Genomic DNA, 72,089 nt, shown 5'->3' on the forward strand with positions numbered 1-72,089 from the left:
TGGATTGGACCCCCTCTCCATTTAAAAATGTCTGGAAACCCCAATGAATTTTAAGTGGTTTATGAGGAGATGCGCTTACAGTACCGGCGAAACATGTTGTGCCGGTCCAACGGACGAACGCAAAGACGAATTTCATTATCACTATAAACCACCGCATTACAAAGTGGTGTACAATTGAGTGTGAAAGAGACAGATCTACATCCAAAACAAAGTGAAGAAACTATGATCAATTATAGGCTACAGTACGGCCTCAAATGTGTGTAAATACATGCATTTTTATACCCCACGCAACGGGTTGCGGAGGGTATAATGTTTTTGACCCGTCCGTCCGTCCGTCCGTCAGTCCGTCAGTCCTGTTTCTTGTAATCGCAACTCCTCTCAAACCACACAACAGAATTTCACGAAACCTTTTCAGATAATAAGGACATACTATGTAGTTGTGCATATCGACGGGAAATTGCGATTCAATTTGTTTTCTAGGAGTTACGCCCCTTTGAATTTATGTATGATGATGATATTAAATCAACGATCTATTTACTTAACCCAGTAAATCTGGTTGACACCAGACACATATGTAGTTATTTAAGTCAAGCTTTTGAAGCTCGACGTAATAATATTCTAATGTCAGTTGGTCTACCATAAGTATAATACTATGTAATACTGTGATATTATATATATAATTGGTACTTCAAATGTTTTCTTTATGTTGTATTTGCATAAATTGTCATGTTTAATGTGTTTATATCTTGGAATACGCATTGTATCATATGTGCTTTATGCAATAAAATATTTGAATTTGAATTATGTACTTTAATGTACTACTGCAACAGTTTGTCATCGCAACTCCTCTCAAACCACAAAACAGAATTTCACGAAACCTTTTCAGATAATAAGGACATACTATGTAGTTGTGCATATGGAGGGGAAATTGCTATTCATTTTTTTTCTAGGAGTTATGCCCCTTTGAACTTATTGATTTTAATGTACTACTGCAACAGTTTGTCATCGCAACTCCTCTCAAACCACACAACAGATGTCACGAAACCTTTTTAGATAATAAGAACATACTATGTAGATGTGCATATCGACAGGAAATTATGATTCATTTTTTTTCTTATACAATTTTTTTTCTTACACTGATTTAATTTTTCCAATGACAATGTGGGGACGTGGTGTATGTGAGCGCGCTCACTAATGTTCTTTAATTATATAACAATTAAATCTGTGTGTTTGTACTATTTTTAAGTATAACGGAGGACATTTCTGAAACTTATATAAACAAACAAACCTTCCTCTTATCTCAGCAACATTCAAACATCCTTATACTTAATATAGTAAGTCGAGAACACCCTATCAAGCTAAAACATGTTTGATAAGTTTTCAAGATGTGAATTTATTAAAATATATTTGTGTTATTTAGAAAAATGCCATCTTCTAATGTGTCGTATATAACTTTGAAATCACCACTAGAATACAGTGAAATAAAGACTAATCATGCAGTTTCAAAATATACAAGCCAGACTGATCGTACAGTGAGAAATTCAAACAAGTGTAATTTTCTTATTTCTGGCTTCAAAGATCTGGCTGAAACATTTACCACCACTTAAAATATACTTTATTTAGTTAATTAAATCTGCTTTTTACGTTAATTTGTACAGTAAGGGTGCAAAAAAATGTTTTTTAGGTTCACCGACTGATTTTCCTCAGTGATGCACTTGAAAATCTCTTGATTGAGGCAAAGATACGAATAATGGATGTGCTTAATTTAATTATAAACCATTTAGGAATATCAATGTCAGCTGAATTAATCATTAAGCAATGTACAGATGAACATATTACCGTTTGATATAGTATATCCAACAAATTTAAAATGTGATCCAAAAAGTTCTCGCTTCGAAAATCGCGACTTCCGGATAGCGTACAGTATAGTATCTACACTGTGCATAGGCCTTTTTCATAGCATTTAATATTCCCTGAAAATTGTCGTCCGATAGATTTAATACAATCAATAGTTAGAATGGTATTGCTATATAGACTTATATTTAAACTAACATGTTGTTTGAAATATACTTAAAATGTTTGTTTAAATATATCTTTTCTGGTTGCAATTTTTCTTCCGTGGGTATAACACGTATAATTCGAATGTCTCATACTATCCATAACGTTACAACCCCGGGTATAGGGATGTATAGTTACCAGATCAACATAAAAAAGTACGATAAAACTTATATCAAGCAACTGCCTATTTTAGGTTTTTTAATATACCTTATACTTAGTCTATTGAACCATATTATTTTTACCAAATGATTTGTGTTAAACATTCTGGTAGGCACATTTTATTGGTTCCACGGTTCTAGATTGAACGAATGGCTGAATTATATAAACGAAGAAAAACAACCAGTTAATCCACAACTAGTCATGTTCCGTTGACAATTTATACATGTTTATCATGTTTATATATATACTACAAGATTTCGAAATTCGTTTTCAAGATTCGACATTCGATTTCAATATGAATTTATTTTTCCCCATGGTATTCATTTATTCATTTTTCAAAATAAGACTTCAATCTTGTAGATTTGTATTTTTGAGAACATTTTGAAAAAAAAATCAATAAATATATTTGAATATTGAATGTTGTAACCGAATGTTGAATTTTGTAAACGAGTGTTGACTGTTGAAAAAGGAACACACTGTTTGTAAAATATTAATTAATCTTTACATCCGTCTCAACTCGACATTTTAGGAAAAGATAAAAAGATACTTACAATATTTCGGTTTGGTCGAAAATACCATTAGGGATTGATGTCAAATTTCTACTGACACACGATGTTCGCTTGTATGAACATGAACAAAGACCCGGACACGACACTGCGCAATCACACTGCCGAATGAATAAAACTACTTGGATCACAAAATATATGCACAGCATTGTCGAATCTTGTCACTTGAATTATTTTTCTACAGATATGTATTGCTGTAAAATAAAACTGAAAAAAGTTTGGGTACAGTAGGTTAAACTAGCATCAACCCAGCCGAATATTTTCATTATCAAACATATTTATTATTAAAATATATATATCTACTGTAATTTACCCCATGATTTTTCGTTTACAAAAGTCCATCCTTTTTTTATTCTTTACTTAACCTAGTTCCGACTATGCAGGGTTAACAATTTCGAAATTGAAGTTAAATACTCAACAGCAATATATATAATGCTGAAATATCATATAAAAAAGTTAACGGTAAGTGACATATTGTGTTTGAGCAAATTGTTCAGGAAAATATACAAGCTGTATGCATGTAAAAAAAAGAAGATTTAAACATGATCAGCTACATGTGTACTAATGTAAACAAAACAAAAAAGTTTTTGTCAAAATTTTACAAAAAAACCCCAAAAATAATTTCACAACATTATTTATGTTAATTGTATGATTTGTTTTTCTCGAGGAATTGAAAGCATAAAGAGTAAAATAAACCTTTGACCGTTGGTTTTCCCGTTTGAATGGTTTTACACTAGAAATTTTAAGGCCCTTTGTAGCTAGTTGTTCGGTGTGAGCCAAGGCTCCGTGTTGAAGGCCATACATTGACCTATAATGATAATTTCACAACATTATTTATGTTAATTGTAAGATTTGTTTTTCTCGTGGAATTGAAAGCATAAAGAGTAAAAAAAATCTTTGGCCGTTGGTTTAGCCGTTTGAATGGTTGTACACTAGTAATTGTAGGACCCTTTAAAGATTGTTGTTCGGTGTGAACCAAGGCTCCGTGTTGAAGGCCGTACATTTACCTATAATGGTTTACTTTTTAAATTGTTATTTGGATGGATAGTTGTCTCATTGGCACTCACACCACATCTTCCTATATCTACTTTGGAAATAGTTTGGTTGAACAAATAATAAGAAAATAGTCTATTTAACAATTTTTGGGGAAATATATCCATACAAATTTTGTGCAATAGTATGAAAAATAAGGTAGACTTATGTATGCAACAACTTACAGTTCTACTGGACTATTATTGATTCACATCAACACAAAACTGAAAATTCAGACGATGTTTTGTCATTGTCGTCACGGTATCAAAGTGATATATACCACTATATAACTTAAGACACTAGGCCGCCGTCTATGATATAAAAATATGAATAGTTTACTGGAAGATAGTAGAAAATAAACAAGAGGAACACATTAAAAACAAAAAACTAACAAGTATCTTACCTCATTCTTTCTCTGGCAATCATCTTTTTGAAATTGAATATTTGCATAAATTTTATTACCACCTACGGATCCACCACGTGCCGACGTTTAACCGATCAAATATGATAATCAACCAACGGTGAAATTAGTAGCATTTCATTCTGTATGTTCAAAAAGATAATACCTTTAAAATCTTCTTACGTAATTTTTGTTATATCAAAGATTAAACTATGTTTCATCTCCATGACATAATTGAAAAAATAGAGTACAGATTTGTTAGGCATTATACATGTTATAATCATTTAATGGAGGTCGTCATCTGATAATTTCACTATTGCTGCAAATAGTTGCAAATACTTTAATACATTAATGAGCATATATGATATAATTGAATAAAAATGTGCTGTTGATAAAATTAGAAATGAAATAAACCTGTTTGTAAAAGTATCACTTTGGCAGATTTTCTAATTAGTTTTAAAATATACATATTCTTTCTTTTCTTAAAAATAAACTTTATAGTTAGTAGTTGATTTCAGGTTTTGTGTTTCGCATTCGTTAATGGATCTAAAATATATGTCTGAATTTTCTAAAAACATCCCAGTGTATTTTTAGTATTGACGTTATAGAGGTTTCAATAGGAACAAACAACATCTGATATAAACTAGCTGCTTCCTAGTTATGTTTTGTTAAATTTCACGTTTGATTTGCCAAGGTTGCATTTATTTAGGTCTATGGATGACAGTTTATTTAATCCGCCTTTTTCTTTTTAATATAGAGTTAAAATGGATGTAAATGACTCCCAAAAATAATCTATGCAATCCATCTGAAAACAGTCAAACAGAAATAACTATAAAAAGTGGTGTATTGACTGTAAAGAGCCTTTTTGTGCGAGTTAAGGGGGCTCCTGGGTACAAATTAAATTTGTTTATAAATGAACTTTATCATATACTTAAAAGAAAAATGAAATAAGAAAATGGAGTCACCGTTCATTTAAGCTTACAGTCTGCCTCATGAAGAAGCATACATTTTTGTTAATGTCCTTTTTTTCTATTGAACTTATTGGAGAAATAAAGGTAATATCGAAATAAAAAAATAACCTAATTACAGAAATCGCTTAAATTTTTCAATTATTTAGTTTATGTACAGCTTATTTGAAAACAATGATAAAAAACATAGGTCACCGATGAGTTAATAAAGATATTTCAAATTTAATGCCAAAAAATGGCATTTTTGCACCAAAGGGAGATAATTTGAAGCTTTTTTTATGCTATAAACATTTCAAAAGTCATCTAGTGCCAACCCGTACCGTTTTTTGGGTTAATTTTTTACCATATCATAAAGGAATAACTAATAGTGTAATCAATAAAAAATTCTAATGAAAAATAAATATTTATTTTTTTTCTGAAATTTTTGTACCCCCGAGCCACCTTAACTTGAAAATCACACTTCACACATATTCTTCAAGGAAGTATCATGTGGTATCAGCAGCAGGTCCCATAACACCAAACACTACAGATACCTCTCAATAAAAACTGTAAAGTTCACGGTAACCAACTTATTTTCGCGGATACTTTATTTTGCGTTACTTTATACCCAGCTAATCAACTTCGCGGCGATTTAATTTCCCGATTTTCTTATTTACTTTATGCAGTTTGATAAGGAAAGATCCAAGTTATTCCTTTTCGCGACGATTTAATTTCGCGTTATTTTTTACTCGCGAAAGTTGCAAAATTAAATCGCTCGCGAAATTTAGTTGGTTTACAGTATGTTCCTTATGTTGTATTATCCTCTTCCCTTTTCACGAATGTGACTTATCGAACTATTTATTGGGTTTGTAGTAACATGAGCAACATGACCGGTGTTACATATGGGGTTCGTGTTGCTAAGTCTTTAGTTTTCTATGTTGTGTCTTTTGTTCTATTATTTGTCTATTTGTATTTATCTTTTTCGACCATGGCGTTGTCAGTATATTTCGATCTATGAATTTTAATGGCCCTGATGGTATCTTTAACCCCTCTATTATTGGATTATAGATTTGGATTGCATTCTAAAATCAAGGTAAATCTATTAGCCTATATCTATATTTATATCTTAACTTATGGTTGTGGGGTTGTTTGTTTTGATAAAAACAAAAACATAGTTAACTTAAGACATCCTTTGCATGCATGCATCCCGTTCGTCAATGCAAAAGACAAGACGAATATAAGTTCAAGCTAAAAATATTGATCAGAAATAACAAAAAACGGACACGGATATTAAATATTAACCATAAAAAGAAGAACCTGATTGTTGGTATCAGTCAAGCAATTAAGAATACCTTGCTATACCTGATTTCAATTTCTTTATGATAAATACAATGTTCAAATTCACATTTTAAATTATTTAAGCAATTTCTGTTAATTCGATGCAGTCATTGTTCATTAAAAAAAATACAGCCTGACGATAAGAAAAAGATGGTATTTTCATTGATATTATTTCTGGGTTGTGATAAACATTTTGACCTCTTGATGTATTTGCTATCGCAGTACTGTGTTAATTAACTGTATTTTGTTTATCTTATACGTTTTAAGAAATCACTAAAAGTACTCGTTATAACTATGTTGGTTGATTTGTTGCTCAACGTCCAGTGACAAATTTAGAGTAGTCAGTCACTTTGTATTGTAAGTAGATGATCTAATTTCATTACAGTGATCACACATGTCACAAGTATTACACCTAATGCGCTTTTCTTACTGGATCAAAAACACCCAAACACCATCAATCTTAACAAGGATATATAGGCTATATTGACATAACCAATCTTAACAAGGATATATAGGCTATATTGACATAACAAATATGACAAATACTCTAGATTTATCAAAAGAGTTAATATTTCTGGTTTTTAGTGATTTCTTAAATTTGTATTGAACATTTAAGTGGCAAAGTAGTTGCACGAAGGTATCAAAAAGGTGTTGTTTGTACGGTTTATGAGGAACAAACATGAGCAAAGACTAAATCCTATAGCTCGCAGCAATCATTTGAATCATGATTATGGTAAGGGCTTTGAAAACCCAAATGCATACCAGATTTCAGCTTCAAATCCAAGATACACAGGATACAGCCAAACAATGATGGATAGAGTCGATACATCTAGTTATATCAATTCTGCTCTGTGATGTTAAAATTTGCCATAAGTGATTTTAAACCTTGTCTATTAATTGTAAAATAGCGAATTACGTATTTTGGTATTTTGACATCCTTAGCCTTAACATTTTGGGGTTTGAACTATTTACAAAAATGAAAATCGAACACACCGTTTTTAACTTACTCCAGGTGTATGACAAGTTGAAAAACGAAACATTTATTAACAAACGTTCAGGTTTACGCAATGTAATTTCAAAATTGAGAGATGATTGTATGTATCATAAAAGAGGGACGAAATATACCAGAGGGAGAGACAAACTCATAAATCGGAAATAATCTGACAACGTCATGGCTGCGAATGAAAAGGACAAACATAAAAACCACAGTACACATGATCCAACAAAGAAAACTTAAGAATGAACAACTAGAACCAAACCAAAAACAAGGGTTGAACTCTATTTTCTGACAGTCTAAACATTTTAGTGATGATGCATTATTTCATATTCTTGATGGAAAAAAAACGGCGGCATAAAGACTAAACAATGCAAATAATATTCTTTGATATTATATTTTAGGGAAAAGACGTTAGTATTGAAACAGATTTGGGTTTTTTGTGCATTGGCAGAGTCAAATGGTGAAACATATGTACGCTGTTTTAGACTTCTTCGGCGGCATCAGCATTGACGGTGCAAACAATGTAAACGATTGTGATAAGATCAAATGTATGGTTAACCACTAGCAGTATGTCACTCGTATTTGGTATGTAGTTCTATTAGTATTGGTACATCTAATTTCCTTTGAGATTATTTGGCTTCGCCCACTCATTTATAGTCTATTGACTTTTAAACTTTTTATTAATTTACAGGTACTTTTATGATAAGGTTAGTTTGAAAGGAATTATTCGTGGTAGACCAATGTTTATTGTTATGCAGTTGTAAAAGCTTTAGTTCATTTTATTTACAAGCGGAATATTTGGATGCGACTTCTTATTAATCATGGTCTATTTAACTTTTGCTTATTTTACATGCATAAGTTTTTGATTAGATCAGTTTAAATGAACCCGTTATATTTAGTTAAAGATGATATTTAGTTTTTATTTTAAAATTATCGATTCCCCCCTTCTAAGTAGCTACATTCCCTTTTCACTTGCATATAGGATATACATTTACAAACTTATTCGATGTTCAAGATCGTAAAGCTCCTACTCAGACTTTGTAAAATACCACATGTGTCTGAGTAGAAAGTTGATTGATTGTTGGTTACGTAACGTCCAGTGGCAAACATTTCATGTATTTTTACGACAATAACACGTTAATATTGTAATAATAGGGGTGTTTCAGGTTGATGGCCGGGGAATTTTGGACTGCCACTGCAAAATTCAGGTATATTGGACAGGGACAGAAATTTTCCTTCCAACAGGCCACCTACGGACCCCTCGAATTCAGAAAGTTGATGAAACCACGGGTATGCCAAATTACGTCTCGGCCTTTTTTTCTTAAATTCATCGGAATATACCCAGACCTGGTTAATAGTATCCCGTATCATCTTCACAAACAATACATGATGGTTTTGAAGGATAGATTATTGATACCTACGTTGTTAATAACGTGATGTATATACTCGTTTATTCGTTTGTCTGAATATTACTTTTACTGTTGAGTATGTATGTGTGCTTTGTTTTTATGGCTGTTTGTGTTTCCTTGTTTCATATGAAAATGGCTTTGTACTTAAACAGTCAGTTATTGTGCTCTGGTGATTTTTTGTAATCTTGTCTTTCATTTTTCCAATATGCGTTGTCTGTGTGGTTTTTTGTGCATTTTTGTTTGCTTTTATAATAACGATTATGATACAAAATTGACTGCTGTACCCCTATTTTGACTTTTTCACCTATCATGTTTGTTTGTTTTGTTCACACATCTATGCCAATATAATGGAATTGTATACAACATTCATACAGGTGAGAGGTGTAGCTAGCTTTAAAACCAGGTTTAATCCATCATTTTCTTCATAAGAAAATGCATGTACCATGTCAGGAATATTACAGTTGTCAACCATTCGTTTGAAGTGGTTGAGCTTTTGATTTTGCCATTTGATTTGGAAATTTACGTTTTGAATTTCGCTCGGAGTTTAGTATTTTTATGATTATACTTGTTTGAAAGCAAATTTTTAGGAACTTGCAAGTCTCATTTTCAAAGAGATTATATAATTTCTACCCATCGTCATGATTCGCTGACTTTGAATTTTTTTCATAATCTACAAGTCAATATTTGCGTTTAACCTTGTTCAAAAGGAACGACTAATGGTACATTTGTAAGTCAATGGAGTTTGTTATGCAATGGTATTAGAATTGGCACATCTCATTTTCTTGCCGATTGTATAAATATGTATCTTCATGAACTTTGAATATTTTCGTAATTTAAATGTAATACATTTTAAAGTATTGCTGTTTGAATTTTAATATTTGCATTATGAAAATTACAGAAAGGCGAGACATGTAAAGGTACAAACAGGTAACGAATTTGTATAACTGATGCTACATAGAGATTTATATTTGAAACACGTTGGCAATTTAATGCAAAAACACAGTTGGTGTTTTATATTGCATGTGCTTCTAATGATCACAAAAAATTATTCAATAAATTATTTTTCCTTTTTCTATTACATGTATTATTTCGCTAAAAATTCATATTAAATTTTACTTAATTTATTATTCTGTTTCGTATTTCATTCATATCAATCTTACAACATTTTTTCTATGTTATCTTCTTAATGAATCTAAATAATTTAGTAATACAATTTACTATGGTCTATGAAGATAATAAATTGTCTTCCGAAATCAAATAGACATCAAACTATGAAATGATCATTAATATTGTTTTATCAAATATCAAAGGTTCAACATTTTCAAATTGAAAATTAAAGAGGGGACGTTTCATTACACAAAGTCAAATGTCTCCTTTTCTATTTTTTTTTTGAACATGTTGTTTTTTTGTATTTGAAGATGATAGAAAATAAAAGAAAAGGAACCAAATCTTTGAAATCAACTGTTGTTCTGATGCTCATTAATATTATATTGTTCAATTGCATTACCACTATCAAATAATAACCGATACAATAATTTTTTGCTCTAAAGTGTATCATCAGTTTAATGCCTAATGTCTTATATTGTGTAAGTGGACTTGTGAGTCCAGATATTTTGTTGTTGTTTTTTTGCATTTGTTTATCCACAGGTTACTGGCTTTTAAGTATCCAAAAGGGAAATTCGACCTTTCAAGTATTGTCAATCTTTTATCATGAAAAACGTTCAAATTGGATAATAGTATCTAATTATTTCAAATGAGCGAAACAGCAGGTTTCACGTGTGGTGTAGGATTAGGTAACCCTTAGGCAACCCTTCTGGCGCAATTGAGTTCATCAATGTGTTTGGATAGATTTGGGTTGCTAAATCTTTATATGTTTATGTTATGCTTATTTTCGTCGCTTTTCGTTTTTTGTCACGGTATTAACAGTTTGTTTCCCACAAATGAGCTTAATCTGATGATCAGTGGTTGTCGTTTGTTGATGTGGTTCATACGTGTTTCTTTCTCTTTTTGTATATAGATTAGACCGATGGTTTTCCCATATAAATGGTCTTTTACTAGTCATTTTTTGGGGCTCTTTATAGCTTGCTAGTCGGTGTGAGCCTAAGCTCTATGTTGAAGACCGTACATTGACTGATAATGGTTAACATTTACAAATTGCCATTTAGATGGTGATTTGTCTCATTGGCACTCATACCTAATTGAATATCTATTTGGTCTCTTTTACCTTTTTCAAATGTAGCCATTAATCTATATGGTAATATATTCGTAGTTTAATAAAAAAAAATATAATCGCAAATATATAAAATTGAAGCAAAGAGCAAAGTTAACACAACTGAAATAAAAGTGTTAACATCGATTGTAAAGATCTACATATCGCGTAACATTCGTTAACCATGACGATTTATCTCTGATGTTCCACAGATTGCAGACCAGTTGCAGATCATTGTCGTGTTGAAATGCATTACATTCCTGATTTACGTCACACATGAATGCGCATCTGATGACACTAATACCATAAGCAGTATCAATAGAATAGCCATCTATAATTGTGACATTTTCATGCCTGCAGAATATACCTGCAATAAAAAAAAAGATTTGTTATTGTTAACTGATTAAACTGATTTAGAAAATGTGTGCAAAACAAAATCAAATAGTTGTGGTTATCTTCAATTTTGCTAGGGACTTTAATGTCGGCTGTTTTTGGCATCGTCTATTTTGCGGTCAGGGAATAAAAAGTGAGTATATCAAAGATAGCAATAACAAAGAAGCAAAATTTCGAAGAAACTGATGTCAATTCTTGTCACACAATTGTTTCATATTTGAAATGCAATCTTTGGTTATTCCGGTTATAAAATAGGACAAACTATAACGTACATGTAGTATACTTATAATACTACTTAAATGAAGCACACGACACAAATTTCCGTCATATTTCTTGATCAACAACACTTAAGAGTCAGCGTTTGAAAAAAGTTGATTGAATACAAAACTGGCTCTCTTAAAACGTCATGTACCAAGTCAGGAAAAAAGCCATTGTTATATAATATAGTTTGTTTCTGTGTGTGTTGAATTTCAGTGTTTCTGTTGTGTCGTTGTTTTCCTCTCATAGTTGATGTGTTTCCCTCAGTTTAAACTTAAGCTTGTTACCCGAATTTGTTTTATCTCAATAAATTTATGAATTTCGAACAGCGGAATACTACTGTTGCCTTTATTTCGAACAAACAGAAGGTAAAAAGGATACAGAAAAAAATAAAGAATACCGTTTAGAACTAATTTTTCTCAAAAAAGTTTAACCCTCAATAAATAATCGCTCACAACTTATTATAACGTCAAATGGTTTTTCATCTGTCCAACACCATACCAAAGTCTTCTTGTCAATAACTGGACAATAAGTGATGAGTATTGCAACTAATGATACTGTACCGATACCAGCATGCATGAGTATGTAATACGAGACATTGGTTTTCTGCATTTGTCAAACAAATCAAAGTAGCAATGCAGCATTTAATGTACCATCTAGAAATGGAGAAATTATAAACAAAAAGGGTGAAAAAACTAACCTTTGTTTGAACACAGGTCATAATCTGGAATGGTCTTAAGATCGACTCCTGTGGTGTCCGGACATATAATACCAACACCATGATCCCGAACAATATATAAGTCTTTCAGGCTTACAAGTGCACAGTTACAAATGAGCTGATTGCCAGAAAGATCCCTTCAAAGAAAATTTATCGAGTATGTTAATGACATGCTTTTTTTTCTATATTGCGTCGAACATTAGAAAAAATGTCATTTGGTTAAACGATGGCTGAAACTCGTACATGTATTTGGAGCTGACATGTTTTGTTAATTTTGTAAGGATTATATACATTATAATTATGCCTTTTTTACATTGCGTCGAATGTTTAAAAAAAAATGTCATTTGGTTAAACGATAGCTGAAACTCGTACATGTATTTGGAGCTGTACTCCATGTAAAATGAATTCCATTGCATTGGTTTTTATCAGTAGAATTAATATACACAATGTGTATATAAATAGAAAGTGAATCATAATGATAATTATAAGTTTTACAAAAATCTATTTCAAATTTTATCCATTTCAACAATAAAAACTAAAGGTTGTTAGAATCACTATCAGGATAAAGTTATAGTTTAGTTGTAGTTTTTTTGGCATTTTTTAAAACTGCCTAGACATATGTTATCTGTATTTAAACTTTTCGTTCAGGAATTATTTATAAATATATATACTTACAACATCTCTAAGTTTAATAGTCCTTTGAACATTTTCATTTCTATCGATGTTAATAGGTTGTGTTGCAGGTCCCTTATGACATGAACAAAAATAATGAAAATTGATAATAAATTAAGTGCAGTTATGTTTACGTAATCATATTGTCTTTCTAGTGCTAACAATGAACACTGCTCTTTCCTTGATATCTACATCATAATTGGAAATTTAATACCAAAATTTGTGATAAAAAAGATATATTTTATATATTTCAAATGGTGACGAACCATCTTACAGTGTTTATATATCTCAACGTGTTCGATTTGCTCGTTTATGTAACAACGTATTTGATTTTAACGAAGAAAACAATTTGATATGGGTTATGTTCTAAAAAAAAAACCTAACGGGATGATAGTGTTGATTTCATTATAATGAACACACAATCAGTTTAACTGTGCTCTTGAGCTGGAGTAACTCCTATTATTTTTTGTTTTTATTAATTGATATATAAAATCATTTTGCTTACTAAAATAGTTTCTTTCGTTACCTATATTTTCCCTTAAAACTGAGTTTTACTGTGCGTATTACTGTTTGTTTATTTAATCTAACGGAGGAGTGTTGAGATCTCACGAAACAAATATGAATGGTTTTTACACTACTCATTTTTGGGGCCATTTATAGCTTGCTGTTTGGTGTGAGCAAAGGTTACGTGTTGAACTGTAATGGTTTACTTTTGCAAAATGAGGCTTAAATGGAGAGTTTTCTCATTGGCACATCTTCTTATAGTAATCAATCCCAACTCTGTTTGCGCCTGTCCCAAATTAATAGCATTAGCTTGTCTTGTTTGTTTTGAATTTTATTGAGAATACATGTTTAGTATGACATTCATTTTAACTGAACTAGTACACAGTTTTGCTAAAGGGATCAGTTGTAGCCAGAGAATGGACGGCTAGGTTTATGTAAAAAAAAAAAGTATGATATAATGCAACAAAACACAGCCCCTGAAAAACAGGCTTCGGACTGGAAAGAGATACAAACAAAATGTGGCGGGGTTAAACTAGTTTTTTGACACCAAACCTTCAACTAACCTGGAAAAGTGGCGTAAATATACAACATAGGAATAAATTATACAAATCAGTTGAAAAGGGATCAAATCGACACAGTAATTTGCTCAGATATTCCGTTCATTATCAGTTATCATTTGTTTTGTAATTGGTCATAAATATGTCATAGACATAAGAAGATGTACCAATTAGACATCTGTCCATCAATGTCACAAGTTATAAAAGTAAACCATTATATGTTAAAGTACGGTCTGCAAAACGGAGCTCGGCACACACTTCACAGCATGCTATTAAGGGCACATAAAATTACTAGAAAGTGTAAAACCATTCAAACCAACGACAACTACAGAATACCAGATTCCTGACTTAGGAGAGGTGCAAATGCAGCGGGTTCAAACGTTTTCATGTATTGTTTATCATATGTCAATCAGCGATTGAACTTTCGAGAGAAGTATGAGTAAACTGATATAACTTTTAAAGATGAAGTGTTTGTTCAGTTATGACAAAAAATTAGTAAAATAGTGTTATATGTAGAAATACTAAATTTTGTTTTTCTTTTCATGTTTAGACCTGTCAGTAAGGTTGGACAATTTCTACTAAAACAAAATAGATCAAAATTTTCCTTTAATACACTGTTTATTCATCAATATCAAACTTACAACTTTTTCAATTTTTTCAAATCCTCGAACAAACCGGATATATCACTCAAGCTATTAAATGCCATCAATCTGCAAAGAAGAATAAAGGAATAACAGTACTGTAGTTGGAGAGTTGCCACCGTCAATTGTAGATTTGACGGTCGCAAATGCAGTTTTACTGGCGACGCGTAGCGGAGACAGTAAAACGGAGATTTGCGACCGTCAAATCAAAATTGACGGTGGCAAATCTTCTACTACAGTACTGTTATTCTGATTATATTGCATTACAAAAAGAACAATACGATAAAACTTGAAAAAATGTCTAAATTTGACAAATAAAAAAAAATCAGCGAAACTTCATGAATGATTTTAGCACAAAGACGTCATGGCTAAACGTGACGTCATACAAATGAAAACTTACAATCTAGAGGTTATAACGTTACATGTACGCTTCAAATTCGGATAAAAATACATTAAAACGGCGAATTCGAGGTAGGTGTTGTTTTATTTCCGATTATATAGTAGTAATCGAACATTTGTTGATTCATCAATTCAAAATGGCGTGTCTCTCCTTGGTTACGCCTGGTCAACTGGTCAATTTGACGGCAACTTTCAGCCAATGAAAAAATGTGTTGCATCCAAATTGCATTAGAATAAATAATTTCATTAAATATTTAAGTTAAATCGTAATAAATGAACTAACAATTGCTTATTAACACTGATTAATTTTTTTATAATTTCTTTATTGAAAAGCACTTAAGTGTACGCCCATATGAGTCAATGGCTTAAAACATTATACATAATATACAGTTTACATAAAACAATGAAAATAAACAATGGAGGCACTTTGAACTATAATTCTTGTCTTTCTTTAAATCAATATATACGAACTCCACTAAAAACCGGGAGTGAAATGAGGTGCTCCGGCAGGGTAAGCATTTCCTGCATCGTATACGGCACCCGTCGTGTAATATTTTTATTCAGTTCGTTAATGATGGAAGGTTATGATGACTCAGGAAGAATATCAGATATTTCAGCTCTCTTGCTTTTACAGAGTAAGCATATAGGGCATTGTTTTAGTCTTTGCATGCTATAAAACGAGAGGGAGGAGTATTACTCAAAATTATTCTAGGTATCTTTCTTAATATTTTGGAAGAATTTAGTTACTAGTATCTAATGTAATTGTCTTTGAGGAAATGCAAGCTTTTAGTAAATAGCGTGACACTTATTTAGCCTTTAGTAAATAGCGTGACATTTATTTAGCCATGATGGACTGCATAAACCATACAATTACATGAAATCATACTTTGCCAACATAAGTCATGAAACATATATATTTCTGAAACTTTGTGATCATTGTTCTCTACAGAAAAAGACACGTTCTGGCCTATTTTATTATTGTTCTTTATGCATTAGTGAATTTAAATGTATATTTTACTTCATTAAGATTTAATTAAAATTTTGTACAAGTTAAAACCCTTTTTAAGCAATATTTTGTACAGGTTATAACATGTTTGAGGTACTTTTGTACATGTTATAACGTGTATTTTTGCATTATACAAGTTATAACATGTACAATATTTTTGTACATGTTATAACCTGTACAAAATCGCAACTTGTACATGACATATATAAGAGATTCAAATTATATCAAGGACTCCCTGCTCTCAGTATTAGTGACTTTTTTTAAAAAGGGACCTAATTTGCAAGTATCCTGTTTTGTTTCAGGATTGAGGATATGTTTTAGTTAATCTATATCATTTAAGTTATTATACTTATTTTCATTTAACAATTCTTTTCTAAATTGTTCATTTATTTTAAATTTAAAAAAGAAATGAATCTCATCATCTAGTACATCACAATTTGTACATAGTCTTAAATCTCTGGGAATATTCCTGTATCTTCCAGTTTCTATTAATAAGCAGTGGTCACTTAGTCGAAATTTAGAAATTAGTTGTCTATATTCAAAATTTTGAAAAAGTAGGTATGGTTCAAAGTTGCTTTTCTTTATTTTTTTTAAAAAGGTTGGAGTTTGCTATTCTGTTGTAAATTTAATATTTTATCATTATATAAATTTTCATAGGAGTTTTCTAGATTTTGATTTTCATCCTTATTTTTGTAAACAATTTCTAAATCAATTTGACTTCTGACATGATTTACATAGGAGTACCAAGAATAAATACCTGCACTATGTAAAGTTTTTGCCAAATTTCGTGTCTCTACTAGTACTTTTTGCCGTCAAAATTTTTCGTAAAGTAAACAGCTGGTTTTTTTTTATTTTTGATTCTCTGAATGCATTTGAGATTTGGTGAAAACGTTTAATTAATTTCATTTTGACGCGTCACTTAAAACAAAAACTTCATATTGAATAATTACAGAACCAAATTTCCTTTTAATTTAGACTTAATTGCATAGAGATTCTAAACACTAGCTGTTTTTATTTTGATAGAACTGACTATGCGGTATCGGCTTTGCTCATTGTTGAAGGCTATACGGTTACCTATATTTGTTAATTTCTGTGTCAGGGGCTCTTGTAGAGAGTTGTCTCATTTGCAATTTATCACATATTCTGTTTCATTTTATCATCTAAATAGTAAACTTTAAAGAGATTTCGTGATAATCTAATTTTGAATATCAATAAATGAGTTTTGGTTTTTCATTTTAAAATCAAATATTTCAAGTCCATCAATGGTATTCTGATTCTCCCTTGACTTTAATATTAAATTGAGATAACTCAAAAACATTTATTTTCAACAATAAGATTTGACCAATCAGAACTGAGATACACGAATTGGCCACAACATTTATCAGTTTAGAAATTGGATAATTGTTGCACCAATCTTTTTAAATTGGCACTTCATAACTTCAGACGTTAAGATTAAATTAAGATATAAAGATAATCAAAATGATAATGAGATAAAATATAGATTACAAAACAATCATGATGAGAAAAGTAATTAAGAAATTCATAACAGCGGATAAAAAGAAAACTGAAATACAAATTCATAGGCAATACAATCGCACAAAGAAAACTTTTACTCTGATTTATGCAAATAGACACATGCTATATTATGTCATAAGATAAATCCAACAAATAAATCCGTCTTTTTCTATACTAAATAGTGACTTACAATTCTTCCAATTCATACAGTCTTCGAAAAACACCCTTTTCAACTAAGTTGATATTATTTCTTGATAATTTTCTGACGAAAAAATATAAAACAAAGTTTTTTTAAAATATTACCATTGGTGAAAAATAAAACTATCTTAAACACAATAAAAGGTATATCAATATTTGTTATTACCATACATTTCAAAATTCAAGTTCAGTTGTGATAATAAGCTTGAGTATTTAAGAGGACGAAACCATTATTGAAATATTATAATACTAAAAGCTCTAAATATTATTCAATAATCCTGATAATATCCTTAGCAAGGAAACGAGTCTTTTTTACGGCATTTAGAAGACATCCGTGGTTCTAAATTGAATAGGCATTCATTTGTTATCAACCAATTCGTTTAATTGGCCATGTTATTTTTAATAAATTGTGCAGTTCAAATTTCTAGAAATTATCATATTATTTTACGGATCAAAGTAAATAATTCCTCAAAACTATAAGAAAAATAAACGAGGTAATTCTATCTTAGACAAAGTTTTTGGTACCACTTAAAAATCTATGATTTGAGACCTTTTATTAGCAGTAACTCCCTATCAATTAAGATAAGATCTTATCATACTACATATGCGTATGTATGTAACTGATATTCAAATCACGCGAATTCATTTTGCATATGAACTTGAAATGAAGCTAGATCTTATAAAACATGTGAATAGGTCCGTGTGCATTGGTCGAAAGCTGTCACATCGAAATTTTAATTTCATTTGAAAATGTATAAACCAATCAAACCATAGAATTAGGAATTAAAAAGATAAGTTTTCGTCTATATGATACTTTTGTCATGTATCAAACTGTAACAGACGTTGAGTAATGTTTTTTCTTATTTCTTGTTTAATATATTTGGTTTCGTTCTGATATGAGTCTTCTAAGTAATGTTACGTACATGAACTGAAGATGCAACATTCCTTCAAACGTTCCATTTCTCAAAATATGAATTAGATTCACATGTAGTTTCCTAAAAAAATATTGAATAATTGTTTTAAAAAGAGCTTTGGTCGAAAAAAAAAATATAGTTTTCAATACACTTGCTATAAGGAGAAACTAAATTGAAGTTGCTATTTGAAATGAAAGTACATGTACCGCTAGCAGTACTAGTGTCATTCATAATGTGAACAGTGATTTTATACATTTTTTCATACAAATTTTGACGTACAAAATATAAAAAAAACACGTTATAATATTAATGCGCTTTTCTGGGTTAACTTAATCAGGAACGCGCAAAGCCTACTATTTGAAAGCAAAGGATTCGTACGAACTTAAACAGCTTAAGAGCTACACACAAAAACACCCCTAAAATTATAGACAAATACATCTAAAGTCAATTTTGCCTGAAAAAGATGACACCTCAATTTCAGATTAATTTCAAAATTTATTTATCAACAATTTTAAAATAGGTCAGTTATAAATCATGTCAAAGCCGAGGTACCAATTACTGAGTTATGATAATCACATCAGCGTATCGTCAAGTATCAGAGTTATTCCCCCAGTGTTAAAAAAATTAAAATACTTTGGTACAATAACCATGCGTCTGAATCTCGTTTCTGAATTTACCATTTGTATGAAATGTTTAAAGCCGAATATTGAAAGCAAAGAAAGTACTAGAACATTTGAAAAGTTATATAACATTAAAAAAAATAGCATATTCTATCTATGGTCAGATTTGCCTAAAGAGTTGGACTCAAGTTTCTAAATAAATTGATATTTATTAACGAACAATTTTTAAAAGGTTTGTTCATAATCATGCCAGTACCGAAGTAATGACTACTCAACTGAATTTACCCTTTGCTGTAAAGAAGGAAAACAACACGTTCCAATGCGTGCGTAACGCTTTTATGGAATTACCTCCATCAGGAACGCTCAACCAGAATATTTGTACGCAAGGCTGTATAAGATCATAAATAGTTGAAGAGCTACATGTACATAAGAAATTGCCAATTTAGATTTGCTTTATTGGAGTTGAAACCGTTATTTATAAAAAAAAAAACTTGAAAAATTATGAATGGAAAAGTGTTGTTATAAAATGTGTAAGTAACCATGAACTAATACCGAACTGACGATTACGTCAGGAACTGAAAGTCCTCTAGTGGAGGTATCCACCGAATGATGTAAAAAAGAAAACAGCAACTGTAAGTTTCATTCGTGATTAGCGGTTTTCTTGATTTACCTCTATCAGAAAAGCTCAAAAACGAATATTTGAAAGCCAAGGAGGTGTGAGAACATGAATTGTTTAAAACTATATAACAAAAAATAACACTTAACTATAACTAGGTAAACTCACATTTGGGTCATTGTAGAGAAGTGCTTAAATACTCCTGCACCAACATCTGTAATCTCATTTTGTAGTAAGATGCTAAAAGTAGTAAAGTACTCTTTATATCTGAACTTGGGTGATGTTTAATGATGTGTCCTCGTGTTTTTTAATATATACCAGATATCCGGAATCCTCTGGTTTTATCTATATATGTTGTGCCATTTAAAACATTTTCCTACTAAACCCTGCTTTTCTTTTAATATCTTTATCATAAACAGTATAACACGTCATATTTGAAAAAGCGAAAAAAAAATCTGAATATTTTTAATAACTTTTTAAAGAAAAAATTGTGCCAATGTAAACGTATGAAAATTCCAAAGAGAATGATTTTCTGCCTAACTTTCATTGCCTGATATTTCTAAACAATCTTATGAGTCTTTATTTTATTTTGGATTTCTTTGTCTATATACTATCGAACATCCTTAATTATAAAACATTTAAAAAAAACACATACAAAATTAAAACGTAATGTATCGATTATTTCATCCCGCTGCTACATCTGCCATTTCAGATTATTATTTTTAGTAGTGACTTGATTAGGCGATATAGTGCAATGCTCATATTAGCACGTGTATGTCTTTAGAACTTTTAGAAAATGGTCCTGCATACCCCAAAATGCTTTTCTGTTTTATATCCATTGTACTACTTATTATAACACGTAATAATAAAAAAAAAGAACACTTACAAAATTAAGAAATATACTAATTAAATCGAAAGAAGAGAATACAGTGTAAGACCTCTACGCAAGGTAAAAGGAGGTCAAGTTGAAGTAAAATTAAAAAAAAACAATTACGGTTCCAGAAGAACTCTTGGTATAGATAAGACAAATGCATTTACCATGCTCGAGTACGTGATATCGTGTTGGCACTGTACACTGTTATCAGTAAACATTTTTGTTCCAGAGACTTATTCTTTCTTAATAAAGTTTTTTTAATCTTTAATATTTTTCATTGATACAGTTAAACATATCCTGTCCATACTTGGAAGGTGATTAACTATCTGCAGCTGACAAACCATGGCAGTCCAGAATGTGTCTTTCGTTGGAATAAAAAAATAGAAGCGATAACTAAAAGACAACTAAACGATAACTAATGGGTTGATAATGATATAGGTCTTTAATCACACGGTTCAGTATTTTGGTAGACATTATTTATATATATGTAGGACTGTAAAGTGGGATGGTCACGCTTAAGTGCAATGGTCTACGCTTAAGTACGATGGTGTATCACTCTAAAGTGCGACGGCTGTTTGTTCGCTTAAGTACGATGGGTTATCATGATAAAGTGCGATGGATTAAAAGGGTAATGTTAAAGGGCTGACAACTTAAAGATCACGGATGTAATGAAGTCTTTTTGCAAAAGGTAGTATGATAAGGTTTTATAACATATGTGAACGGCCCTATAATTACCGGTAGGCTTAGGTGATTGGTTCTAAATTAAAAAGAACGACCCCGTAATTATTGCTAAAATGGTAGTTTAGGTGTGACAAAAATTTAAATCTCCTGTATATGAAATACTTTTTAAATAATTGGATAATTGATGTAGCTTGCCGTTCACACAGTATTTCACTTATGTGCACATCTCCCCTTAAAGTCGTTATTGTAAATTACAAATACAATCCTTCATTGATAAATATTCATTTGTTTAAGAGGGACGAAAGATACCAAAGGAACAGTCAAACTCATAAATCTAAAACAAACTGACAACGCCAAGGCTAAAAAAGAAAAAGAAAAACAGAAAAACAATAGTACACAAAACACAACATAGAAAACTAAAGATAAAACAACACGAACCCCACCAAAAACTAGGGGTGATCTCAGGTGCTCCGGAATGGTAAGCAGATCCTGCTCCACATGTGGCACCCGTCGTGTTGCTTATGCGATTACAAATCCGGTAAATAGTCTAATTCGGTAGGTCACATTCATGAAAGGGAAGGGGACTGTAGTTACGACGTAAGGAACATTTAAAACATTCTTAATTAAGATGAGAGAGAAATGCAATGTCCACCGAGCTTTCTCCTTTTTTGGCAGCGAGTACAAATATTTATTAAAAGTATAAATATTTTAATGGGGACCGCAGAGTAAACTGCAACATTAACACTTATTTCAATGTATCGGTTAGCTTCTAATAGAAACAGGATAAAGGATATGTATGCATATACTGTTGTATCTGTATAGAAAGATGGTCGACTGCAGAACACAACTCCTTTTTCCAGCACCCGAAAAAAAAAACACATTTGCCTCAGCCGACAAAGCACGGTTATTTTTAAATTGAGTAAGTCATGGACATTTGGTTTAACGTTGTAAATCAAATATTCTACATTTATCTTTCGGCATGTTCATTTTGTTTTGTATAAAAGACTGTTCTCGTCATAATCCATAGAACGTTTATTACGTCTATACTTTCGCGGACTATTGTACTTTAGCGCTTTGAAGGCATCGCACTTTAGCCTAGACTATCGCACGTTAGCGTGACCATCATACTTTAGCGTCCCCATTGTACTTTAGAGTCCTACATATATATTCATAATCCCTGAAGAAATGCGGTGTCCATTTCAAAACATTCGTTCAAGATGAAACATTTATTTTTTATTTACAGGTCTTGAACTCTTCTCCATACTTGATTAACCAACTACGGGTCAAATACAAACCCATTCCAATTCAGAATGAGCCTTTCGCCGGTCACTGGTAATAAAAACTATAACACGACCTGATTAAATAATGGTTTCATATCTATTATTCTTTACGAGATGCAGTACCCATTTTAAAAAATCATACAAAGTGAGTATTTGTATATCCTAAATGTCACTTTTATTCACGAGGAAATACTTCAACGCATCTAGTGTGTTGTAACTATTGATAATATGATTATAGGAGAGTAAGGATGCTTAAGGTGGTATGGGAGTGTAAAACAAAAATGATATAATTTGTTCATACTTTGCCAAAATGTAGTATATATTGATTTATGTTCAAAAATTCAAAGAAAATGATAGGGCGTGGCAAAATGACACATTTTGTATTGATTATACAGGGGAAAACACCATTTTGTGATTACAAATTAAACAAAATGATAGAATCGTTAGATACTTAAGAAGTAGATAGCTATTAGACAATGCTTTGAGAAAATCAGGCACATATTACTGTAGCCGTATTTGAAACATTTTTTTTTGAATTTTGGATCCTCAGAGGGGCGAAAGATACCAGAGGGACAGTCAAACTTATGGATAGAAAATAAGGTGACAGCGCTATGGCTAAAAATGAAAAAAAGATAAAAATAAATGTTACTTGTACTCATGCATTCACAATATAACTATACACAATAAAAGAAATATAAACTTACAGTTTTTCAAGGTTCAACAAATCGTCAAATACTCCACTCTGCAAATACTGTAAATGGTTTCTTTGAACATTTCTAGCGATTAGAAAATAGCGAAATGACATATAGTAATTGTGCAAATAACTTTCAAGGTTAATTCTTGCTATCTCTCTGTATATTAATTGAATCTAACTAACGGCCCAGAGAAATATTGTCTTTACTTTTTAGAATTAAAGCTGCTAAACATGTTTAATGATACCCAAAATTTCGCATACTTTCAAGGTAACCAGTTTTTACAAAGTCAATCGAAAGTACAATGAAGACTGCTGGTAAATACTAGACAATGTATATACTAACGCACATTAATACCAATGTCCTACAAGGCCACGATCGCACTACGATCTGTGACAAAAAGCAAATTTTGATGATCGTAGTACGATCGTTTAGATCGCAGTAAGGTCGTATCACGGTCGTAGTGCGGTCTTCAAGATCGTGACTAGCGTGGCCAACTTTGAACATGTTCAAAACAATCTTAGTGCGGTCGTGGCGAAATCAGGTCGTAGTAGAAGCGTAGTGAGAGCGCACTAAGATCGTAGTAATATCGCTGTACCATCGTAACGAGAGCGTAGCGAAAGCGTGGTCATCTTTGGACAGTATGAGCTACGATTTCACAGCGACGTTATTACGACCTCACTTCGACCATCACGTTCTCACCGCGACAAAACTACGTCTATACCTCGCTGTTCACGACCATAGTACGAATCTAGTACACATTTGCCGTCCGGAACTCATCACGCTCTTCTTACGACCAGACTACATTCATACTTCGACCAGCATTCTCATTGTTATTTTCTCATTAAATGTATTAAATCTCTCCAGGTTTTGTACACATGTATGTAATTAGGACTTCTTGTCCATTTTCTCTAACGGCTCAACCATGCTTCACGTTTTTATAGAGATTCGACTGTTGTTTGTCCCGTTTGAATGGTTTTACAGTAGTTTTTGGGGCCCTTAAATTATAGCTTGCTGTTCGGTGTGAGCCAAGGCTCCGTGTTAAAGGCCGTGCCTAGGCCTATAACCGTTTACTTTTATAAATTGATATTTGAATGGAGAGTTGTCTCATTGGCACTCATACCACATACTGTATATACATCTTCTTATATCTATAACACATCTGTGTCATCTCTGCTAACGTTCACTAAAATATCGTCAATTGAGCTTTATGGACCAGCAAAAGGTTGTAATTTAGGTTGGATTGGTTGGTCCGACATCTCTGCTTGATCAGGATTCGTTACTATCAACGCTCCTTCTGCCTCTACATTTACCCCAACAACTACACCCAGGTGTTCTAGAAGATTTTGGTGACAAGACTGTATTGTTTCCGAGAAATCTACGTATTATTCAGAAAAAGAAGGAATTAAGCTGTATTTTTTTGGAACCTGATGTTGACATAATTGCTTAGAACGTAGTGAGATGGCGGTATGAACGTAGTGTAATCGTGGTAAGAACGTAGTATAATCGTGGTAAGAACGTCCCATAATCGCAGTAGAAGCGTTGTTATCGTAGCGAGGTAGTTGTAGAAGCGTAATGAGATCGTCGTAGCATCGTGAAAGCAACGAAAATTAACAAAGACTATATAAGTCTATATATATATTCTTTTATAGGTTATCTCATCCGAAATATTGAATTTTATGCATTTTTTATGCATTTTTGATTTTTATGTTTATTAGTTTTTATTTACTCTGTAACTTTTGTACTTGCATGGCTTTATGGGAATAAACTATCTATCATGCCGCTCATACCCCAACCTCACCACGATATGAATTTATTTTAGATCGCGGTGTTTGTGGTGCAATCGTGGTTCAGGGGGACTGGGGCTTAATTGTGCGTGCACATATTTCGTGAGTTAACTTAAGATACGATATAAAGATACGATATAAGTCCTAAGAAAATGGAAAAAATTATGAACTCAAAATTGATATACTCAGGGAATTAAAAAGTCTGTAAATTGTATTGTCCATGAACTTGTTGTATTTATAGATATTTGTGTCTATTATATAGATTGAAGTTGAGTGTGAAGTCCATTTTTGCTGAATTCATCAACAGATTCTTTTTTTTGTTGGACAGCTAAAACTCCAGAACTTTTTAGTTAAGAGCATATGATTGATCGAGTAAGATGTCTTTCATAGTCGTGAATAGTATGAGTCAATGGTTTTGTTATGAAAAGGGTTTTTCTCAATTTCTTAGTTTTAATACTTTTACAAATTGTATTTTCCAGCACATAATCGTTAAATCGTTTTCCCTGCAGAATTATTAGGAACTAAATGCTTCTTTTTGTAACTTCATTGGGGTGTTAAAGCGTTGACCGAAGTAAATTTTGTATGAACGGCTACCATTCGAACAATGTGCGCACGGTTAACGCTTTTACAACCCTATGAAATTACAAAAAGAAGCATTCAATACGTATAATTACATTTGTTAGCTAGGATCATAAAAACACGATTTTTATCAAGTTTTTTGTTGGACCCCGTGTCATCATGAATGATAAGTTTCATTGTGTAATGAAGTTGATTAAGGTAAAACGAGAGACTGCAGTGTCGCCAATCAGAATAACGTATTGTAATGAAACATACATCTAATGTTATTATATATCAATACATTGTTCCCCATGTTTATATTCTATTTAGTGTTTTACAATATTTTCAAAATGAGATGTAATTCATCACGGTGCAATGAATTTTATATTTACCGAATGCATCTACTTACAACACTTGCAGGTTATTCAATCCGCGTAGACTTTCATTATGAATACTTTCGATATCATTGTCACCTAGGTATCTAATAAAACAAAAGCAGAAGGTTGATACATAATAATCTAAAAAAGATGGTCGACTTTTGTTAAAAGCATTTAATTGTCATGAGCAACAGTGGTCTTTTTCCACAGGTATTGTCATCGGTAGAGTTCACCGTTATCAAAAACAATTAGAATACAGTATTTATTTATTTGATCTTTTCCCGGTCACATTGAAATATACAGGAAATAACCCTCAGCTATTTGCTTTTGTCGATTGCTAATGGTTTGATATTATGGTAACTTTTTTGCTATATCTTTTACCCGATTTATCCTTATCTGACCTGTTGATTATTATTATTTAATCAACATGTGGTGTGTTTTGTTCCAATTATCGATTGGTCAAATTCAATTAAGACATAAAATTTTCTTGCTTTGTTCTCATTTTTCTTATAGTGACGTCATGCCAAAGACAGCCATGTCTGATGATGTCACAGAGAAAGAACATAAAATTTAGAATGGAAATGAGGAATGTGTCAAAGAGACAATAACCCGACCATACATTTGTAGAAAAACCAACAGAAAGCCACCAACAGGTCTTCAATGTAGCGAGAAATTCCCGCACCCGGAGGTGTCCATCAGCTGGTCCCTAAACAAATATATACTAGTTCAATGATAATAAACGCCATACTAATTTCTAAATTGTACACAAGAAACTATAATTAAAATAATCAAAGACTAACAAAGGCCAGAGGCACCTGACTTAGGACACGCGCAAAAACGGTTAAACCTGATTGTGAGATCTTGACTCTCCCCTATACCTCTAGCCAATGTAGAAAAGTAAACGCATGACAATACGCACATACAAATTCAGTTCAAGAGAAGGCCGAGTCCCATGTCAGAAGATGTAACCAAAAAAAAATAAACAAAATGACATAACACATAAATAACAACAGACTACTAGTAGTTAACTGACATGCCAGCTCCAGTCTTCAATTACACTGGCTGAAAGATTATGATTTCATCATATGAACATCGGGCACAATCCTTCCTGTATGTGTTTAGTATCATACCATCATAATATATATGAGAAGAACATAACCCGTGTCATGCCAACAACTGGTTTTTGAATAAATGTGCTTAGTTCCAATGCAAAGACCCTATAAGTGAATCAATATTCACGCCAAAATATATGCAATCTTTAATGACCTGAATGTCTTTTTGTTGATCATGTTAAAAGACGGAATAAGCTTAACAGTATATTGTATAAAAATCATGAAGAGAAACCTATTTCACCACCATTTCTCGCGTTACTCGATAGTTATCCTCTCTCGAAATTTAAATTTTGAATATTCAAAACATTCGGCGAGCATCGTGTATTAAATTTAAGATTATTTTCCTCGAGTGGATACATATCATATCACACTAGATGCAGTGGTAGAATCAATGTATGAAATTATATCTAACTCAAGTAAGTTGAATGCTCTTTGAGATGTGCTTTCCAATCCCGTATCCAGGCAAACAGTGATTAAATCAAATGTTATTTGATTAAACATTGCCATTACTACATGTACGTTACCAGCGTATATAAAGTGCGAATCCAGCTAGTTCATTTTTACTGTTATATGCGGGTATGTCTATTGTAGAATAAAGGATCATGGGAAAACTGGATTTGTTTACGTTTTGAAAATATCAAGTTAAAGGATTTTAAGTTAAGTTTTAAGATATTTTCATTGTGATATGTCTTTATAATATACAAACATAGCATTAAAGTTCAAATAAGTGTTATAAAAGCATCATAATATAGCATATCGATTATTGAAAGCGATCCATTTTAACTATAGATGCGATGAATTATCACTGTTAGTGCAGTCATTATTAATGTAGAATTTTCAAAGATGCGAGGAATTTTTATTGTAGAATTATGTGATATTTGCTCTTGCAACAAATGAAAAAAAACTTAGTTGATGACTTAAGGATTCATGATACATGTATTTTCAAATTGAAATACAAACTCCTCATTCATTCCTCATCAAATATATAGCTTTTCAAACTTGTGACAAAAGCGATTCTCAAAATGTCATATTGTATTCTTCATATTACATTTCTCCTTGATTTGACTTATATAGGGAATCATTTGAGCGTGACAGCAGCGGGCCTTCTAAGCAGTCAGTGGGCCCCTACTTATGAAAATTTTTACATCCGCGAATAGATACTTCCGCAGAGGTAAAACCATGCACATTTGGGTTATTGTACACGAAATGCATGCTACAATTATTTTTTGTTGATTTTAGACCCTTTGGAACTCTATGTGGACTATTTCAGCGACTAGGCAAAACATCCCCAAACTAGATACACTGTTAGGTTCAGCATGTCAACAAATTCCAAATATCTATATTAAAGGACTTTTGTCTATAAATTTGGACCCCACAAAATTGAAAAAGGGACCAAAAATATAAAAAAAATGCATGCATCGGATAGATTTCTTATTGAAGGCATGACTGTAACAATAGGATGAATATACAAAAATATCTTATTCTGGGGTCTCATTGTGGGGTTCTGATCCCAGACCCCGCTTACTGTTTTGACAGATTCCCGTATTCCGCTTATTGTTTTGTCAGATTCCCGTATCCCGCTTATACTATGCAGTTCTATTTTTTTGTAATTATCCGTGTCCCGCTAAACTTCATTTCCCGTTTTTCACTACAAAATCATTTGACTTTCACCTGTCACGCTTGCAAAAAATCGGCAATCCGGCGTGACGCTTTTACCCATATATAGATGTCGTATGTGACAATGAGACAACTCTCCATCCGAGTCACAATTTATAAAAGTAGACCATTATACGTCAAAATACGGTCTTCAACATGGAGTCTTGGCTCACACCGAACAGCAAGTTATAAAGGGCTCCAGTGTAAAACCTTTTAAACGGGAAAACAAAGGTGCAATCTATATCAAGATGTACGTAATTAGTGGTGAAGTGTCATGGAAATGGATAAAAAAAAAAGGATAAAGATCCCTATACGCTTTATAAGAAACTAAATGGAATACATTTGAAATAAATGTTATTTCTATTGAATTCATTAGAGTGTTTTAAAACCAAACTTTCCTCCGTAAGTAAAATTTTATCAAATCTTTCTCTTACTTTATCTATTTTTTTAGCAAGTCGGCTAAATTAAGGCTTTACAGCTAATTTCCTAATGAATGTAAAGCAAAACTTTGGTTGGCTTGCTTGCTTTGTTTGTATAATTGTTTATACAAACTTTGTAAATAAGATTGACATTTTTAAACAATATGAACAGGCATAGTTTAACCTGTATTTTTAATATTTGAATTAAATTGGGTGTTATCATAATGATTATCCAATTAAAAAAAAGCAAGCAAATCAACTGAAGTCTTGCTCTACATGCTTAAAGAAATGAGCTGTAATAGATAAAAAAAAATATACAGTGAAAATTCACCGCATATACAATACTAATGATTCACTCCACAGTGAAAATGAAATAGTATCATTATTCGACAGTAAACATGACTAGCATTACGAAATCATCATAGTGGAATTTAGTTAAATATGAAGAAACTGAATGACAAAACATATTCTACGTTACACAACTTTAATAATTGTTATAAAATGAATATTTTTTACTGCAACAACATATCACCTGATAGTTATAAAGCACCTGCACGATCTGTTCGTGAAATGTCCTAAATATTCACCTATTTTGGTATATATTTCACAGCTGGATGGCTTTAGGCGCGATAAAATCCCGCTCGCATCTCTAACTTTGTTTTATTAGTATTATGTATTTCTGAACATATACATTTTAACTCATTTTCTTCATTTTCTTCAAAAATTAAAAAAAGTTCGTCTGTTTATTTATCATTCTACATTAGACATTAATGGCATATACAGTAAAAATGATATTTTAGGATCCGCACTTTACATACACTGGTTACTATATTTAAAAAAAAATGTTTAAAATACATGTAATACCTAAGAATTGATATTTGTGTCTTTTAAAATTGATGAAATGAGTTATTTCATAAACAAATGTTATCAGCTCTAACTATAGAGTTAAAACACTTACAAATAGTTGAGATTGTGCAAACCAAAGAACACTTCCTCGTTGATAGCTTTGATGAAGTTTCCCGCTAAATTTCTTGAAAAAAGAAAATGATTTACATTATAATGCGTGAGATTAAGTAAATGTTTAACTTCGTCTTCGGTACAATGCAATAACGTAATCTAAGCATACAAATGTTATTAATTTGCGTTTTTTAATTGAGTGAATCCTTCCAATTGATATGTTATAGTGTGTTTTCCATGTTGTGATGTTATATTATTGTTTCAGAAAAGGGAAAAGGCTTTGTTCCATTTAGATGTTTAATACCGCTTTTTTGCCTTTTTCACTTTTTTGGATTCGAGCGTCACTGATGAGTCTTTTGTAGACGAAACGCGTCTCTGGCGTATATACAAAGTTTAGTCCTGGTATCTATGATGAGTTTATTTGTTCCGTTTTCTATAGCAATATACTTACAAGACTGACAGATTTGTTAGATAGCGAAATGCTTTTTCTTGCAATTCTGTTATTCTATTCGATTCCAAGGATCTATAAAAGAAATACTAAATTTAAGTGAAGTAAATGCTTTTTAATTAATAAGAATTAATAATACAAAATGAAATATGTCATCCCTGGATTTCTATTATTTAGAAGCTTGGCTGAATTGTAATATTATGATTTTTTTTCATTTTCAAATAAGCAATTAGTGATAACAAAAAAAAGATCAGTTTCCATAGCAATACTTACAGGAGTGTCAGTTTTGTTAGAGAGTCAAATGCTTTTGCTGGCAAATCTGTTATTCTATTCGATTCCAAAGATCTATAAAAATATCAAGTATTATATATTATTAAATATAACTGTATTAGTTTAGACCAATTATTGTTTTTATAACGAATAAGAATAAACGATAAAAAAATTATGCAATTTCTAGATTTCTTTCATTTCTTAGCTTGACTGAATCGTGTTTTATCCTAGTTAACATATTTACAAATACGCAATTAGAGATAACAAAACAGATCGACTCGAACTTCAAGCCGCTAAGTCATCGAACTCAAAAATCGTCGTCTAACCTAAAAACCATAGCTTTTAAACTAAATAACACGAACAAATGATATTTGATTAAGTCTACCAAAAGCATACATAATATTTAATAGACTTACAGGAATGTCAGATTACCCAAATCACTAAATGTATCATTCCTTATTGTCTCTATGTCATTTTCCTTTAAGTTCCTAAAAATATATATTGTTCCTATATCAAATTAACAGAAGAGATAAATCGTATTATTAATGTGAACTTTACCGAGTAACCTTTCTATATGTGTGTGTGTTGTACTTCATTATTAATATTTTCAAATAATAAAAGTCCCGAAAAATGAATCCTTAACTCTGTTGTATATAATCAAACAATATAAAGAAAGAAAAAAAAATATCCGATAAATTTAACATTGAATTAGCACGAAAGTTTTATAATCGAGGAGCTAAAAGTTCGATGCAGGTCTTATCGTACCACAAATAAAATATTTTTAAACATATTGTGTTTGATAAAATCTTGAATTTAAGAAAGCATTTATCTCTGAATTTAAATCAATGATAATCATACTTACAAATGATGTAAGTTGTATACGTTAGAAAAGACTCCTGATTGTATATCTTTGATGTTATTTGACTCTAAGTCTCTAAAAGATAAAAAAAAAAACACGCCCATTTATTTTTTTGATGTAAAATGTCTGATTAAAGTATTTACTTTTCATAGCGTTAAGTTGATCTTAAAATTTACCTTTACGTCCGAAAAGCTTCGACTTCATACAATCGATTGTCATTTTTCTGCGGTACTATGTTTGTTTTTTTAATAAATGTACCTAAAACTTAGCCTATTGAACCAAATGATTTTTTCATAAAATGAATACGGCATATTTTTTTCAGTCCACGGTTCTAGATTGAAATAATTTCTGAATTAAGTACATAAAGAAAAACAGCTATTTAATTCCCAACACAAATGTTTTGTTTACATCATAAAAATAATCTTTTTTTTTCATGAGGATAATCTCACTAAATCTTTTTTTTCGAGTCCTCAAAATAATGATTGGTACATACAATATTATAATAATATTGTTCCAATATTTATGTTCCCATTAGCTATATATATATATTGTCTCACAATAAAATTAACGTTACCAATTTTCTTGCACGAAATGCGCATTTCGACAATACATGTCTCTTCAGTGATGACCGTGGCCAAAATATTTGAAATCCAAAGCTTATATAAAAGATGAAGAGCTACATTTTCAATATGAGATGTACTTCATAACCGTATATATAACTTTATACTTATCAAGTGTAACTACTTACAACACTTGCAAGTTATGCAATCCGCTTAGACTTTCATTATAAATACTTTCGATGGCATTGTCAACTAGGTATCTAATAGAACAGAAAGCAGAAAAATGATACATAATAATCTAAAAACAAAATGGTCGACTTTCGTGTAAAGGATTTGTTCATGAGCAACAGTTGTCTTTTTCCATTGGTGTTGTCATCAGTCAACACGTTATCTAAACAATTAGAATACAAAAAATTTTTAATTTTTTTTTCCGGGTCACTTTGAAATATAAAAGAAATAACCTTCACATATTTGCTTGTGTCTTTTTTAGGATAAAAAATAAGTTAAACAATAATCTTTATTTCAAGGGGATAATCTCACTAATCTTTTTGTCTCAAAATAATAATACCATATTTTTTAGTACATACTATATTATGATAATATATTATACACAAGACACATTTGTACATTCTAAAAAAAAAAAATACTAGGAATTACAAAAAAAAAGTAATTCAATTACTTGATTCAAGTAATTGAATTTGTCAAAATTATTGATCATTGATAGTAATTATTGGTGATGTTAAGTAATTTCAAGTAAATACAAGTAATTTACTTTTTCAGTAATTCTAAGTAATCCAATTCAGTAAACAAAATAATCAACATAAGTAATTCTAAGTAATATTTTAAGTAATTTCAAGTATTTATTACAAGTAAATAATAGTAATACAACAAGTAATTGTAAGTAATTCACAGTAATAATTCAATCAATTTCAAGTAATCCTTAGTAATAATCTTAAGTAATTCTCAGTAAAACAATAAGTAATTACAAGTAATTTTAAGTAATAATTTCAAGTAATCCTTAGTAATAATTTCTAGTAATCCTAAGTAATAACTTTTAGTAATCCAAAGTAATAATTGTAAGTAATCCTTAGTAATAATTTTAAGTAATTCATAGTTATAATTTTAAGTAATTCTTAGTAATTATTTCAATTAATTCTTAATAAAAATCTTAGTAATTCAAAATAATAATTCAAGTAATTATAATTTAAAATAATCTGCTTAAAATACACTTGTTCAAGAAAACAAAATCTAATCAATGAAATATTTATTCAAGAATAATTTAAGAGTAAATAATCTCTGTACTGATTAATCCACACTCCCATAGATTTGTGTGCCATGTGTTGCTATTTATATGCACTTATTTATAATATATTTATAGATTGAAACAAAAATTTTATACTGTTTAATTATAAATGCATATAATTTGAAATAGTAACATACCTTTTTAAAGAATGATCATATACTATATCCTTTGTTATAATCCGTTTCTCTTGTTTGTTGTAAGTTAACATGGGCAATCTCCCCAGCAAATCTTTGTGTTACATTTGTATTTAATTGAATTAGTACACAAAGAGTAGCCAGAAACATGAAAAACCACAAAGTGTCCTTTTTATAAGGTTCTCCTTTCCTATCATGTGTGTAACTCGTGTAAGTATTTCAACAAACTCTGTAAACTTTTGTTCAAATTCAAAACTGACTGAGCTCCAGCCAATTTTCAAAAAATAGCTTACCAAAGTCAAATTAAACCTTAATTCTGATTGGCCGAATATTTTTTCAGTCTCAAATCAAAAACTACTTATTAAAAATACAGGGAATATTATAATATTTTGTACATTTATAATAAATAGTTAATTTTTTTTATTTTAGTAAAACTAAGTCATGTTATTTTACATTATAAAATTATATTAAAAATAAATAATAATAATTTGAGGATATTTTGATATGAAAATAGGTTAAGTAATGACTAGTAATTCTTATACTAAGTAATTCCTAGTAATGAGTAATAAAAAAGAATACTTAATTCAAGTAAAATATAATTACTTAGTAAATTTTGTGTGTGTGTGTGATATACAGATATATACACGTCAAATACATTGTAATTCTTGAATTTGTACAACAAATAATACTTTGCAATTTGTATTAAGAAATCAATTTACAAGAGCTAAACTCACAATAAAGACATTATTACAGCAAATGGCTAGATACTAAACACCAAATTGATATCAATCGAATGGAAATCTTATATAGACGCAATATTCATTTCAAGGTGTAAATATATAGAGTCAAATTATATAGAAATCATTTTAAGTAACTTATCTAATCCTACCTAGTAATGAGAAGTAATTTTTTTCAAGTAATCAGAAGTAATTTTAGTAAATCCTTTACTGCACTTAAGTACAAATGAATTACTAAGTAAATTTTTAAATAGTTTTACGAAATTCAAGTAATAAATGTGTACTTAAAACTATTTGGATTACTTAAATCAAGTAAAAAAATAAATCAAGTAATTTCAAGTAATTCTTTCAGAATATTTAGTAAAACTGAGTAAAAGTTAGTAATTTTAAGTAATTGTAAGTAGATATGTAAGTAATATAATTACTCAAAATGAGGGAAAAAAAATTACTAATTAATTTTTTTTTAAGTGTGAATACATATATATATATTAATGAAAACGCATATTATTTGCACAATTTATGAAAAATTTGTAACATTTTGTTTTTTTAAAAGATAAAAGTGTATTACTGATCTTTATGTCAATTGGTAAACTTTTTCAAATTTGAGATCCATTTTTTGGGGGCTTTGAAATAGTCAATAGTTTTCAACAGCTGAACGTAAATTATAATTTTGAATACCAGTAAATAATGTAAACAGTTAGGAACCGTATCTTTTAATATTTTAAATACAAGTATTGCCTTTTGATATTGAATTCATTTTTCATATTTAAACAGTTTAAGAGGCTGTCCAGGTAAATATCAGGCAAATCCTATGATATGGATTGCACAACATAATTTTTGTCAAATTTTAGTATGCACTAATAAATCTTTGGTTCCAATGAAATGTTTGTATCATACAAAGGATATATATGTCAAAGACATTTGAATCAACAGTGGATGGCTCAGAAAATGATTTTAAAGTTCACTAACAACGCAGCAAAATTCTGTACAAAATTGAAGAGTTATCTCCCTTTTCAATGCATTTTCAGTGCTTTCTATGTATTTTTTTCTCATTATTTGTTGCAGTTAATAAAAAACAAAATATAACTTTGAGGAATAATGAATTTGCGATATGAAAAAGAAGAAAACAAAATATGTCATGTGCCATCCACTGCCTGGTTTTCCCATGGACACCCTCTTAAACTATCAAAAAATAAACGTACTCCTCTCTTTTTTTCCCTTTTATTCTAAATATTTATAAATGCTGAATGTTTCAACCGAATGTTGAATTTTGAAATCGAATGTCGACTGTTGTAAATAATCGAAAAATATTAACCTGACATCCTTCTCATATTGACGTTTAAAATAAAAAGTTACTCACAATCGTTCGGTTTGCTCGGAAATACCATTAGGAATTGACGTCAAATTTCTACTGATACACGATGTCTTTACGCTTGTGCAGAAACAATGATTGGGACACGACACTGCGCATTCACACTTGTAAATGAATAAAACAACTTTGATCACGAAATAGATGAACAGCATTGTTGAAACTGGTCTCTTGAATCATTTGTCTATATATTTATGTTGCTGTTAAAGGAATACATAGAGATTATTAACCAATTAAGTACGTTGTTGCAAAAAAATTATATATTTTCTGAAATGGCCCTGGTTTTTTTCTGTAATGGCCCTGTTTTTCTGTAATGACCCTGGTTTTTTTCTGAAATGGCCCTGTATTTATGGCCAGTTTGTCTGTATTAAGTCCGGTTATGGTTTTTAACAAAGTTATTAAAATTAAGTTGTAAAGAGTATAATACCTTTTTGTATTCTATTGAATTTGGTAACCAGCAACCAACATTAAAGAATCATATAAAGGGACCACTGTTCATCCCGTTTTTCAACACATAACATAACTTCCTAGAACTTAATATCTTGGATATTTGGTATATTTAAAGCTTTATCATGGTGAAGTACAAACTGGGTTTCTTTTCAAATTAAACTGTCAGTTATAGAGCAAGAGAGTAAATGAAGTTGGCAGCAACAAATACACTTCTGTTCACTCCGTTGATTAATGTATAAAGAAATGGGTGTTTTTATAATGACCCTGTTATATGTTCTCGGTCAGTAATTATGGCCTCGGATGTCTGTAATGGCCTCCGGCGTTGCCGCGAACCATTACATACTTTTTCAACCATTATTACAGAACTTGGAATATAACAGAACCATTATAAAAACTACCATTCAGTTATATTATATTAATATATGGCCTTGTCCATATCGGCCCGGGCATCATCCCGAGACACCTATTTCAGCCGGAGACGTAGTTGTATTTTTTTAAGTTCGGATTCGTTTTATCATAGATACTGTATTTATAAATTGTTAGTCGCTAAATGACCAGTGAAATCCATTGCTAGCATGTTCATGAAAAAATATACAAACTGTATGCATGTGAAAAAGTAGATATAGGAAGATGTGGTATGATTGCCAATCAGACATCTTTCCATCCAAGTCACAATTTGCAAAATTAAACCATTTTAGGTCAAGATACAGACTTCAACACGGAGCCTTGGCTCACACCGAACATCAAGCTATAAATGAACATCATTTTCCTTACTTGTACATGTGGAAACAATTGCAGCGGGATTAAACATTTTAAAGGTACGAAACCTTCTCCTGTTTCTGAAACAGTAGTATAACATGACAACGTAGAAACCCACACTAAAAATATCAATTGGAAAGACTTAACTCAAACAAAAAACAAAGTGACACAAATAAACACACAATGAAGGAATAATTTTGATCTGTGATACTATGTTAATAAGTACTTAATAAAAATATAGGATGACTTATTGAACTTAAAGTATTAAACTGCTGTGAAATGTTAAACAATTTCAGAAAAACATCAAATTCGAAAAAAAAATTCGCGTCATATAATACACAGTCAGGTAAATGAAAACAATTTTGTTGTTAAACATGCTTAGTTACATATGTGTAGAAATATGAGCAAGAAAATGTTTATATTGTTTAACTTTACAGAAAATACTGTATTTGTAAATTAATTCGAAAATGAAATTAATTATAGAATGCATGCCAATGAAAATTTGAACTGAACAACATTACTTATGTATATAACAAGCACAAACTTTTTGGAGAAATTAAAAGCAGAATTGAGTTGAACAAACGTTTGGAAATAGTTGTTTTGTACAATTTTCAAAAGAAGTATTCTCGACGAAATGATTTCCGTGAAAATATAACCATAGGTGTTTTGTACAATAGGATTGAAAATTAGGTATACTGATGTATGCAAGAACAGACAGTTCTACTGGTGTTTTCTTGCTTCATACGGGCATACAACTGAAAATTCAGACTATGTCTAGTCCTTTTCGTGATATATACTAGTATATAACTTAAGACCAAATGTCGTATATGATCGACATAATGCAATGTGTACTAATGATAAAGTAAACAAGATAAACTAGAGGAGCACATTTGAACAAACAAATAAGTATCTTACCTCATCTCTTCATGCTCTTGCAATCATCTGTTTGAAATTGAAAAGTTGGATATACTTAAAATCATTTTATGCTGTAAAGATACTACCTATTAATCTTCTTACGTATTTTTTTTTAAATATCAAAGATATAATTCTATTTCATATCCATTACTTGATTGGGAAAAAGAGAAGACATTTGTATGGGATTTTACATGTTATAATCATTTAATGGATTTCACTATTGCTGCAAATAGTTGCAAAGTATGTAATGCATTGATGATCGCGTAATTGGATTTAGATATGTTGTTGATCAGATTAGAGATGAAAGAATCCTGTTTTTAAAAGCATCTTTTCACTTTGTCAGATTTTCAAATTAGTCCTGCAATAGTCCTAAAAAATCCATGCATTCCATAACAATTTAAAAAGCAAAAGAGAAGTAGCTAAATAGTGTATTGACTAACGAGCCTCTTTGTGTTAGCTATTTTGTAGACCACAGTACACACAGTGCACACAGAACGATCATATGAATGAGAAGCGGATGATACGGTGCTTTTTGTCCGCAATTCGCTTTTTGTCCGCTTTTGCTTTTTGTCCGATTATTTTGCTTTTTGTCCGAAACTTTTGCTTTTTGTCCGTTGCTTTTTGTCCGTTTTGCCTTTTGTCCGATTATTTTGCTTTTTGTCCGAAACTTTTGCTTTTTGTCCGTTGCTTTTTGTCCGTTTTGCCTTTTGTCCGATTATTTTGCTTTTTGTCCGAAACTTTTGCTTTTTGTCCGTTGCTTTTTGTCCGTTTTTCTTTTTGTCCGATAATTTTGCTTTATGTCCGATATAAAATGTGTATATTTTTGGCAGGTTTCATTTTGAACTTCAAAATACCATGTCCTTTTAGGAGTTAAATACAGACCATACTCACATTATAAATGATTTGTACATGAAATTTCATGTCTTTTACAATATATCGTATTACCTCTAAAATGGCTCGAAGCACTAATATCCTAGACCCGTAGGTGTTGGTCAACAGAGGGCAAGGGGAATACTCTTGTATATCCCTAAGTCTAAAAAACAACTATTGAAAGCTGGCTAAACTAAGACATACTCCAGGTAGGCCATTATACCAGATGTAGAGGTAGTCAAACCCTTATAAATGGCTTATAGCACTTATGTCCTGGATCTACACGATTTTATTAGCAACGAATTCAAAGGGGCATGAGTTTCGCCGGTATATCACGAAGTAAAAATAAACCTCATTATTGTCAGCTCTTCAAACTAAGAGATTCTCCACGTTGGCAATTATACCAGAGGTATAGGTAGGCAGTGCCTCTTAAATGGTCCATGGGCCATGGCACTTATGTCCTCGACCCGTACGAGTTGGTCAGAAGAGGGTAAGGGGAATACTCTAGTATATCACACAGTCCACAAAAAATAGTGACGGCTGCCCAAACTAAGACATTTTTAGGTGCGCCCTTATACTAGATGTTGGAGTAGTCATTCTCTTAAAAATGGCTCATAGCACTTATGCTATAGACCCGAACGAGTTTGTCAACAATGAGTTAAAAGGGGGGTGAATTACCCCGGTATATAACGAAGTTGAAATAAACTGTTGCCCGCTGGCTAAACTAAGAAATTATCCACGCAGGCCATAATATGAGAGGTAGAGGAAGGGATTGCCTCTATAAAATGACCATGAGCACGTCTGACCTAGACCCGTACGAGTTAGTCATCAAAGTGTAAGGTTGGTACCCTAGTATATAATAAAGTCGAACTAAATTATTGCTGGATGGCTAAGAGATTCTCCGCGTGGGCCATGATACCAGAGGTAGAGGTTGTCATTGCCTCTAAAATTGCCTAAATCACTTATTCCCGAGAGAAGTACGCGGTATCATCAAAGGGTTTAAAAGGGAGTTGGAACCTCTGTTTACAAAGAAGTCGAAATAAATTATTGCCGGCTTGCTTAAATACGAGATTCTCCAAGTTGGCCATTAATCCTAGGTTAAATGTGTGCATTGCCTTTTAAATGGCTGATAAAACTAACGCCCTAGACCTGTACGAGTTTGTCAGCAAAAGGTTAAAGGGGGGTGCGATGCCTATTTTTACAACGAAAATATAAATTAAGCCGACTGGCCTAACTAAGAGATTCTATACGCGGAGTATTATATCAGAGGATGAGGTAGGCATTACCTCTAACATAGCCATAACACGTATGTCCCAGACCCGTGTAAGTTAATCAGCAAAGGGTAAGGGGGGTACCTAAGTATATCACAAAGTCGAAATAAACTATTGCTGGCTGGCTAAACGAAGAGATTCTCCACATGGGCCATGATACCAGAGGTAGAAGTGGCCATAGCCTCAAAAATGGCCACTTATGCCGTAGACCCGTACCAGTGCTTCAGCAAAGTGTTAAAAGGGGGAGGTGGTATTTATGTTTACAACGAAGTCGAAATGAATTATTGCCGGCTGGCCAAACAAAAAAATTCTCCACATAGACCATTATAACAAAGGTAGTGTCGGACATTGCATCTAAAATGGCCCATACTTTTTATTCCATTGATCTGTACGAGTTTGTCAGCAAAGGGTAAGGAGGGTACCCTGGTATATAACAAAGTCGAAATAAACTATTGCCGGATGGCCAAAAATAAAAGTTGATCCACGTTTATCATGATACCAGAGGTAGAGAAGGGCCTTGCCTTTAAAATGGTTTATAGCACTTATGCCAGCAAAAGGAAAGGAGGGTATTCTAGTATATCGCAAAGTCGTTATGAAATATTGCCGGCTGTTCAAACTACGAGATTCACCACATAGGCCATGCTACCAGAGGTATAGGTGGTCATTGCCTTCAAAATAGCCTATAGCACTTATATGGCATATACCCGTACGAGTTTGTCAGTAAAGATCTAAAATGAGGAGGTGGTACCTCTGTTCACATTAAAGTCAAAATAACTGTAGCCGGTAGGCAAAACTCCGGGATTCTCTACGTGGACCATTATACCAGAGGTAGAGGTTTATTTCGACTTCGTTGTAAACAAAGGTAACACCTTTTATTTTTAACCCCTTGCAGGCAAAATCGTACAGGTATTTGGAATTAGTGTTATATGCCATTTTAAAGGCAATTACCATATCTATCACTGGTAAAATGGCCTACGTGGAGAACCTCTTAGTTTGGCCAGCCGGCAATACTTTATTTCGACTTTGTTGTAAACAGAGGTACCATCTCCCCCTTTTTATTCATTATTGTCAAACTCGTACGGGTCTGGGGCATAAGTGCTATAAGAAATTTGTACAGCAATGCCCTCCTCTATCTCTGGTAAAATGGCCTACGTGGAGAATCTTTTAGTTTGGCCAGCCGGCAATTATTAAAGTGTATTTCGACTTCGTTGCAAACAGAGGTACCACCTTACCCTTTTAATTCATTGTTGTCAAACTCTTGTCAAACTCGCACGGGTCTTGGACCTAAGTGATCTGTGCCTTTTTTAAGGTAATGCCTACTTCTACCTCTGGCATCATACCCCACGTGGAGAATCTCTTAGCCAGCCGGCAATTGTTTATTTCGACTTTTTTATATACCAAGGTACTTCCCTAATCCTTTGCTGACTTACTCGCTGGCTTATCCCTTATTGTAAGTAAGTAAGTTCAATAAATATAAGACTATATGCCAGGTCTTTCTGACAACCAATTACAAACAAATTGGGGTTTATCTAATGAGGCTTTTCCCAGGATGCAATTGCTCGTAGTCTGTATACAGTTGACCAAATAATCCACAAATTCCGCAAAAGGATCTTTTAATTATAGGCCATGTCCATTTAGACATTAAGCAACAAAAGCCCAGCATGACCGATGCATTTGTCTTTAACATCTCCGATATTGATTCCGCGTGGCCTTCCAATTGACATGAGTTTCCATTGGTGTTCATTGTTAAACCTTTGGAGCTATATCAGTTTGTGTGGAAATTAAGAGCACGATGACCTTCCCTTGGTGATAACAATATGACCAACAACCATATCGTGTGTTACCAAAAGCCGTCAGCGATAGTCACACCGACAATTTGCTACCTTCGTGGACAAAAGCCTGGCTTTTCGCTGGATCCTAATTAACATCTAGTGTTGTCACTACCATTTGCTGTAGAGATTTAGTTGCACAACATAACAGAAACATTCTTTGTAAATACTCTATGTTGATATTTTGACATTTGGATGGTTCATATACCAATTGTAGCCGAAAAATGATAATGAAACATTTCTGTTTAATATCGATCTATTGTTGGAGTTGTAAATTTTCATATTCATTTTTTGTTTGTTTTAAGATTACCATTTTAAATAAAGATTTTATTTTTTTAAAAAAGCAAGTGTTAAACATGTGCTTTTATTGCCACTCAGTTCATATAACCTGTCATTTTAGTCGAGCCTGTAACTTTTGTTGCAGAAAGCTCGACATATGAATAGTGATCCGGCGGCGGCGGCGTAATTTAACTTCTGAAAAGCTTAATATTTTAGAAGGTGGAAGAATTGGATGCTTCATACTCTGTATATAGATGCCTCATGTTACGAAGTTTCTGTCAGTCACATTAGTCTAGTCAAAATAGCATTTGACCTCAAAAAAATTGCAACAGAATTTGTTTTTGTATTTTTCAATTCCAAATGGCTTTCTTTGTAACATACTAAAAGTCTACCAAGATATCTGAGTGGGAACATGGATTTTTTTGGGTGAAAAATAGCAAAATTTGTCAAAAATAGCTAAAAACAGGGAAAAGCTTGTTAAACATTCATTTTTTACGATAATCATTTCAAATCAAAAGTTTTATAACAGTTTATACAGTGTTAATGAAATAAAATAATAAAAAATAGGTGTTTTTTTAATAAACATGGAATTTTAGGTGAAAACATCCGATTTTTGTTGGAATTTGAGATTCACATAGCGTGAATTGATTACCAAAACAGACAGGAAAAAGATAAAAATGGTAAAAGTAGTTCATTTAATTTTCCAATAAAGACAAACACCATTATTTTAATCATTCCAAAACTTTACAGCAATTCCTTATTGTGAAAATGGTGATTTTGGGTAAAATATAGCAAAATCAATCAAAAATCGTAAAAAATTGGAAATACACCAATTTGGAGTTTTAACTGCTTTTGAATCACTCCAAAATAGAAAATGAAAATCTTGATATAATTATAATTAGATCAAACAAAATTCATTGTAAAACAAATAGTAAAAATAACTGATTTTAGGTGAAAACAGCTAAATTTGTCTAAAAATCGTCAAAAACAGGAAAAAACTTCTATTCATATTTTTCAGAAACCATTTTTTCGACAGACTCATGGTTTGGTGTCATAGTTTTGTTTATAGTTGCATCTACTAGTGTAAGAAGCTTATCAGGTCTGTGGAAGTGCCATCAAAATTGGATAAAGTTTTCCAATTTTGATTTCCCAACCATAATCTGTAGGATGTATGTCAACTTCTTCTGATAATACACTCGAAGACTATGAAATTGCCCTGTATCTGATGTTGGTGGTAAACTTTTCACCTGAACCAATGTGTTTCTAGTAATAACTATGGATTTTAATCTTCTCCAGACAAAAATGTCAATTCCTCCATATAAACATGTTAGCGCTTCTTCTCCTGCTTAGATGGTATCTGCTTTAATGAAGCCTTGATCTTGATATTTGTGATTAAGTTTTTTTAATGGAAGTCCTTTGCCTATTCCAAAAAGCCTATATGATGAGTAACAACCTGTTATAAAATGCAAAAAGAGAAACAAATCACAAACATCCTCCCAAAGAATCCTTTAATAGACTGTTCTTTGTTCCATATTTTCATTATTTCATATTTAAAAAATGACCTGTTTGCACTGTTGATTGACGAGGAATAAGTACAGTAACACTAATAGATCTTTCATTTTATAAACACTTTATAACCTGTTTTAAAACTTTTTATTTGAAATGATTGTCATCAATAATGAATGCTAAGCAAGCTTTTCCCAGTTTTTCGCTATTTTTGTCAAATTTTGCTATTTTTCACCCAAAAAATCCATTTTCCCACTCAGATATTTTGGTAGACTTTTAGTATGTTAAAAAGAAAGCCTTTTAGAATTGAAAAATACCAAAAATAATTCTGTTGCAATTTTTTTGAGGTTGGCCTCATTTTTCATCTATATTGACTAGACTACATGTCCAATGTCCTTGACCTCATTTTCATGGTTCAGTGATAACTTGAAAAAAAAGTTCAGAATTTTAGTAATGTTGAATTCTCTCTTATTATAAGTAATAGGATAACTATATTTGGTATGTGCGTACCTTGCAAGGTACTCATGCCCGTCAGACAGTTTTCACTTGACCTCGACTTCATTTCGTGGATCAGTGAACAAAGGTTAGAATAAGTTTTGGTGGTCAAGTCCTCATCTCAGATACTATAAGCAACAGGGCTAGTATATTCGGTGTATGGAAGGACTTTAAGGTGTACATGTCCAACTGGCAGGCGTCATCTGACCTTGACCTCATTTTCACGGTTCAGTGGTTATAGTTAAATTTTTCTGTCTTTGTCTGTTTTTCTCATACTTTATGCAATGAGTCTACAATATTTGTTGTATGGAATGATTGTAAGGTGTACATGTCTAGCGGGAAGATATCATCTGACCTTGACCTCATTTTCATGGTTCAGTGGTCAAAGTTCAGTTTTTGAGTTTTGATCTTTTTATCTAATATTATATGCCAAAGGTCACTATATTTGGTGCATGAAAATATCTTATGATCTATATGTAAGTCTCCCAGGTTTTATTTGACCATGACCTGACCTCAATTTCACGGTTCATTGCACAGTGTTAAGTTTTTGTGTTTTGGTCTGTTTTTCTTAAACTATAAGTAATAGGTCAAGTATATTTGTTGTATCGAAGAATTGTTAGCTGTTCATGTCTGCCTGGTATGGTTCGTCTGACCTTTTAAATTACCTCATTTTCATAATTCATTTGGTCTTTGAACTTTAAATTTCGCCTTAACGATGTTTTCGCGAGAAATCCATGTATTATTATCGAATTACTACAAATTTAATCATTGTCTAGTGCCCTAAAATGAGATTTTCCGAGACGCTGGGTTTGAAATGGGATACCCTATTTAGTTTAAACAATATTTGCAATCTTTTCAAAAAGATGCAGATGGGAATTTTCGTTCCTTATGAAAGTGTTCGCAAGGAGTTAAATTATAAACTCCTTATAGGATTATCAAAAAGCAACTATTGAGGACCCCTTGGAATAAAGATCTTCCAAGACAACGTGTTCGAGAGTTTGAGTTTAATACATGACTTTTTAAAACTTAATGGACGGAGCAGGATTATCTTACTCTTCCAGTTAACCATACATCATCACAGTTGCATTGGTTTTTGTTGCTCAGATTTTATATTTCAATGATTTCGTCCGAGACCACAATTGTCGTCCCTTGATTTTCGTTATTAGTCCCTAGTGATAACAGTGGGTTACTTGCCAATAATTTTTATACCCCTTCCAAATTTATTTCTCCTTGTTTAATGCCTCAAATTGTAAGTAGGGGGTGGGGGTGGGGGGGGGGGGGGGGGGTGAAATTACACTGTAAAAAAATTTGGGTCCAGAATTTTACAGGAAAGTAGTGATTTGGTCCAGCTGAAAAAGGTTAAAAATTAGCACTTCGGAAGCTGTCAAAAGATTTCAAGACACCCTAAACACAAAATTGTCCATATTTTGAGTTAGAAGCGATGAAGTTTTCTATAATTTTGATATAATTGGTCCCAAAATTAGTACAACACACTGTAAAAGTTTCATTGAGAAAGCGCAGGTGGGATTTTTTTAATTTTCATTTATGTTCTAAAAGAAATGCACTACGAATTAATTGTGTTCTCGGACCATTTGTTTTGTGGACTGTTGTGTATCTTATTGTTTTTCATTCACGGCTGCGGCTTTGTTGGTTTGTTTCAACCCTTTTTAGTGTGATTATCCTTTGGTACACTTTGCCTCTCTCTTATATATGAGTTCGCAATAATTATATATATGTAAGCGTTCATATACATTTATATGGATACAATATTGAATTAAAATAGACATAATAATTAGATGAGTGAAAAAAAGAAAATGAAGTAATAATTGTACGTGTGAGGAGTTGGCATTCTTATAAAAAAGAAGATGTGGTATTATTGCAAATAGTCTATATAACAAGATCTAAAATATTTCTAGTGTAAAAGACTTTAACCTCGCCACATTATTTATGTGTGTGCCTGTACCAAGTCAGGAGCCTGTAATTCAGTGGTTGTCGTTTGTTTATGTGTTACATATTTGTTTTTTGTTCATTTTTTTTACTTAAATAAGGCCGTTAGTTTTCTCGTTTGAATTGTTTTACATTGTCTTATCGGGGCCTTTTACAGCTGACTATGCGGTATGGGCTTTGCTCATTGTTGAAGGTCGTACGGTGACCTAATGTTGTTAATGTTTGTGTCATTTTGGTCTTTTGTGGATAGTTGTCTCATTGGCAATCATACCACATCTTCTTTTTTATATGCTCGAAACTTTAGAATAGTTTAGAAATTTATCAAATCAAATAATCCTTGAGTGATGGTTTCGTTATTGAAATTCTAAATTGATGTTTAACCGCGCTAAATATTATATATGATAATCATACGAATAAGTCTGGAACGGAGTTTCAATCTGTAATTCAATAGTTGTTGTTTGTTTCAGTATTTGTTTGTCGTATAGTGTTTTGTAAATCAATGGTTTTCTCGTTTGAATAGTTTTATCATTATATTAAATGGTGTCGGCGTTTGCTACATGTTGAAGTGCACACATTTACGACATGTTATTGCTTAAACGCACAGTTTCTTCTTCCCGCTAATAATATATAGTCACCATTTGCACTTATATACGAATGGCCGATTGACAGTCGCTCCAAAATATTTTGCAACATTTCAGTTAAAAAAAACTTTTTTAAGTCTGGTAATATTTTCGTCATATTTCCAACAACTTTATTTTTCTTAAACATTACAAATATTACAAATATAACAAACAAACACACTTCATTTTTGGAACACTATCACAAAGTTTACGTAATACATGTGTAGCTATTTATTTAGATAAACTGTATTAATCCATACATTTCGGAATTATTTAGCAACTATATCCAAATGACGAGGAAGTTCGAGGTTATTCAAGTAATAAGATTAAGGAAACTTTGGTTAACACAACAGCATTTTCAACAAAGTAGTTTATTTTCGTTTGACAAACTCGAAAAGAGGGGGAAAAGTAATAAAATGGTTACTGAAGCATTTACTTAATTTCTATCACGAAATAAATGCGTTTAATATTTTAGATACAGATACAATATAGTGCATTCGTAAATGTAAAACACTTTTTAATAGAAAATTTAAAAGAGATACATCAACAGTGTTTATTTTAGAATTGCTCAAGTCTGTAGGCTTATTCCCGATTGTCCCACTTTTTTTGAAATTAAGAGCTCATATTGTCCCACATGAAAAGTTCTGACTGGTCCACATTATTTTATGAGGCGAAATGTTCTTATCCCTTGTTAGATTGTCTCTATGGTTTTGTTTCAGATATATAAGCCAAAATCTACATTTTATGCGATGTTCTATTTTTAGACATTGCGGCCATCTTAATTATTGGACGGGGTCATCGGATACTTTTTTGAAACTAAATACCCTAAGGATGATTTTGGCGATGTTTGCTTTAATTTTGCCAGTAGTTTCAGAAGAGAAGATTTTTGTAAAAATTAATGACGACGACGAATAATGAAAAAATGAAAAAAGCTCAGTTAGTCCTATGGTCCAGGTGAGCTAAAAAGCAAAACGGACAAAAAGCAACGGACAAAAAGCAAAAGTTTCGGACAAAAAGCAAAATAATCGGACAAAAGGCAAAACGGACAAAAAGCAACGGACAAAAAGCAAAAGTTTCGGACGAAAAGCAAAATAATCGGACAAAAGGCAAAACGGACAAAAAGCAACGGACAAAAAGCAAAAGTTTCGGACAAAAAGCAAAATTATCGGACAAAAAGCAAAAGCGGACAAAAAGCAAATTGCGGACAAAAAGCACCGTATCAAGCGGATATCAAAATACCAACCACTACAGATACATCTCAATGAATACTGTGAAGTTCACGATAAGGAAAAGGACTTGTACTGTTCCTACCATGTCGAGATTATATTTCTAAGATGTACACAGACTACTCATGGTAAATTTGTACCAGCTGTCTGTTTGAGCGATGTCACTCAAACTTCAAAATTGTTCTCAATATAATGACAAAAATAAAGTTTTGGTCGTAGATATATTAAAATACATCTAGATAAAATATCTGACATGAAATAAAAGCAAAAAAATCATTCTAAGATATAATAATAAAAAAATACGAAAACAAGTTAGAAAGTATAAATGAAGATTAAACGCAATATTCGAAATATCTTACCTTAAAATCGTCAATTATGTTAAGTTCCTTAAACGATTACTTGAATGAGTTTAATGAAATATTTAAGACGATGGATATTTAGAGGGAGTATAAAGTTAGAGAACATTATAAACAAACTCTGCGGAAAGTTCTAAATAGAAAGTCTGTAAGCAAATAGCAAAATCAAAAGCTCAAACACATTAATAGAGGGACCAAAGATACCAAAGGGACAGTTAAACTCGTAAATCTAAAACAAACTGACAACGCCATGGCTAAAAATGATAATACAAACAGAAAAACAATAGTACACATGACACAACATAGAAAACTAAAGAATAAACAACACGAACCCCACCAAAAACTAGGGGTGATCTCAGGTGCTCCGGAAGGGTAAGCAGATCCTGCTCCACATGCGGCACCCGTCGTGTTGCTTATGTGATTACAAATCCGGTAAAAAGTATAATTCGATAGGTCAAATTCATGAAAGGGAAGGGGATTGTAGTTACGACGTAAGGAAAATATCCGATATCATTTGTGAAACGGTTATTCCATAACGGTCTGATTGTTGAAGGCCTGATTTTATAGTTAGATAAACCTCTTACTTGCATGAATGACAGTCACATAGAATTCCATTATATTGGCAATAGACATAATAGAAACAAATGTCAAAAAAGGGGTACTGTAGTCAACATCTTATCACTATGAAAACAAACATATTTATCAAATAAGAAAAATAAAAAGGCATATAGAAAAAGCACATTAGCAACACTGAAAGACAAGAATGCAAACATTTACCTACGCAAATTGACACAATGCATGATGTATTTGTTCGTTCCGAGTCACATTATTTAACTCGCAAAATAGGTGAAAAAGCAAAAAAATAAAATAAATGTCAAGATTTATTTTCATCAAGTGATAATTGTTTTGCGGAAATACTGTATTTACATGATCTAACAATATACCGAAATAAAGTATAAACGAAGGTAATCAACATGTATTGCTACGTGCAAATGGAATTCAGTGTGTATGCGTATCATATTTTTGGGGTGCGCTCGGACTTATTTATATATTATTCAGTAACTACTTTAATACATCCTTTCTGTTTTCCAAAATGGATGGAGACGTTGAAAGAATATTCTTACTGCAAAAAACAAACAAAGTGATGTAATAATTATTGATTGTGTTGTTCTTATTTTGATTAAAGATTAGATTTGTATTCAGATATTTCCAATTTCATGGCGGACAACGAAATGCAGCTTATTATTGCAAACAATATATATATACATGTATATATATAAGTGTAAAAAAGAAGATGTGGTATGATTGCCAATGAGACAACTATCCACAAAAGACTAAAACGTACAAACATTTATAACTATAGGTCACCGTACGGCCTGCAACAATCAGCTATGCCCATACCGCACAGTCAGCTACAAAAGGCCCCGATAAAACAATTCAAACGAGAAAACTAACGGCCTTATTTATGTAAAAAAATGAACGAAAAACAAATATGTAACACATAAACAAACGACAACCACTGAATTACAGGCTCCTGACTTTGGACAGGCACAAACATAAATAATGTGGCGGGGTTAAACATGTTAGCGGGATCCCGATCCTCACCTTACCTGGGACAGTGGTATAACAGTATAACATAAGACCGAACTATGAAAATCAGTTGAAAAAGGCTTAACTCATCAGATAGACAAAAATACAAGTGGACGTGGCCAGGTACTTATACATCCGGACACAAAAAGACACAATTAACAGACCTGAGAGAACTCGCAGTTATGTGACAGCTAGTTCAAAGCCACAAACAACTTCCAACATACAATGGATTTAGTGTAAGGACTTCATAAACAGCCAGAGAAAACATGACCTTGTGCAATGCCAAGTTACAGGTATCGACAGATTGTAGATCCATAAAAATGGATATGTATATAACATACTAGTAATATTTAGTTAGCTTTTAATCTACTGATAACAAAGGCAATATTTATACCAATAAAAACAATATTTAATGATCTTATTACAGTGTTGAATAGGTAACCTTTTAGAATAAGTTTATTTAAAGGAGCAACAAGTTTACATGGATCATCACTAAATTTCCGGGCACAGTTAACAACATTTCCGTAAAAATGAGGATGTGCTATCCCGTTTGAAATAAGTTTACTACAGATACACAAAACTTCAAAACCAAATCTTTATATCTATGGAAAAATTTAGTAAGCTTTAAAGTAATTTATGGTAACGATATACCTGGTTTAATAATTTACCAGTAATACATAGGTTGCGTTCGTTAAAATCAAAAACGTAACAACAGACACGGGCATAGCGAACAAGTTGTGAAATATAAAATTAACAGTCGGGAACGAAAAATCGTCTCTTTTGTCGTAAATTTTAGTGTGTAGTTTCCCGTTTAAAACCGAAATATCTAAATCCAGGAAAGGACAGTTATTACCGATAACATTTGATTTATTTAAAGGAAATTCCTTGGGATAAATTTCAGCAGTATATTGAGAAAATTCTTTATTATTTAACGAACAAATATCATCAAGATAACGGTAAGTGTTGTTGAATTTATCAATTAAATGCAATTTCGACGGGTCTTTACTGAACTTAGTCATAAACTGTGATTCGTAACAGTACAAAAACAAGTCTGCTATTAAAGGGGCACAATTAGTGCTATGGGGATACCTACAACCTGACGATAAACTTTGTTGCCGAAACGTACGTAAATATTATCAAGGAGAAAATTAACAGCTTCAATCATCTCATCACACCTCCAGTAAGTATATCTAGCATATTTACCTTTCTCATTAGAGAAGAAGGATTTAAATGAGTTGCAGCAAATATATCTACATTCAGCTTTACCAAACGACCATCCAATTAAATAGGAAAACCTTTGCTTAATAAGATAGCGTGGAATTGTAGTGTAAAGAGTAGAAAAATCAAAACTATTAACAAAATTAAAAGGACCATCAAAAGCCCGTAATTTTTCTAAAGCATCCAAAGATTTTTTTTACACTCCAAAAATGGTTTATACCACTATGTTCATATATTTTATTACAATAGTTTATGATAAGCTCTTTAATAGAAGTTAATGAACTAGTTAAGAGCACGAAGAGATTAGTTGCAGAACACTTACTAAAAGGCCGAGATGAAACGATATTTAAATGGTTTTTTGTGTAGTTTAGGTAGCCAATACATAGTAGGGACATTCAAATGTTCAGAAGAAGCCTTACGCTTTGATGTGGTTGTGATATGCTTGTTTACTAAATGACTCTCTGTGAAGCGGATGGACTTGAATGTAGATGAATTTAGAACGTCCGTGTAGTATTTACGTCATACCACAACCACATTGCTGGCTGCTTTGTCGGCCGGTACAAACATAAACCGCTTTGAAAGTATTTGAAGTTTATTTCTTATAGTGGAAATAGGTGTATTATGTACTCTATTATTAACTTCTAAATTATTTTCAAAATGTGATATTCTCTTATCTATCACATTCATACATTTATTTAAATAAGAATCAAGAGATTTTTTATCAGATTTTTCCCGTTTACACCATTTTTTACAAAATGAGGAAAGAGCATCTTTCGTGACTTGACGACACTCTTTCCAATCTATTTAAGATGGATGAAGATATTTTGGTTTTTTTTCAAAAAGTTTTTAACCTCTCTGTCCTGGACGATATTGAGGTTCCCTGTAATAACATGGCCATAGGGAACATATCTAAACTTCGACGATTCACAGTTTCATGTTAAGGGAGTATTACTATCTATATCAACGTCTGATGTAACCGACGTATAATTAAAAAAAAAAACTTCTGCTGGTTTTTTTGTATGTGTATGAAGTTATAGGTGTTTCTATATTATCAGAATAGGGAGGTATAAAGTTTTGAACGGTAGAGTCATTAAATATTCTAGATAAGTTGATAAAATCAATACCTCTGCTAATACATTCATTTTTCAAAAAACGGCATTTATGATCTTCAGGTTGGTCGATACGCGGGAACAGCCTATGGCTGCAAAAAGCTGTATTTATACGAGAATATTCATACAGTGGGCTGAAGAATGAGATGGTGTCGCACTCTTTGAAAATATCGTGTAATTTACTAATGGGTATTTTACCCAGTTTACATAATAATTGATGCCTACCATTATTTTTAAATATAGATAGGAGATTATCAAGTGTATAATTTATACGATATGTTTAACTCGTTGATTGCGATTGATACGTTTCCCATGAGACCTATTATTTCGTTGTTTTTTAATAATATAATAATATTCATGATATCAATAGAGGAAGTAGTAGATATGTTCCCTTGTCCAAGTATATTGTCATTTAGACCCAGAGGATAAGCTGTTTGAAGTCGTTTAATCCAAGACAGTTCGATAATTTTACGGGAATCTTCAAATTGTTTATGCGACTGCCCTTGTTCATGTTGTTGTTTCTGGACCGTTTCGAGCGGTTGAAATCTAATCAATTTAATATTGTGGTTTTGTTTACCTAAATGTTGATAAATAATGCTTTTGAATTTCTTAGGTTTTCGAAAGCGTATAGATGTTCCTGTGTTCGTTTTTAAAACTTCCGTCCTGTTTGTCCTACATGTTGTATACCACTCATGTAACCAGATAAATGAGGCTTTGGGTTTTTCATGTTATGTCACAGGAAAGGAAAGCAAAAAAGCTCTCCCGTTCACTGTTGACCTTATAGTATTATCAGAAGATAATTTAGAACAGGTTTGTCATTTTATGGCATTGCATGGAAATATTTGTGGATATCCACGTGCATTTTTATTGAATAATTTGGCTGCAGCAGCATTGCCACCTTTAACACAATTATAAAAACTGCTAAATTTAGATGGGGAATTTCGATTAACGGCGGTTGAATATATATTTGGGATAAGATACTTATAGCACGTGAATATCCTTGAGGGATTTGAGTTTAGTGTTTTCTTACCATTTCGTAAAATCATGACTTTTTAAAGGGTCACGAGAAGATAAAATGAGGTCGAAAGTCATAACATTGAATTAAGAGTTCCAGTAACGGAATATATATAACAATATATAAAACAGTCGAAGAATTCTTATAAAAACTATATTGAACACCCCGACAAAAGTGCCTATAAATAGCAGCACATGACATACAAATCTATGGGAGGGTGGATTAACCAGTACAGAGATTAATTCAATTAGACAAATAAAATTATAGGTTGCCTATCAAAGTAATTTTAACACACTATTTAGTATGTAAATATAAGAATCTTTAAAATATTTACAAGATGATAAAAATAAACGCAATATTTCGCTAAACCAACTAGCTTTATCAAGCGTGCATCTATCCAGGTGAAATCGGATGTAGATTATAAGAAACCTTTGCAGCTCAATGTATATGTTGCACTTAGGTGCCTTCAAAAAAGAAAATTTTGCAGCTCAATGTCTATGTTGCACTTGGATTTAGGTGCCTTAAAAATAAGAAAATTTTGCAGCTCCATGTATATGTTGCTCTTGGATTTAGCTGCCTTGAAAATACATAATTGGTAGTTGAAGTTAGCAACGTCCATTTGCCAATATTACCGGATAAAAAGGACGATGCTTTGTTTTAAATTATTCTTTATCTTTCCTGTATCTTTTCTCGTCTTTTTCGTTAAGACCATCAGGTTCAAAAGTGTGACGTTGGTGGATCCAACAGTTTTCTCTTCTCCTTCTCGCCGTGGTGTCCCACTCGGTGTTGACTTCTATGATTTGGAAAGTAACATTATCAAAAGGATGTTTCTTTGAACGAAGATGTCTTGTAAGAGGACAGTTTTTGTTGGTTTTGTACGATGAACGATGGTTATTGAGCCGAATATTAAGTTTGTCCATTGTTTCTGCCACATACTTAATGCCACAAGTGTCACATGTTAATATATAAATTGAGTTATCCGTTTTACAGTTGGAATTAGAGTAGATGGTATAATTTTGTTTAGTAACGGAGCTGATGAAACAACTGCTTGTATTGACAGCTTTACAACACAAACAATTTCTTCGACCATATTGTTTGTAGCAACCGGGCGATGGAGTAGGCTGCTTTGCTAATACAGATGTCACTAATTTGTCACAGAAGTTTTTAGGTCTTTTGAAGGCCATGACTGGTGGTGATGAAAATACCTTTTTTAGGTTTAAATCATTTTCTATAATTTTCCAATGCTTCTGAACAATGGATGACACATTTTTAAAATCAGGCTGGTAAGTGAGTATAAGGGTTTTTTCTGTTAGCTGCTTTATTCTTATCGTTGTAATCAAGACGTTCTTAGCGACTAGTGCTGCTTGCTCTTTCGAAAGCAATATCAATGATGTTGTTATTGTATTCTCGAACAACTAGATGTATACAAAGTTGTCCAAGTCTAGCATTTTTCGTATTTTCATTAGAGCATATTCTCCTGATTTGCAATGCCTGGCTGAATAGAATACCACGGGAGCAATGTTTAGGATGGCAATTTTTAGGAGAAAGGAATTGATGTTTGTCCGTTTGTTGGATGTAACTCGTAGTGTCGAGGAAGTTTATTTTCTCCATAAAGGATTCATATATAAATTTTATTGAATGGTGGAAGGAATTACAGTGTTCTAGAAATTCATTAAGATGTTCTTGTGGATCTCTCCATTTGAAATCAATATCGTCAATGAATCGGAACCATGATAAGGGCTGATATGGAGCACTAGCCAAGAGGCGATTTTCAAGTTGGCCCATAAATATGTTGGCATATGACGGGGCCATTTTTGTGCCCGTACTAGTACCGTCTATCTGGAGATAGTGTTTTTCATTGAAAGAGAAGTTGTTATTCTACAGTACAAGTTTAAGAATGTAACAACATGAACAAGGCACTCAGTAGGAGGATTGTTTTTCACTACGAGTTATAGTTATAGACGAATTTCATTAAAGAGTCGATGGTTATACAGTGTAGGTCCTAATAATCGTAGATCTGTTTTGTGCATAAGCATAATTACCGCCGATTTTTTTTTCAAAGATAGATGATCAATTTATCTTTTTAAGCACCAATTTGCCTCTATGCCCCGTTCGATTTTTTTTAGTGAGCTATAAAAAAAATTATACTGACTGGCCGTCTGTATACTAGATAATGTGTGCTTATGCATCATTTAAGTGCATAATCTCTTAACAAACATTTAAGAAAATTAATAGGCAATGTAAAATAAATAATTATCATGTATTGTTACCCTAGCTGATTATGAAAATGTGACAGAAGGACACTTTTAAAAGCTCCTAGTGGGCGATCTAGATTATAAATAATTTTACAATAGTCCGATGATAATGTTATTGCCCATTTCTACGATTTTATCATTTATAAGTATTTATAAGCTGTCTTTAAATATTGTGTGATATCTTACATGTATTTTTCAAATACTTAGTCTAGTATTAAATGCAATTCGAACATCGATAATTTGAAAAAAATAATATACACGGATTACTAAAAAAAAACAGTACATGGATATCGATACACATTTTGTAATACTGCAATCAATATCACACTACTTAAAAAAAAAAAAATGTTCAGATGCAAGGTCATGTTTTTATACTGTTTTTAAAACATCTTTATTCTTCATCCACTGAAAATTTTCTGATTGATACTGTAGTCTCGCAGATCGTATATTATGGTGTTTTTTTTCGTAAACTGAAGTGTTTATAATTTCTCGTGTGTTTTAAATATAAAGACTAAACCGTTGGTTTCCTGGTTGAATTGTTTTAAATTGTTTATTTGGAGCCCTTTATAGCTAGCTTTTCCGTTACATCAATGTTCTGTGTTGAAGACCGTACCTTGACTTATATTTGTTTAATTTCCACACATTAGGACTTGGATGACGAGTTGTGTCATTGGCACTCATAGCCCGTCTTCTTATTTTTTTGCTCTATTTCAGGTGTAATATCACCACTGGTTTCCAAAAGTTGGTGCTAAGAAACCCCCAAGAAATGTATTTATGACTCCAATGGTTTTACTAGAGTCTAGAGTGAAATGTAGAATTAATTTCCTAATTATTTACGACCTTTGTTGTATGCAACTGGATGTGACGCACTTTGATTTGGTGGTATAAAGTTAAATCAACAAAAAAAAAGAACTCCGAGGATTTTTAAAAACGGTTGGTCTAGAATTAAAAGGCAAAATCAAAAGCTCAAACGAATGGTCACAACTGTCATACTCCTGTCATGGTTTATAGCTATTATGCTTTCACGTTTTGTCGTTTCAGGCTGTGATTTAGCTGACTGAATAGTAAGGGTTCTGTGCGTAGTTGAAGACCACACGTTATATTGTAATTACTTGCATGTTACGTAATTTAGTCTATTTTTTAGTTGTCATATTGGCAACCCTTCCAAATTTCCTTATGTATTAGCAATCAATACAGATATTTCAGTAATTTTCAGGTGCACTTATGTCTCAATGCACGTCAATCGTTTATTAAATTATTGAAAAAAAATGCGTACAATATTATTTTGACACAAAGGAATCATGAGTTTGGCTTTGATTATGTACTTAGAAAATCTACAAAACAAATCTAGTTCTTGACGTAATAACGAAACGGAGCCTTCTGTTTTCTATCTTATCTTTTTATAAATTATCAAATGTGTTATTGGTGGTGCCTAAAATGATTCTGTCGGGAGGACAAATTCGGCATTAAAATGATTAACTTGACTTTTATGTACAAGGTAGATCGGTCAAAATTATTTCTATGACGATCAATACATTTGTAATATATCTGGGTCAACAACCGTGTCAGTTGCTATTATTTTTATATCTATATCGTAATTGACTTTCCTTCAGGGGATTTTTGGAAATGAAATATTACCTCGTTGATTAATGTACAGCTTGTCTACATTTAGACTCCAGACTGTGTATACCTTAAAAGAGGGACGAAAAATATGGTAAGAAATGAAAAAGACAAACAAACAAACAAAAGTACACATGACAAAACATAGAAAACTAAAAAAAAAAGGCAACACGAACCCCACCAAAAACTAGGGGTGTCTCACATTGTTTCAGGTGCTCCGGAACGGTAATTATATACATGTATGGTATTTAAACGTGTTCGATTTAGAACTGCTTAACTTGTTTGCACTGTGTTTTTCTTATAGAAGCATTCAGAGTATTAAGTGACTCCTCCTTAAAACATGAAACGAATACAAAACAATGAAACAGTGCTGTACTTGCTGCTTCTGATAGAGAAAAATGGACAAAAAAAAACTCAATTCACTGCGATTTGAAAACGGTCGTTAACATCAGATTGAGCAAATAATTTTGTGCAAAATATCGAAGAAAGAAATTTCAACAAAAACCGCAACACCGTTGCTATACAAATATTTAAGAAAGCAACTGTTAACCGTAAATATTGAATACAATTTAAATATAATTCGGAAGAAACACTTAAAATGTTCTGAAGAGATAATGGTAACACAGCCAGACCAAAAAGTTCAAAGAAAATGAACGTAACACCCAACTCCAAAATTATATATGAGCCAAAACAATACTGAAAAAAAAACACCATACAAGAATAATAAAGGCTAGATGTTTCTAACTTGTGACAAGCGCAATAATGCAAAGGGGTTAGCCATATTTTGAGATTTTAAACATGATAAAAATTATTTGTTGTCTTCTAATTGAAAGTAGAAACGTCGTTTTAAAACAAATTGGGTATTGCGTTCGTTTTTTGTGGCTGTACTTTGTTGCATCGTTTATCTTCTAAGCAGCACAGATTAGTCCACTTAGGTGATTATTAATAGTTAACGATACAATCTACCTTTCACAATAGTAAAAAAGAAAGATGTAGAAACCATTAAAGTAGTTTTCTTTAATACTTGAAAAGAAAACAAATCACTCGGGTTTGACAACTATTTCCATGAATATGAAATCAGAATCAATTTCTGATATTTTAAAACGATCTGAGAAGAATTATAGATTTTTTTTTTTCAATATACAGAATACATAGCTACTGATCATATCTAATTATTCATTTTCGAAAAGATAATTGCACGAGATGAGATAAGCCATGCGCATCATTTACGCGTCTACATGCTTTTGATTATAAAAGAGACTATAAAACAGTGACAAAAGGGACAATCTCTGATATCTGTGAAAGGTTTACGCAAATGAAAAGAAGTTATTTATTCGATGATACAGAATAAAATGCTTTAAATGTTTCCCTCCACTGAATTGCAAAAAGATTATAGCAATATATGAGGTTAGATATATGTTTGTTTTTGAAGTTTTTCCTGTTTTATTATCAGTTCACATTGATTCATTTCTATATCTGTTGCGGCACACTTTATGTCTTAAAATATCATTAAATATCACCTTGATGAGGTGTCAAAAAACTACAAAACAATCGGCTGGTTTTTTTGCAATTAACATCTATTCTATAATTTATAACAATTTCTCATTTATCATAATGCAGTGTATTTATACGATCTATCTTTTTTCTGGTTCATATTAATACACATTTGAAAGTAATATTGTTTTAGACTTTTTTTAAATTCAATAAGTGTTTATCTTTTCCAAAACGTTCAAGCAATGTTTGCCTCTAGAGGTTTAGCAACTTACAATTCATCAATATAGTATTTATTATAATAAAATTCCAAATCAAAATAATTGAATCTTTTCTAAACAGCTATTCTCACTAACCAAAATTTTAGTCAGATGACCTTTCAGCATAAAATATGGTGCGGTTGAATACTAGTTTTTAAGATCAATTTCGAATTTGTTCAATCTTCAGTGTATGATTTGGAATATTTTTTTTAAAACTTATTTAAATATGTATGTGGTTGCTTTCTTTTTATATGCGTATGAAACTAAAATAGGAGTTTTCCTCCGTTTTTGTTTGTGACTAATATTTGTTATTCTCTCAATATATTTATGACTTTCGACCAGCGGTATACTACTCTTGCATTTAGCAACAAAACTAATGGTGCATATTATAAAAGATATATTAACACCGCCACACTCTAGCCATTGTAAGTCTTGTATGATTTTTAATTCTAGGTTCTTGTGTATCATTTGGAGTTTACTATGACGTTTGTTATCACTGAACTAGTACCATACAGCGGGTTAATTTCGCGGGCTGGAAATTTTCGTAATTTTTCGCGGGTAAAAGAAAGTCGCCAAAATAAATTTCACAAAATTAAAGGTGAACATGAAAAGTTATTAATAAAAGTTTTAAATCCGCCAAATAATAACGGCTTAAATATTTCGTATACCTCGTTCAATGAAAATGCGAAATTTTACACCCGCGAAAATAACCCGCTATACGGTAGACACATTTGTTTAGGTGGCGGCTGAAGGACGACTCCGGGTGTGGGAGTTTTTCATTACATTGTAGACCCATTGGTGTCCTTCTGCTGTTGTCTTCCCTATGTTCAGGTTGCTGTCTCTTTGACACTTTCCCCATTTCCTTTCTCAATTTTTTTTATATAGTTCAATAATAAATATGTTCGATAATGGAAGTATTCGGCTGGGTTGGTACTTCCTAGAGTAATGAAATTTATTTTTATTTTTGACACCAATATATATAAGCACTTTATATAGGCAAATAACTGAAGTGACCAATTTCGACAATGCTATTCATCTATTTTATGATCCAAGTTGTTATATTCACTCGGCAGTGTGAATGCAAAGTGTCGTGTCCCGATCTCTGTTCCTGTTCAACTAATTAAATAAACATCGTGTATCAGTAGAAATTTTACGTCAATTCCTAGTGGTATTTGCGAACAAAACGAACGCCTGTAAGTACATTTGTTATCTTAAAATGTCATTTTAAGGTGGATGTCAAGTTGATTCAATCTTTTACATTTAATTAACTGACATCATTCAACAATCAACATTGAACATTCGTTTTCAATATGGAACATTTAAAAACCTATCATGTTCTATTTTTGTTTCGTTTTCATTATTCGATACTATATTTTCATAGGGCAGATGTGCTTTTCATTTATTTTAAATAATTTAATATGCATAAATTGCCAACGGAACATGAATATCTATAACGTTGTTTTCCTTTATGTACCGAATTATGCCATCATTTCAATCGAGAACCGTGGAATACACAAATGTACATCGAAGAACGTACAACACAAATAACTTTATAAAAAAAGATATGGTTTAATAGCCTTAGTATTAGGAATATTTACAACAAATAAGATATTACCACAGGAAATAGGCAATAACAGCAAAAATGTAAACCATTTTCCTTTTTTGAAGACGTTAAGCGGGAAACTTCATTAAAGCTACTAAAGAGGGAGTGTTTTTTGGTTTGCATAATCTGAACCATCTGTAAGAGTGTTTTTTTTTTTATAATTAGTTTATAGTTGATAAAATTTTGTTAATGAAATAGTTTTTAACTCAATCTATCAAATGAAATGACAAAATAAAAATAGACTGTAATGAAACAAGTTGCAAGTATTTTTATTTATGTTTTAACTGAATTACTTAGAAATGACAATATTTAATCAAGTTTAAATTTGCATAAACTCTTTTTTCGCACTGTTTGTCTACATCTATAATTTGCTGATTGGTTTTGTTGTTCCCTGTGTAAATATGCATTTCTCTAGTATTTGGTGATGCAGGATAGAAATAGCCAATATGAAAGTTAATACAACATACATTGTGTTTTATATATATACATTATAACTTTAGCATATGAAACAAGCAGACAACTATGTGTTCTTTCTTTGTCTTATTGATTGTTTTCAACGCCACTGTATTTTATTTTGTGAAGAAGCCAGAGACATTCGTTATGAAAACTGACGATCCTAGTCAATTAAGATTGAATTCGATGTCGCTTGTCCGATGTGGAATTTGAATTGACAACCTAAGTGTGGACTGGCTAGTTATTCAGTACTTTAAAATTGAGAATGAAAATGGGAATTTTGTCAGAGAGACAACAACCCGACCACAAAATAGACAACAACAGAAGGTCACCAATAGATCTTCAACGAGCGAGAAATTCCCGCACCAGGATGCGTCCTTCGGGTGGCCCCGAAACAAATATATATACTAGTGCAGTGATAATCGACGTCATACTAAACTCCAAATTATACACAAGAAACTAAAAGTAAAAATAATACAAGACTAACAAATGCGGCGGGGTTAAACAGGATTATGATATCTCAACCCTCCCTCTATACTTTTAGTTAATGTAAAAAGTAAACGCATACCAAAAGGCACAGTAAAACTCAATTCATGAGAAGTCCAAGTGTGATTTCAGAACTACTTAGACTAATTCATCTTCAATTAAACATAACAAAATTCAAAAAAAAAAAATAACGTATATTAACAATACCAGTGGTAAACAGACCACTGTTGGTCATAAATAGTTATCAAAGGTACCAGGATTATAATTTAGTACGCCAGACGCGCGTTTTGTCTACATAGGACTCATCAGTGACGCTCAAATCAAATATTTATAAAGCCAAACAAGTACAAAGTTGAAGCGCATTGAGGATCCAAAATTCCAAAAAGTTGTGCTTAATACGACTAAGGTAATTTATACCTGGAATAAGAAAATCCTTAGTTTTTCGCAAATTCAAAGTTTTGTAAACAGAAAATTTATTAAAATGACCACATTATTGATATTCATGTCAACACAGAAGTGTTGACTACTGGGCTGGTGATACCCGCGGGGACGAAACGTCCACCAGCAGTCGCATCGACCCAGTGGTGTAAATAGTTATCAAAGGTAACAGGATTATAATTTAGTACGCCAGACGCGCGTTGCGTCTACATAAAAATATGCGTTCAACAAAAGTCAATCAATTTTTTAAGATTCTTGTGTATTAACCTTATTCTTTCTGTGTAATAAGTTACTTGAGCAAATGTTGAGTGGCAATGACATCGAAATTATTCATAATGAAACCTTGCATGGATTGCATAACCTGCAATTGTTGTCAGTAGTTACACTGGATTAATATTATGTTCCGTATACTGTGATGAGATAAATTGCGTTTTGTACATGTTGTAAGACACTAAATGTAATATAAATATGAGAACACAGTTGTTTATTTGTCAGAAAGTCAACATTTGGATTATATACTCTGCAGGAAAAACGATTAAATGAGTATGTCCTTAAAAAACAGACAAAATTATCTGTAAAAGAATACAAGTTAAATAATGATGGAAGGTCTTTGTATAATAAAACCATGCACTTATAGATTGCCCAAGTATGAAAAACACTTTTCTCTTCCAATTTTAACTTCGTATTATAAACATCCTAATTGGCACTCACACCACAACTTCCTATATCTTAAGTCTTGTAGTTTGTATCTACAAAATACAACAAATTCTTAGATAATACAATCTTAGACTTTTTAATTGATAAAATTGAAAATGGAAAGTTTTTCTATTTGAATGTCGAATATATTTGTTTCCGTTTCCGTCGATGTTGTATCATATCTTAATATTTCATAAAACAAGTTGTTGAACATATGTGAGAGTTGGTTTGTTATGACATTGTTTTGTTTGTCCGGAATTCATTGAATATGCAAATTTTGTAAATGTTATTTTAAAGTGAAAAAAATCCCACATTTATCTTTATCTACAACTATATGACGAATAGAAAATTATACAAATATATTATGCAGTTGGTATACATACTTGTTTGTCGTTTGTGTATGTGTTTCTCGTTTTTTATATAGATAAGACCATAAGTTTTCCCGTTTGAATGGTTTTAAACTATAAATTTTTAGCCCTTTAATGCTTTCTTGTCGACTTTAGGCAAGACGCTGTATTGAATACCGTACTTTATTTGATCTATAATTGATCTATAATGGTTTACTTTTACTAATTGTGACTTGGATGGACATTTGCCTCATTGGCACTTATCCCATCTTCTTATATCTATCACAATGACACATCACATCAGTATACCACATCTCCTAGATGGGAGGGGGAACGTATCGATAGCAGGTCCGTCCATTAAAAAAAATAACAAAGCGTGCACAACTGAAATTACAAAATGTACTTGAAAGACACATATCGAAATAAGATGAGGTATGAGTGCCAAGGTGACAACTGTCGATTCAAGTAACAATATGTGCAAAGTAACCTATTATAGGTCCTAAGATCACCCCTAGTATTTGGTGAGGTTCGTATTATTTCTTCTAAAGTTCTATATCTTGTGTCATGTGTACTATTGTTTGTCTGTTTGTCTTTTTTTCATTTTTAGCCATGACGTTGTCAGTTTATTTTAGATTGATGAGTTTGACTGTCCCTTTGGTATCTTTCGTCCCTCTTTCAAAGAAAGACCATCAACAACAAACAAAAAGGAGCACATTGTTCATTAGGCTATACATACAAGACCCAGAAATGATAAGTGTAAAATAATTACGCAGGAAAAAATTGTGTATAAAAAAACGAAAAACGTGCAACTTTTATTAACCACGTATTTGCTGTTTTTTGTCCGGAGATTCATTTGTCTCTTTAAATTTGCCATTAAGTATCATCAACCATAATCATTAACTATTCCTATAACAAAACTAGGCAAACTATATTTTACTGAGCCGCTATTCAGATTAATATACAGAGAGATAACCCTAATTGACATCAAATCGATTTGCAAAACTAATATTATTAATTCCTCTCCTTATTAATGTAAAGAGATTGTCAGAGAAATAATTACAGTATATACAGAACCGGGCATTTGAAGATTTTTTTACCCTTAAAAAACTGTTAGTTTATTTAACCTTCGTTACATATTGCGTTTTTGTTTACGCATTAGTATCGTTAACTTTTAGTTTTCCTCCTTATTGATGTTATGGCAATTTGTAGTTACATGTATATACATTTTGTAAGCATCGCTATTTTTGTCTCGCTTGGGACCAAACTTAAAGAATATTTTGGCCACGAGCATCACTGAAGAGACATGTATTGTCGAAATGCGCATCTGGTGCAACAAAATTGGTACCGTTGATTTTATTAAAGAAGGTGAGTTGTGGTTTTAAGTTAAAGTCAGTTTGAAAGGATTTTCTGATGAAACATTTGATAGATTAATGCTTTTTTCTTTAAAGATAAATTATTAATGCAACATATAATTTTTTCAAGCTTGTTCTGTTTTCTGCTCTTTGATCATGTTATTGTGTCTTTGACACATCCCATATATTTATTCTCATTTAAAGGTTAGTTTGTTGCTCTTCTACTTAAATAAAGGTCCCGTTACTTTTAATCAATTATCAATTAATTAAGAGTAATTGAAACCTTTTTTATTTTTGTCACTATTTTCATTCAGTCATCATATATATTTAAAAAGAAAAGTTCCATTTCAGTCGAAAATCAATTCTACTGTCAAAACATTTTTCTTGTCCCTAAATCATATCTTATGACGTTACACGTAATATTAACCTCAGCTTTTGATGGAGTTCCTGGTGTTTTATGTTTATGGTTTCATACACGTTTTTGCCGTCTTATGTTTTGGTGGCATGTTGTTGCCAGGTCTCTTTGACTTGTCAGTTTGGAATGTTCCTCTGTATCTTTTGAAATTATTAACTTAACGTTTAGTTTAAAATTTAAGACATTGTTCGTGTCGTTGAGTTTTCAAATTCAAGATGTTGTTTTTTATTGTTTGGTGATGCCGATAGGGTGCTCTCCTATTGAATAGTCAGGAGAATCTCGGATATCTCGCATTTTGTTAAACAGTAAGGAATTAAAAGCAACAGTAGTATACCGCTGTTCGAAAGTCATAAATCGATTAAGAGAGAAAAAATCGGGTTGACAACCTTTAACTGATACAAACACATCTGATTTAAGAGGAAAACAACCGAAACACTGAAGTGAACAAAAACAAACGATAATACAACACACACAGAAACGAACTATCAGATAACAATTGTCATTTTTCTGACTTGGTAAACTATCCCATGTTATCAGATGTTGACAAAATGTTTATCGAGGTTTCGATCCTTTCATTTAGTTTCTTTATGAAAGACTATATTATTATTTCATTTTAATTTAATAAAATTTTATTATTTTTATTCATGTCGTAAGAGGCCTGAAACACAACCTGATAACATCGATAGATATGGAAATGTTCAAAGGACTAACAAAATTAGAGTATTTGTAAGCATTAATTGAATTTCAAACAACTTCTTAAAGATCAGTTACATTGAAGGTGTCATAATCAAGAATAGAAGTGTATATTCTTCTTTTCTTCTTTTCTTCGCAATTTTTTCTCCATCAAAGCAACCGTGTCATACGATAGTAAGATCTAAAAACCGTCTCTAAAATATTTACTATAACTTTATCTGACCACGGTAGATACCCTATATACATGTTCTATGCGTCCTGGAATTGGTATCATTTGTATAAATACAAATCACTTATGTTCAAGAACTGTCGATTCACTGGATACTAATAGCAAACTAGCCTTTTTAAAGGTGATGAACAGATTAAGATCCACATTGACGGGACTATAAGTGTATAATGATTGACCTATTTGTAAACTAATTTCGTAATTCCGCACGATAAAAAAGTGCGAACTCAAAGAGAGTATATATATATTCTCTTTTTGCATACTAAAACAGTTAAACCTGTCGAAACCGAATCCTGCTAAAAATAAAAACATGTATAAACCAAACATGTTCTTTTGCACCGTCATACTTAATGATATGCGTTGTGAATCTGATAAAATCGAACATCGGCGAACACCGAACAAAGTCCCGAAAATGTTCGGTTCACCCGTGTTTTACTGTATATGAATTTCTGAACAATATCGAAATAACTAAACTACTTGATCGGGTTTTACCAAAATTTCCTCGATCCAGTTTAACTTAATAGTTTATGAAAGGTAAACTCATTTTTTTGTCAACCAAACTATATGTATAATCATTAACACTACTACTTTATTACAATTACCTACCAACCTATAACTTTATCATATGAAAAAAGAACTGATAACATGTTTTTTCTGTGATTTCAAAATGGTTGATAACATCCGTATGTAGTAAAAAAAAGTATTTGTTAAAGAACACACAGGTGAGATATTGATATATTATGCCCACTAAAACAGACTATAGCATGTTATGGTCTGATTTGACCGAAAGTCATTTTAATAATCAGTATCAAATGTAATGAACCAAGACAAGACAAGACAAGTTTAATAATAATACACTTAGGCACATTGTGTGCAACAAGAGCATCAAAAGGTAGTATACAAAATAATAAATTGGTCAATAAATATGCTCAATTTAGCAATGCATAAAATTAAGAATGGAATATGTCAAAGAGCAGACAACAGCCGAAGTCAATCAATGGGACTCCCGCACCCGGAGCTGGTCCACACCTGACCATAAAACAAAATTGTTAACTAGTTCATTGAAAATATACGTCACACTAAACTACACAACATATAAATGAACTAAACATACAAGACTAATAAAGGCCGGAGGCTACGTACTTAGGACAGTCATAAAAAAGCGATGCACGAGGCTGAAATAAATGAAATTCCAAGCTTAATACAAAAGATCAAGTGCTGATCAAAGCATTGCAAATTGTGGATAAACAATCAAAGGTTTTCAAGAGGGAGGTATTTTTGTAGCTTAAGATAATTTCAGTTTAATAACAACCTTTTTTTCTCTTTTTGTTGTAGGTAATTACTGCAGGCAAGAAAATGTCACAATTATAAATGGCCATTCTATTGATACTCTTTATGGTATCAGCGTCATCAGATGTGTATTCATGTGTGATGTTAATCTATGGTGTAATGCGTTTCAATACCTCGATAATATGAAACGGGTCTGGAATCTATGGAACATCAGGGATAAATCTTCATGGTTAACGAATGTTACGCGATATGTAGATCTTTACGATCGATGTTAACATTTTCAATACTTTTTTTTTATAGCTTTTCCGTTGATTTCTTTTGATATTTGTTATAACATTTTGAATCAAAAGACGAATACCATGTATTATACCATACAAATTAAATGGCTCATTTCGACTTTGAATAAAAGGCAAAAGATACCGAGTTTAGTTTTCATACAAAGGGATATTCAATCTCATTTATAGGAAATGAACTGTCAAAACCATAACAAATAATCTGTTAAAACAGAGTTGTCTCGCCTTTTTTGGTAATTTTGATAATAGAAATGTTAAGAATAATGCAATCCACTTTAAATCAAGGCAGCGAGTCCGGTGATAAAATAGATTTTTTGGTTCAGAAAGTTGAAGAAATATTTACAAAACTGTCTAGTATTGATGAATTAACCAAAAAGATTGGAAATTTTGAAATCAGTGTTAAAAGTTTGACAAAAACTGTTGAGAAAGGCTCAAAACGAATTGATGAAGTTGAAAAAAGTATGGAGTTTATGAACCAAAATTTTGAAAGTAGTAAATCTGAGAGTGAATATCTTAAAAAAACAATCACGGAAATTAAAAGTGAAGACGGTGAAATGATTAACGGTTTCGATTGTCTGAGGGCTGATATGGCCGAATTACATGAGCGACATGTAGACTTACAAACAAGGTCTATGAGGGAAAACCTTGTGTTCTCGGGTATACCTGAACTTTCCGAAAATGAAACATCAGAGCAAACTGAAGACATTATAAAGGACTTTATGAAAATAAATATGAAAATGGATATTGTAATGGACTTTCAGCGCGCACATAGATTTGGAAAAAAACACAAATTAAAATCGACGACAGAGACACTTTTATGACCAGACCAATAGTGTGCAGATTTAAAAACTTCAAAGATCGCGAATTGGTCAGATCTTTTGCGCGAAACCTCAAAGATACCAAATTTGGGGTGAATGAACAGTTCCCGAAAGAGGTGAATGACCGCCGCAAACTTCTCTGGCCATATTATAAAGAGGCAAAAAAACAAGGGCAGAAGACGCACTTCAAACGAGACAAGCTGTTTATTAACGGCAAAGAAATTGGACCACCTACCGATCGTCACATGGAAACGGATAAAAGGCAACAACAAGAAAAAGAAGGTGCACGACATAAAGAACCATCCCGCAGAGGTCCTCAACAGAACAACGACCGTCCCCGTGGAGCCCCTCGTAGACGTGGAAAACAGAGCTAGGTAAACCATGGAGGTTTAACGGACACTTTACAAGACAGTTTAAATCATTCAGATGGAACTAACTCTCACATTAACACTAGTAGTAATTATAATCATGTAAATAAAGATATTGTTCATCTATTGTCACTAAATGTTTGTGGATTAAAACGTAAACTACTGTATCAAGAATTTAGAGATTTATTAAAATGTAATGATTTTTTATGTCTTACTGAAACAAAATTGGACGATTTGGATGAAATTAGTTTTGAAGATTTTACTTTTCATTATAAAAACAGGAAAAAATTTACTAGCTTTAGATCAGGTGGGATAGCTTTAGGCTATAGATCACAGTATGCAAAATTTATTCATTGTATAAAAACCGATTGTCCTTTTGTTTTATGGTTTAGAGTAGATAAAATATTATTTAGAACTGAAGATGACATAATAATGGGTATAGTGTATATCCCGCCTGAAAATACTCGTTATACGTCTGAAAATGCGATGTCAGAAATTGAAATAGAATTTCTTGAATTACAAAAGAATAGTAACTGTATTTTTCTTCTTGGTGATTTCAATAGTCGCACTGCAAATGAACAAGATTTTTTTAAAATATCTGATTTTGAAGAACATTTAACCGATTTTATTGATGTAAATGAGTTTAATGACATTCATGTCTTAGACGATCTTAAGATACCAAGAATACGTAATAGTTCTGATACTGTTGTCAATTCATATGGAAGAAAATTAATTCAATTTTGTAAAAATAATAACTTGTATATTTTAAACGGAAGAGTCGGTAAAGACCGAGTACTTGGTAAACCAACAAGTCGAAGTATTAGTGTAGTAGATTACATTGTATGTACTGCTAATATTTTATGTAAAGTAGATGATTTTGAAGTTTCTGATTTTTGTAATTTATTCTCAGATATACACGCTCCTTTGTGCTTGTCTTTAACTGTAAATGGTTGTAATGCTACACAAGGTGAAAGCGAAGTAATTAATGACAAAAATGTACACATTGGTAAATGGAAACACGAAAAGACAAATGAATACAAAAACAACATTGATGTTGATAAAGTAAACGAAATATTGTTAAATGTAATGTCTAAATATGATGATATAAGTTCAGTTGATCAAGGTACTGTAGATAGTATTGTAAGTGATATTACGACTGTATTATTGAGTGCTGCAAAAGACACTTTTGGGGTATTTACTAAAAATTCAAAAAACATTGGCGGGGAAGGGAATTTTTCAAACAAAGATTGGTTTAATAAAGACTGTAAAAAGGTTAGACAAGAATTTAGAAAAAGCAGAAGACTTTATAAACACTATGGCTCTAATTTATTTAAAGAAAGACTTCGACAGTCAGAAAAACATTACAAAAAAGTCATGGATGAGAATATTAAACTATATAACGAAAACTTGCGCACTAAGATGAGAAATATGAGATTCAAAAACCCCAGGGAATTTTGGAAAATTTGGAATAAAGTTAAACATAAAAACAATTGTAATATCACCACTGAGTCATTGTTTACTTTTTTTAAAGATATAAACAAAAATAAGTATGAAGGAGATACTTATGATATTAACAATGATGTTAGTCAAGAATGTTCAAATTCTATGTTAAATGATAGTATTACAGCTGAATAAATATTAAAAGCTATAAAACATATACAAAATAGCAAATCGTCGGGTGACGATATGATTGTAAATGAATACATTTCCTCGTCTATTGATTGTATGATTGATATTTATGTGTATATATTTAATATTATTTTTGATTCGGGTATTTTACCCGAGGCATGGATTATAGGTAATGTCATACCAGTCTTTAAGAACAAAGGTAGCTCTGCCGAACCACGGAATTACCGTCCTATCACTCTTTTGTCATGTCTTGGTAAGATTTTTACTTCTATTTTAAACACTAGATTATGTGATTATCTTGATGAGTACTCTATTTTACTAGAAAATCAAGCAGGTTTCAGACATGGATATTCAACTACTGATCATTTATTTTCAGTATATGCACTATTCGAGTTACTTAGATTAAGAAAGAAGAAACTTTACTGTGCCTTTGTCGATTTTGAAAAGGCCTTTGATTTTATACAAAGAAATTTTTTATTATTTAAACTTTTAGAGAATAATATAAATGGCAATTTTTTCCGTATTATACAAAATATGTACGAAAATGTAAAATCACGTATTATATTTAATGGTGAGAAATCAGAGTTATTTACTTGTGAAATGGGTGTAAGACAGGGGGAAATCTTTCCCCTGCTCTGTTTGCAATATTTTTAAATGATTTACAACATTTTTTTGAAGGCAAAGATGTACTTGGTGTAAATTCTATTAGTGATGACCTCGAACATGAGTTAACAGTATTTTAAAAAATATTTATGTTATTATATGCGGATGACACTGTAATGTTTTCCGAGAGTAGTGAAGATTTACAAAACATGTTAAATGAATTTGATGATTATTGTGAAAAATGGCAACTCAAAATAAATGTTAACAAGACAAAAGTTCTTATATTCTCCAAGGGAGACAACCCAAAAATATTAGATTTGTTATACAGACTAGAGAATTAGAAATTGTAACTGAGTATAAATACCTCGGTATATTTTTTGCTAGAAGTGGTTCTTTTTTAAAGACCCGAAAATATATTTGTGAACAAGCTACAAAAGCAATGTATGGTATTTTAAAAAAGTGTAGACAAAACAGTTTGACTATAGAATGTCAGTTAGACATGTTTGATAAGATAGTTTTACCTATTCTTCTTTATGGTTCGGAAATTTGGGGATTTGAAAATTTTGATTTGATAGAACGTATACATTTAAAATTTTGTAAGCTTGTTCTACATTTAAAACAAAGTACGCCTAGCTGTGTTGTCTATGCGGAATTGGGTAGATATCCTGTAATTATTAATGCCAAAGTTTGTATGGTTAGTTTCTTATGTAGATTACTATGTGGTAAAGAAAGTAAAATTTCATGTCTTTTATATAAACTTTTGTATATTAATTTTCATAACTATGGTCTTAACTGTAAATGGATATTATTTGTAAAAACTGTTTTTGATACCTGTGGAATGTCAAATATCAGGTCGAATCAAATGTTAGATAAATGGGTAATCAAAAGTATTGAGTTGAAACTTAAAGACCAGTTTTTGCAGAATTGCCTAAGCGAAATTAACACTACTCCTAAATGCTTATGTTATAGAATTTTTAAAACTGATATTAAATTAGAAAGCTATTTTTCCAAATTGTCAATATATAATCAATTTTTATTGTGTAAATTTAGATGTGGAAGTCACCGATTACCTATCGAGACGGGAAGGTGGAATAACATA

The 72,089-nt window shown here is 31.8% G+C and overlaps 1 protein-coding gene across 1 annotated transcript; it reads right to left on the bottom strand.

Moving 5' to 3' along the window:
- Positions 1 to 11,180: 11,180 nt before the first annotated feature.
- Positions 11,181 to 37,004, bottom strand: LOC134692323 (leucine-rich repeat-containing G-protein coupled receptor 4-like). The gene is made up of 17 exons (XM_063552775.1): positions 36,993 to 37,004; positions 36,191 to 36,306; positions 32,845 to 32,916; positions 32,100 to 32,171; positions 31,654 to 31,725; positions 31,241 to 31,312; positions 30,971 to 31,042; positions 30,521 to 30,592; positions 26,408 to 26,479; positions 23,666 to 23,737; positions 20,295 to 20,366; positions 18,900 to 18,971; positions 17,969 to 18,040; positions 14,859 to 14,927; positions 13,160 to 13,231; positions 12,467 to 12,621; positions 11,181 to 11,482 (listed from the first exon to the last, which is right to left on the bottom strand). Exons 1-17 carry the CDS (start codon positions 37,002 to 37,004, stop codon positions 11,253 to 11,255), a joined length of 1,446 nt encoding a protein of 481 aa, XP_063408845.1. The 3' UTR covers positions 11,181 to 11,252.
- Between the last annotated feature and the right edge of the window lie 35,085 nt (positions 37,005 to 72,089).

Source organism: Mytilus trossulus, chromosome 12 (genome assembly GCF_036588685.1).
Source record: "Mytilus trossulus isolate FHL-02 chromosome 12, PNRI_Mtr1.1.1.hap1, whole genome shotgun sequence".
Lineage (NCBI taxonomy): Eukaryota > Metazoa > Mollusca > Bivalvia > Mytilida > Mytilidae > Mytilus > Mytilus trossulus.

What these genes read in the sequence shown, in the direction of transcription:
- LOC134692323 (XM_063552775.1), bottom strand. An exon ending in TTCTCTACAATGACCCAAAT is followed by an intron (nt 18,972 to 20,294) that starts GTGAGTTTACCT and finishes ATATTTTTTTAG; the next exon opens with GAAACTACATGTGAATCTAA. An exon ending in TTGAAAAAATTGAAAAAGTT is followed by an intron (nt 13,232 to 14,858) that starts GTAAGTTTGATA and finishes TCATGTCATAAG; the next exon opens with GGACCTGCAACACAACCTAT.